At 35.5% G+C, this 63,346-nt stretch overlaps 1 pseudogene; it reads right to left on the bottom strand.

Annotated features, from left to right (window-relative positions):
- Nucleotides 1-3,067: 3,067 nt before the first annotated feature.
- LOC129233184 (neurogenic locus Notch protein-like) lies at nt 3,068-40,046 on the bottom strand (annotated as a pseudogene).
- Nucleotides 40,047-63,346: the final 23,300 nt, after the last annotated feature.

Raw genomic sequence — 63,346 nt, 5'->3', positions numbered from 1 at the left:
ACACGGAATTCTACATACAATATCAGAGAATTTTATTAAATTTTTGGTCAAACGAGATATCATTAGAACTATACCGCATACTAAAAATATCAATTCTCTGATTATTTAAAGAATTTTATCACAAAACAGTATGAAAAAGCAATTACAAAATTCAAATTTTAACTTATGTGCTTCGAAAAATGCATCTCTCATTGATAGCTAAAACTAAGTAATAATTAATTTGGACATTCTTTTTTTGATGTCATAAATCTACCCACAATCCTTGGTATTGGTACTTCATTGCTTCAATGCTGACAATAACGATGAAAAAGTCCTGTCGACACCATGTCTCTCTTGTCTAACTGGTTTTGTTGGACGTATCATGTGAAAATTATTACAAAAAGTGTGCAACCTCTGCCTCCCCTTTGTTTCATTATTTACAGGAAAAAAAACTGATTTTACTAAACAAAGGCAAAGAAAAAAAAAGACTGCACTAATTAATCACGTTTGTGGGAAATGGTCAGTCTCATAAGCTTGATTCATTTAAGCAGCAAGTTTGATTCATATATTCTGATATTTTTTAATGTTAAAACTGGATTTCGTTTAGTTTTTGAGGAATTGATTCATTAACACATGCTGATTCAATTACCTGGTGCTCACTGTAACAGCATTATCCATAACTTACAGTTACTGTGTGTATATATACACACATGCCTAAAGGGTGAATTTCACCTAATTTGCCAAATGAAAGGGGGTGTTCAAAGAACCCAAGTGAAGCATAGAACCATCCATTATTCTCTCCAATTTGTAACCATAACTGAGTAGACAGAAAAAAGTGAGTAAAAAAAAACTTTTCTGATAGGAAGACCAATTTCTGAAATTATTGGAAAATCTACACACAAAATAACTACATATTTGAAAAAAAAGCAGAAAGAAATCCTATAAAATGACAATTTTTGTCATCGAGATACAGTTTTCAGCGAGCTACAAGCTTTGAAACATTTGAAGTACGCAAAGTTGAATTGGTACCAAAATCTGTACAAGGCATTTTCAAAAATAATCGTTTGAGCTACAACCGGTCATTTTAACTACATGTAAGAAAATTAAAGGCTTTCAAAATCTTTACAGCAGTACACTTAAAGCTAACACGTCAAACTATTAAAATTACAAAGCAAACTCATTAAAAATAATAATAATTGAAAACAAATTGAAAGTTGCAAGTAAAAGCATCAATGTTTCCTATATTTCATGAAAATAATCAAACAAAAGTTTAATACATATTCTAAAATTAAAGATTTAATAGTGCACAGTGCAGGGGAGGAAGAAGAATTTTGCATTTTTGGGCAGCATTTAACATTTGACGAAAAAAATATAGGAGACAATGAGAAAATATATGAAATATAGGAGAATATCTGCCAAAATGTGGAAATATAGGAGGACTATGAGCCCTGTAATCCTTAACTTCATTTATGTGACGAAGATTTCAATGCCACACACTATGTGACGTTCACGAGCCAAACGTCCCGTGCTTGATAAAACCACCCACTACTTTATCCACGATTGCCACTATTCCATTAATTATGCCTAGCATACATGTATTACCTAGTTGCCATGGTCCATCAGCATTGCTGTAATGCCTTTTAAATGACGTCTATAGTACCATAATCACACTTACGTCGGCCAAACCAACTGTGTATCTGTTCACGTGACTGATATGCTAATGACCTAAAATTGGTAATTATGTTTTTTGGACAGGTTTACAGTTTTTATATGAAGGGCTTTGTCAGTAACAGTCGTGCAGTTTAGATATATCATTTGAAATTATGTCAGTCATCTCGTACACGAGAGCACCTATCATGTTGTGTGCTGTAGTTTGTCGATGATAAAACGAACTAAAAGCGTCATAACTCCATCTCGCACCCGGCTGCATTTCATCCATACATCTTGCTACTCAACGAACTTAGACTCTTGTTGAAACAGTACATAGGTCTCGGTCAAAATTCACTCTGCAAATATTCAAGGAAATTTAGAGGGGATATTAAGTTAAGAGTCCTCAACAAATATACGAAAATCTTTCTTTTACCGTTATTTCAATCAGGGGCAAATCCAGGATTTTTTTCTTACTACCTATTTTTGTGAAAGTGCTGTATCAATAATCTATTTTTGTGAAAGTTTTTTTTATTAGCATTGTGTTTGGGATCTTTCAAAGGCTCATTCTACTTTTTGTTAAGAAAATTAGAGCAATTTAAATGGTGGTTAGAAAGGTTCAAATGTCGTTTACTATTATTTCTAACGTTTTTTTCTTGGGGGGAGGGGTAAGAGGTAGGGAAATTACCATTGTATCTCAGCTCAAATGGCATTGTACTGTATACAATTCAGGAAATCATCATCCCCCAAAACTGATGCTACGTTGCGTAAATGCAATTTGGCGAAAAACAGCTAAAAATGAGTTTAATACTATGAAAAAGTTGTTACCTAAGCGATTGTTCATTTAAATCATCTTAGCATTTCATTTTATGAGTAAACTGTGTTTTTAACAGAAAAACAAGTTTTCTATTTTAGAATACAGATTGTTGTAAAATTTTCGATTTTTTAATATTGTTTCTAGATTTTCAAAGTTAGTTTTGTAAAGCTGCTGATTTTATAACTTGATTTTTGTGAAAATACCGATTTTGAAATAAGATTTTTGTGAAGGTACCGAAAAACGGTAGTAAAATCAGCATGTATTATTGGGCCCTGTCAATACATATTTTGTAAAATAAGAAATTGGATTCCTTAGTCCCAATAGCACGGTTAAGTATCCGTATGTAGTTTGTGTGTGTGGAGAAAATTTTTTTGATCCGGGTCGATACGAAAAGCCCTCCCCTCCCTGCCCTCAACAAAAAAGTTCCCTCCTCTCCCTCGTTCGGACTAGATGACCGTCGGGACGAAACGTCCCCCCCCCCCCCCGTCCGGAACGAATGTAACCCCGTCGGGACAAAATGCCCCCCCCCCGTTCGGACCATATGTCCCCCCCGTCCGTACCAAACGCTAAAAGGGTTGCGAATCGATCGAAGGGATGCCGAGGGAACTCCACTCACCTGCTTACCGGACGCGGCGCGGGCGCCTGCTCGGGGGCGGCAAACGAGGGCGGCGCGGCACCGCGTCGGCGGGCGCCTGGTACCGCTCCACCGGCCGCCTCACTCGCCGGTCGGACGCCGGCGCGAATTGCGGCAGCGGCGGCGGTATCAGGCGCTGACGCCGGCGCAGAGTCGCGACGCCCCCAACGTCCCCGGCAACAGGACCGGCAAAGTTGTCCGGAGAACCGGCGTCGTCCGGGCGGGCGTCCTCCGGGGCGGCGGCATCCGGGCGGGGTCCCTCCGTCGGCGGCGAGGGGGAGCGCCGGGGGCTGCTGGAGGCGGAGGAGGTGGACCAGCGCCACGTGCGGAGTTCCAGGCGGGGGTCGAGCGCCGGCGATGGGGAGGCGGCGTCACGATCTGTGGAAGAGAGAAAATCGTCACTATTTAGTTTACACAACAATGGAGTTGTTATTTTTTTAAATATTTTAAAATAAAAATAATAATTTGAATTTTGTCATCTTGAATTCAAATTATGTTTTTTGCAATCATGAGTGTGTGTATATGTAGGCGTGTGTTTGCGTGTGGGGGTGTGTGTGTTTGTAGGGGATATGTGCGTGTAGGCATGTGTGTTTGTGTCTGTGTGCAGGCATGAATGCATGTGTGTATGCGTATGTCTTTCTGTATGCTTGTGTATGTGTGTAGGTGTATGCGTATGTAGCTGTGTGTTTGTGTTTCTGTGTGTGTGCATGTGTATTTGTGTATGAATGCGCGTGCGTTTGTGTAGGCGCATGTGTGGATGGTACGTGTGTTTGTGTGTAGGGGGTATGTGTATGTGTGTAGGCATTTGTGTTTGTATCTGTGTGCAGGCATGTGTAGGCCAGTGTGTATGTAGGCCTGTGTATATATGTAGGCATGGGAGGTTAACTCGGTATGAAATGTTATATTAATAAATGCTAAGCAATATAAAAAGTTTTCAAAAAAAAATTATTTTAGACTTGAAAAAAAAATCAAAAAACCTAATTTAAATCAAAAAAAAAAAAATATTTTTCACAAAAAATCCAACCTTGTTGAAAAGTGGCTTTTTCATCTTCCGTAGAAAATATACATTGTTTTTTATTGCTTTGTATTTATAAACATAAAGTTTTAAAGATTTAAAAAAGATCGAAACAGTCTTTATTAAATAAAGAAAATCCAACTTTTTTTATTAAAAAAAACAGAATAATCAGATGTTACTGAAAGTAACAGTTGTCGCAACCTACAGGGTTCGGGTTCCCGTGGTACAGGCTCCCGAGGGTCAGGCTCCCGTGTCTTGGGCTCCCGGCGTCTGAGCTCCTGCCTGCGCCTTTCACGCTCCTCGAGGCGAGACTCTAGGTCGGCCTTTTCACGACTCAACTCCGCCAAAACTGCGGAGAAGAAAAGAGAAAGCCGTCAGATCTCCGAGAAGAGGGTTTCCGCTACGGTCGCATTTTTCCCATAATGCAAAAACACTATCTGCACTGTTAAAAATTCAGAAAGATTTTCTGGTAATTGTTACTGTAAAATGGCATCGCTAACGCATCGCTGATTTTTACGGTAATTTATACCGGAGAAATAAGCGATACCAGCGCCAATTGGTTGCTGTGGCCTACCGAGGAAACCGTAAAATTTTACAGTAACATTTGATTTTTATGGTAATAGTTACTGGCAACATGGATGCCAGTAACAATTACCGTAAATTTTCCGGAAAATTTTTAACAGTGTGAATTGCGAAAATAAAGCAATGCATTTTCGCTTTTTTGCTCAAAAAAAAATAAATAAATAAATTAGTTTTTTAAATGAAGATGAAATGTATGATCCTACAGAGAAAGTGTGCATGGCGATAATCAATCTAATATTTTTTTTAAATCTTAGCTAAGATGTTTAAACTACAATTAGGTTCAATAAATTTTAGTCTTATCCAGCATTATGCCCCGCCAAAAACTGCTTTATTAGGAGGAGGGGACTGCATAAACACCAATCATGTTTTCATTTTTTATTTTATGTTTTAAAAAAATTGCTGTTTTACTTATTTCTTCAAGGATGTCACAAATGAAATATGAATTTTACTTTCAACTGGCGATAAAACACACTGAGGCATATATAAATATATGAGAATGTGTAACATTTTAGCATTTTGCTAACGTTTTTCCATCAATTTTAGCTTTTATGCTAGAGAACTTTTGAACCTAGCTTAAACCCTGCGAACACAATCCCGGAGAAAAAAGTTCCTCGACAATAACCCGATTTAGCCCTGAAAACTTCCCCGATTCTACGATCGCGGAAAGCAGTCGTAACTTGTGTGAAAAATTCTGTTATAAGTGTTTGAAAGTACCTCAGCCAACACAGGACTTCAGTTGGTAGCATTTAAAAGGTTCGTTACAGCCGGAGGATCGTTGTACCCCGGGTTCACTATAGCGGGGTTCGACTGTATTAAGGAATCAAAAATTCCCCATTTTTAAATCAAGTCATACAAAGTGACGTTCGAAAAATTCTCTTATAAGTGTTTGAAAGTACCTCAGCCAACACAGGACTTGAGTTGGTAGCATTTAAAAGGTTCGTTACAACCGAAGGATCGTTGTATAACGGGTTCACTATAGCGGGGTTCGACTGTATTAAGGAATCAAAAATTCCCCATTTTTAAATCAAGTCATACAAAGTGACGTTCGAAAAATTCTCTTATAAGTGTTTGAAAGTACCTCAGCCAACACAGGACTTCAGTTGGTAGCATTTAAAAGGTTCGTTATAGCCGGAGGATCGTTGTACCCCGGGTTCACTATAGCGGGGTTCGACTGTATTAAGGAATCAAAAATTCCCCATTTTTAAATCAAGTCATACAAAGTGACGTTCGAAAAATTCTCTTATAAGTGTTTGAAAGTACCTCAGCCAACACAGGACTTCAGTTGGTAGCATTTAAAAGGTTCGTTATAGCCGGAGGATCGTTATATCCCTGGTTCACTATAGCGGGGTTCGACTGTATTAAGGAATCAAAAATTCCCCATTTTTAAATCAAGTCATACAAAGTGACGTTCGAAAAATTCTCTTATAAGTGTTTGAAAGTACCTCAGCCAACACAGGACTTCAGTTGGTAGCATTTAAAAGGTTCGTTACAACCGAAGGATCGTTGTATAACGGGTTCACTACAGCGGGGTTCGACTGTATTAAGGAATCAAAAATTCCCCATTTTTAAATCTAGTCATACAAAGTGACGATCGAAAAATTCTCTTATAAGTGTTTGAAAGTACCTCAGCCAACACAGGACTTCAGTTGGTAGCATTTAAAAGGTTCGTTATAGCCGGAGGATCGTTGTACCCCGGGTTCACTATAGTGGGGTTTGACTGTATTAAGGAATCAAAAATTCCCCATTTTTAAATCAGGTCATACAAAGTGACGTTCGAAAAATTCTCTTATAAGTGTTTGAAAGTACCTCAGCCAACACAGGACTTCAGTTGGTAGCATTTAAAAGGTTCGTTATAGCCGGAGGATCGTTGTACCCCGGGTTCACTATAGTGGGGTTTGACTGTATTAAGGAATCAAAAATTCCCCATTTTTAAATCAGGTCATACAAAGTGACGTTCGAAAAATTCTCTTATAAGTGTTTGAAAGTACCTCAGCCAACACAGGACTTCAGTTGGTAGCATTTAAAAGGTTCATTACAACCGGAGGATCGTTATATCCCTGGTTCACTATAGCGGGGTTCGACTGTATTAAGGAATCAAAAATTCCCCATTTTTAAATCAAGTCATACAAAGTGACGTTCGAAAAATTCTCTTATAAGTGTTTGAAAGTACCTCAGCCAACACGGGACTTCAGTTGGTAGCATTTAAAAGGTTCGTTACAACCGAAGGATCGTTGTATAACGGGTTCACTATAGCGGGGTTCGACTGTATTAAGGAATCAAAAATTCCCCATTTTTAAATCAAGTCATACAAAGTGACATTCGAAAAATTCTCTTATAAGTGTTTGAAAGTACCTCAGCCAACACAGGACTTCAGTTGGTAGCATTTAAAAGGTTCATTACAACCGGAGGATCGTTATATCCCTGGTTCACTATAGTGGGGTTCGACTGTATTAAGGAATCAAAAATTCCCCATTTTTAAATCAAGTCATACAAAGTTACGTTCGAAAAATTCTCTTATAAGTGTTTGAAAGTACCTCAGCCAACACAGGACTTCAGTTGGTAGCATTTAAAAGGTTCGTTACAACCGGAGGATCGTTCTATCCCGGGTTCACTATAGCGGGGTTCGACTGTATTAAGGAATCAAAAATTCCCCATTTTTAAATCAAGTCATACAAAGTGACGTTCGAAAAATTCTCTTATAAGTGTTTGAAAGTACCTCAGCCAACACAGGACTTGAGTTGGTAGCATTTAAAAGGTTCGTTACAGCCGGAGGATCGTTGTACCCCGGGTTCACAATAGCGGGGTTCGACTGTATTAAGGAATCAAAAATTCCCCATTTTTAAATCAAGTCATACAAAGTGACGTTCGAAAAATTCTCTTATAAGTGTTTGAAAGTACCTCAGCCAACACAGGACTTCAGTTGGTAGCATTTAAAAGGTTCGTTACAACCGGAGGATCGTTCTATCCCGGGTTCACTATAGCGGGGTTCGACTGTATTAAGGAATCAAAAATTCCCCATTTTTAAATCAAGTCATACAAAGTGACGTTCGAAAAATTCTCTTATAAGTGTTTGAAAGTACCTCAGGCAACACAGGACTTCAGTTGGTAGCATTTAAAAGGTTCGTTACAGCCGGAGGATCGTTATATCCCGGGTTCACTATAGCGGGGTTCGACTGTATTAAGGAATCAAAATTTCCCCATTTTTAAATCAAGTCATACAAAGTGACGTTCGAAAAATTCTCTTATAAGTGTTTGAAAGTACCTCAGCCAACACAGGACTTCAGTTGGTAGCATTTAAAAGGTTCGTTACAACCGAAGGATCGTTGTATAACGGGTTCACTATAGCGGGGTTCGACTGTATTAAGGAATCAAAAATTCCCCATTTTTAAATCAAGTCATACAAAGTGACGTTCGAAAAATTCTCTAATAAGTGTTTGAAAGTACCTCAGCCAACACAGGACTTCAGTTGGTAGCATTTAAAAGGTTCGTTACAACCGGAGGATCGTTATATCCCGGGTTCACTATAGCGGGGTTCGACTGTATTAAGGAATCAAAAATTCCCCATTTTTAAATCAAGTCATACAAAGTGACATTCGAAAAATTCTCTTATAAGTGTTTGAAAGTACCTCAGCCAACACAGGACTTCAGTTGGTAGCATTTAAAAGGTTCATTACAACCGGAGGATCGTTATATCCCTGGTTCACTATAGTGGGGTTCGACTGTATTAAGGAATCAAAAATTCCCCATTTTTAAATCAAGTCATACAAAGTTACGTTCGAAAAATTCTCTTATAAGTGTTTGAAAGTACCTCAGCCAACACAGGACTTCAGTTGGTAGCATTTAAAAGGTTCGTTACAACCGGAGGATCGTTCTATCCCGGGTTCACTATAGCGGGGTTCGACTGTATTAAGGAATCAAAAATTCCCCATTTTTAAATCAAGTCATACAAAGTTACGTTCGAAAAATTCTCTTATAAGTGTTTGAAAGTACCTCAGCCAACACAGGACTTCAGTTGGTAGCATTTAAAAGGTTCGTTACAACCGGAGGATCGTTCTATCCCGGGTTCACTATAGCGGGGTTCGACTGTATTAAGGAATCAAAAATTCCCCATTTTTAAATCAAGTCATACAAAGTTACGTTCGAAAAATTCTCTTATAAGTGTTTGAAAGTACCTCAGCCAACACAGGACTTCAGTTGGTAGCATTTAAAAGGTTCGTTACAACCGGAGGATCGTTCTATCCCGGGTTCACTATAGCGGGGTTCGACTGTATTAAGGAATCAAAAATTCCCCATTTTTAAATCAAGTCATACAAAGTTACGTTCGAAAAATTCTCTTATAAGTGTTTGAAAGTACCTCAGCCAACACAGGACTTGAGTTGGTAGCATTTAAAAGGTTCGTTACAGCCGGAGGATCGTTGTACCCCGGGTTCACAATAGCGGGGTTCGACTGTATTAAGGAATCAAAAATTCCCCATTTTTAAATCAAGTCATACAAAGTGACGTTCGAAAAATTCTCTTATAAGTGTTTGAAAGTACCTCAGCCAACACAGGACTTCAGTTGGTAGCATTTAAAAGGTTCGTTACAACCGAAGGATCGTTGTATAACGGGTTCACTATAGCGGGGTTCGACTGTATTAAGGAATCAAAAATTCCCCATTTTTAAATCAAGTCATACAAAGTGACGTTCGAAAAATTCTCTAATAAGTGTTTGAAAGTACCTCAGCCAACACAGGACTTCAGTTGGTAGCATTTAAAAGGTTCGTTACAACCGGAGGATCGTTATATCCCGGGTTCACTATAGCGGGGTTCGACTGTATTAAGGAATCAAAAATTCCCCATTTTTAAATCAAGTCATACAAAGTGACATTCGAAAAATTCTCTTATAAGTGTTTGAAAGTACCTCAGCCAACACAGGACTTCAGTTGGTAGCATTTAAAAGGTTCATTACAACCGGAGGATCGTTATATCCCTGGTTCACTATAGTGGGGTTCGACTGTATTAAGGAATCAAAAATTCCCCATTTTTAAATCAAGTCATACAAAGTTACGTTCGAAAAATTCTCTTATAAGTGTTTGAAAGTACCTCAGCCAACACAGGACTTCAGTTGGTAGCATTTAAAAGGTTCGTTACAACCGGAGGATTGTTCTATCCCGGGTTCACTATAGCGGGGTTCGACTGTATTAAGGAATCAAAAATTCCCCATTTTTAAATCAAGTCATACAAAGTGACGTTCGAAAAATTCTCTTATAAGTGTTTGAAAGTACCTCAGGCAACACAGGACTTCAGTTGGTAGCATTTAAAAGGTTCGTTACAGCCGGAGGATCGTTATATCCCGGGTTCACTATAGCGGGGTTCGACTGTATTAAGGAATCAAAATTTCCCCATTTTTAAATCAAGTCATACAAAGTGACGTTCGAAAAATTCTCTTATAAGTGTTTGAAAGTACCTCAGCCAACACAGGACTTCAGTTGGTAGCATTTAAAAGGTTCGTTACAACCGAAGGATCGTTGTATAACGGGTTCACTATAGCGGGGTTCGACTGTATTAAGGAATCAAAAATTCCCCATTTTTAAATCAAGTCATACAAAGTGACGTTCGAAAAATTCTCTAATAAGTGTTTGAAAGTACCTCAGCCAACACAGGACTTCAGTTGGTAGCATTTAAAAGGTTCGTTACAACCGGAGGATCGTTATATCCCGGGTTCACTATAGCGGGGTTCGACTGTATTAAGGAATCAAAAATTCCCCATTTTTAAATCAAGTCATACAAAGTGACATTCGAAAAATTCTCTTATAAGTGTTTGAAAGTACCTCAGCCAACACAGGACTTCAGTTGGTAGCATTTAAAAGGTTCATTACAACCGGAGGATCGTTATATCCCTGGTTCACTATAGTGGGGTTCGACTGTATTAAGGAATCAAAAATTCCCCATTTTTAAATCAAGTCATACAAAGTTACGTTCGAAAAATTCTCTTATAAGTGTTTGAAAGTACCTCAGCCAACACAGGACTTCAGTTGGTAGCATTTAAAAGGTTCGTTACAACCGGAGGATCGTTCTATCCCGGGTTCACTATAGCGGGGTTCGACTGTATTAAGGAATCAAAAATTCCCCATTTTTAAATCAAGTCATACAAAGTGACGTTCGAAAAATTCTCTTATAAGTGTTTGAAAGTACCTCAGGCAACACAGGACTTCAGTTGGTAGCATTTAAAAGGTTCGTTACAGCCGGAGGATCGTTATATCCCGGGTTCACTATAGCGGGGTTCGACTGTATTAAGGAATCAAAATTTCCCCATTTTTAAATCAAGTCATACAAAGTGACGTTCGAAAAATTCTCTTATAAGTGTTTGAAAGTACCTCAGCCAACACAGGACTTCAGTTGGTAGCATTTAAAAGGTTCGTTACAACCGAAGGATCGTTGTATAACGGGTTCACTATAGCGGGGTTCGACTGTATTAAGGAATCAAAAATTCCCCATTTTTAAATCAAGTCATACAAAGTGACGTTCGAAAAATTCTCTTATAAGTGTTTGAAAGTACCTCAGCCAACACAGGACTTCAGTTGGTAGCATTTAAAAGGTTCGTTACAACCGAAGGATCTTTGTATAACGGGTTCACTATAGCGGGGTTCGACTGTATTAAGGAATCAAAAATTCCCCATTTTTAAATCAAGTCATACAAAGTGACGTTCGAAAAATTCTCTTATAAGTGTTTGAAAGTACCTCAGCCAACACAGGACTTCAGTTGGTAGCATTTAAAAGGTTCGTTACAACCGGAGGATCGTTATATCCCGGGTTCACTATAGCGGGGTTCGACTGCATCATGGGGGTGCAAGTTTAGTGATGTGTTCAAGACGGAAAATATTTTCAGTCCCCCCCCCCCTGCATGCGGGCTTAAGAAAAAATTTGTATGCATAAATGTTGCAGATTTTAACAATGCCAGTTTTAGAATGTTTGATTTAAATTTTAAGCCTTTAAAATTGTAATATTTAAGTGTTTTGTCATCATAATTCCAAAAAATCTAAAATCCGACCAAAAAAAGGTGTGTGTGGGGGGGGGGAGGTCTGGGGGCTCTCCCCCAGAAATTTTTTCAAATTTAAGTCCAAAAAACGCTGTGGTAGGCCATTTTGGTAAAGATCAGAGAAAGGAGGGGTTCAGGGACTCTTACATCAATTATTTCAAACTGATAGTCCCAAAATCACAATATTGGGCAACCTTCAAAAAATATTAAAGAAAGAGGGGAAGGGGAGGGGACGCTATGGGATTTCCCCGAAATTGAAGATTTAAAAACGAAATCGTAATTTAAATTTCACAACGTTTATACGCTTTTTGAATGCACTACTTAAGGGATAGAGTTCAGGAACCCTCCTTTGGCAATATTTCAAAATTGAAGTTTCCAAAACGCAATTTTAGTTGATGTTGGATAATGTAAGGGGTAAAAGCGTTTGCAGCATCCCACCATTAGTTTTTTGCCGATCGTAAACATTTTTATTGTAGCAATAAAATCGCTTAGGACATAAGATTTTCACTTTTGCAACATAAATCAGTTCTGATTCGAAAGCCTACCCAAGGTAGCGCCAATAAACTAGAAAAGAAGGAAAGGTGGGGGAAGGGTAAGGCCGACTAATGATAATGAACTGTCACCATTCCCCACAGTCTTCATTTGAAAAAGAATTCTTTTATAAGATAGCAGGTGGTGAAATTAGCAATAAAAAATCGCTTCAGGGAAGTAGATATATTTTTTAAACAAGATACCCTTTCCAACATTCATTAATTAAAAAAAGAAATAGGGGAACTGAATCCTAACCCCAGGCAGGGTTCCCGAATCACATCCCTCTTAAGGCACTCAAATATAGCCTGAAGTGGCGCTTTAAATATTTCAGCATCAAAGAATTTTCGGAAGACAACTCCCAAACCCCTTCCTCACCACAAATTTCCTAAATTTCAATTTTGAAGTTTCAGTTTCTAAATTGTTTTGTAGGAATAGTTCCCCTCTTACCTATCAATGTAAGCTATAAGTTTTCTATGTTTTATGATGCTGGTATTAAGTCAATTTTAAAACACACTCCAGGTGTGTTTGTTGGGAGCAGTGTTGTAAAAATGTTTTCCTAGGGTGAAGTCAATGGGGTTGTTTCCTTCAGTCAAAAGTAGTATTTTGTCACTGAAATTAATAGAATAAGCAAAAAAATAACATGGACTTAGAAAATACTTTCATTTTCCTAACAATTATTTTTTAATTAATTTTTTTAAATGTCCGATTCTTCAAACAAGACTTGGTCTTTATGACGTCACAAATGATGCACTATGGCGCATCTTTCTACCGCATTTCCATGTTATGATAATCAAGAAGCGAATTACAATTGCGCTCTAGGCTTGATATCAACCACATCGTTGCCAATACACGTGAATAAAGATGCGAATTAAATATTTTGGACCGTGATGGCAACACTGAATGGCATTTCATCATTTGTGATGTCATCGGCAAAAGCGTTAAGGGGCCGTGGTAGCCCGATCGGTAGAGTGTCGGATTCGGAGCCGGAGGGCCTCGGGTTCGAACCTCGATGGTCGAAGACCCACCGTCGTCAATAAAGGGGACTGGGCGACGTTAAATATGCTCGTGGTCTCAATGTCCTCCAAGTGAAACGATACCTCTGGGGGTGCTAATTTCAGGTAGCTATTAGCTCCTGGATTAGTTCAAAATTCTCATTAACTGTTGGATCCGGTGGTGGTGCTGCCATCTATCGGTACAAAAAATAATGGAGGCAAGGCACTTAGTATGCAGATCCCTCGACATAATACAGTTGTAGTCAGTTATGACTCGGAATCGAATCGAAAAGCGTTAAACAATGAAAGAGCACTTATTTAAGTAATTTTTTAAAAATATAAAACTTAAAGAAATTATTTTAAAAACGGTCAAATTCTATGTTTTTAAGCACGCTCTTTCAGAAAAAAATACTTTTAAAATTTTGGAAACGACCTCATTCTCTGGATGGCTCCAATAAATATCAACTTCAAATTCATGCAAGGAAACCATTAAACATTTTTAAAAGTATTTTTCATAAATGATTAGAAATGCTTAACAAAAATATTTTAATGATTTTTCAAAAATTATGCTCAAAACACTCTTTATTTTAATATATTTTTATATTCACAAGTCAACTTCCAAAAGTCATAATAAATTTTAAGAACAACTTACATCAGCACAGATGCATGCATGTCCTTGAGCTACACTTGTGCAAACACCTCCATTTAAACAAGGATTGGAAGCACAGAAATTTATCTTTGATTCACAATGGCGTCCCATGTACCCAGGTTTACAGTCACAACGATAGTCATTGATCAACTGAACACAGTCTTGAGTTCCAATAGCATAACAAGGATTCGAAAGACATTCATTCACATCTCCTTCACACCTTCAAAATAAGAGATATTGCATTCTATACAAAAATCTATTAAAATAGAAACAAAGCAATTCAGGGAAAGAATATTGTTTTGAACCACAATATTCTAATAATTGAAAACCTTTTAAGTTAACAGTTAACAAATCATTTTTGATACTGACTTTAAGTTCACTATATCTCAGGAAAACCCTTAAAATAAAAACAACTAATTCAAAAAATATTTTAGCTAACATGATTTATTTCAAAGAAATTAAATACTATTTTTATAGTACTACTATTATTATTGAAAAAAAAGGGACAATATAAAGTTAAAGTGTCAAGACGGCATGGGAAAAAAAGGAACATTTAAATTAATTTTTAGCACTAAAAATATTAATTAAATGGCTGAAATGAACTTGCAAATCACACTTACTACATTTTAGTACAGTAACTTACCTTGGACCAACAAAGCCTGGTGGACACTGGCATTCGTAATTTCCAACTTTATCAATGCATGTACCTCCATGATGACAAGCTCCTTCGAAACATTCATTAATATTTATTTCACATAAGATACCTTGAGTTCCATGAGGACAAGAACATACAAAACTATTGACAAGATCATGACAAGTCCCCCCATTTCTACATTGATTGGGAAAGCAGACATCGATGTTATGTTCACAATTCAGTCCTGTAAAAATGAATCAATAAATTTCAAATAATTTTATAATTAGAGATAGTTAAAAAATCCAATTATATAAACCTTCAAATTAACAAAATCAATGCCAACAAAGCAGTTATCTATATTTTTTCCAGCATTTATAATGTACACATCATTGATAGTATCTCTATTGCATCTTACACACAAACAAGAATAAGAACATACAGCCTCTACTAAAAAAATAGCTGTTTCGCAATGAACTTAATTGTATACAGAAATAATACTACAGCAAAACACAAAAACTTCATCTTAAAATGTGCAAAAAATTTCATGGAAAATGATATGTTAAAAGATGAGAATAATAAGTTCCATTAAAACTCCAATAGGATAAATATATTTAAAGAGAAAAATATCGCAATTTTTATATTGTTTCAGTTTTGTTTATTAAAAATATATTCAAACCATACTTCCATTAAAACTATACAGCACAATAACAGAATGCAGTTGTTGATTTTTTTCTCACAAAAAAAATAAAACTAATCTTTGAAATAAGTAAATAAAAATATGGTTTTCACTTTTCAGCAAAAATGAGCTGAATGTATTGGAAGAATTCAAAATTAAATTACCATTAAAAAAAATGTTCACTTCCTTATAAAACAGGAGAAAATAAGACACAGGAAATCGTTAAACAGAGCCACGTAAAATGTGAATAGATTATTAAATGAAATATCAGTTATCTTTACGAGGCAAAATACAAAATACAAACAGCCAATATAATGCATTAAATTACTAACCTTTGAAGCCTGGTGGACAAGAACAAGAGTATCTTCCAACAAGATCTTTACATGTAGCTCCATTATGACAAGGCTGTGAAGAACATTCATTGATTTCATGCTGACAATAACTGCCTTCATACCCAGTTACACAAATACATCTATGACTGTTGCCTATATCTTCACACCTGCCACCATTTTGACACAAATTTCCAAGTGAAGTACCTACAAAGGAAAAAATAAATCTGCATTAGGTCTATAATACTGGAAAAACAATTTTTCTCCGGTGGAAGGAGGTTTTGTCAATCATAGGTCCTTACATGAAAATGTTTTTCATGTAAGGGCCATGGGTGCCCATTCACAAAATTGCAAGGGGGGGGGCTCAGATATTTTAACTATGGTTTAGCAGGATAATTTCCCCATGGAAACAGATTTCAGGACAGATTAGTGTCACTAAAATTTGAAATTTTTAATAACTTATTCATTAACGTCTGGAGAAGAAATGTTTTTACATTTTTTCAAAGAAAAAAGTACTGAAAGCAAGGAAGTTCTAGTTTCTAAGGGGGGCTCGAGCCCCCCCCCCCTGCCCCCTTTATAGGCGCCCTTGGTATATAGGCGCCTTATGATTGGTATAAGGCCCCTATATAGGCGCCTTATGATTGGTATAAGGCCCCTATATAGGCGCCTTATGATTGATGTTGTGGCATGAGATTAGAGCTCGAAACCATGACCTTATCGGCGCATTGTTTGTCACACAAAAGCAGTACTGTTTGGATAAACCAAATGAATGTATTTTGTGTTTAGTGACTGTGTTGTTTCTTTTTTTTTAAACTGTTTTATTTCCTGGTTCGTTTAATACTGTGTTTGTAGGAATCTTCGCTAAAAATACATTTAGTACACAATTTTTATGAGCTACAAAATGCACATTTTCAGATTAAGACGTTTAAAGATTTGTCAAAGACCAAATCTAAACACAAGTGGTTTTTAATGATGTAAAAAAAAACTGTATACAACATTAACAGTAGAATTAGCAAAACAATGCCAGCATCAATTACTACTTTAATAAGAATACTAGTCGACCCGTGCGGAACTCCGCACTGTGCTTCAAATCGTTTCATAAGGCATTTCGCTCTTTAAGAATTTCAAAGAAAGAACATTATGAAGAAGAACCGAAAAAAAAGTAAGCGCAGAAGAGAAGGCATGTAATTTAAAGACATCAGTAACAAAACCTCGTTAAATACAACGTTGTGATAATTTGATCATAGCTCCCCTTTTAATCGTACATATTTTCAATGCAAACATGAATGTCATTAAAAGTGTGGCTGAGTGGTGACTCGTGAAAAAGCAATAATTGTGCATGTGAAAAAACAGGCTGTGGCAAATACAGTCCTGCACATGTCAGCATCTGACGGGAAAAAAAGAAACATTAAAGAGATATTTATTGGCACGTATTCGAATTGGCGCCATTCTGACTAACAGCCCGACACCCCAACAAACCTAGCAATTGCGCCTTCCTTTTCGAAAGCTATTCATTGATGGAATGCGTAGTAAAAACAGCAAAAAAGCTTTTTTCCAAAAAAAATAATAATAATAAGATCATGCATCTGTGTTTTGTCATTAACCAGCATGATACGATTTAAAATTATTCGCAAAGCATGGAATTTGATTAAAGAATGACGAAGATTTCACGTAGCGATTGAAACAAACATTCTAGAGAAGTAATAAATTTGATTGAAAATAAGTGTTTTTATCTTTGAATATTGAACTATTTCAGGTAAAAGGTTGCTTTAACCGTTACGGCTTAATGCCCTCACATGTTTCTCTTTTAATCGAACACTTCAAAAATTCAAAACCAAAACCAGTTGAACTGAGTCCGTTCTTAAGTGTAATTTTTCGAACGTAGACAAAATGTATTTTTTTTTCAGCAGAAAGCAGAGGAGTAGAAAATAATTTCTTGCTAATGAAGTTGATAATACTTTTAATGCTTTATATCGTATTCGCGCGAATAAAAAAATAAAGGTTTACTGAGTGAAACTCATAGTTTTAATCGGGCGTAGTATTTTTTCATTTGTACAAAAGGTCGAACACTGCTATTAGAAACATGTACATTTTAGCATACAATAAAAATGTTTTTCTGCACAAAAAGGATTTCTTTAGGTAAATCAAATACTTTTTTATGCTTACATTATGTTGAGTGGTCTGGCTGTAGTCAAAGAACACAGTTCGATTAACAATCAAATTATCCGAATGATAACTGTAGCCTGCATAAAGGAGTCGAAACACCAAGTAGCATTCCCACTGCATTTATTTTATTAGGTGTGTTTGTTATGAGCACATGTAATGCGTAATACTAATATAAATTTGATATTATGTCGGACAGCCCAAGCTTGCCCGAAGTTCAGATAGTTTATAGCCGAATGCTCTACCGATAAAAATTATCAATTAAACCGAACAACTAAGTCCAGTGCTGTTAAGCTTTATTAAAATATGAACACACACAAAGGCTATATTTTTTTTTTTTTTTGCCGAAAGCGACGTAAAAATTGGAAAACTGCATTAGAACTTTGCTCTAAAAAATGCATAAGAAGAACTACAGGCAGCATCAAGGTTTTGAAACAGCAAGAGGCGATTTCGAAAACTTGAATTTTCGACCGTAAGTCTTTTTTTCGTCATTGGACAGCCTGATAAGTTTTAAAATGAGAGGGGATTAGTATATAAGATAAGATATTGAAGAAAATTGTTTTTTTTTTTTTAATTTTTACAATTTGTTATCGCAGGCTGCATAAACTGTTATAACTTAGGTGGCAGCACGTGTTCATCATTTAACAGCACGGTTAAAATAAAAAATAAAATGAACTATGCTCTTTTTTAAGCGTAGCTTTTCGAATGTAGTAAAAATGTGATAAGCTATTTGTTTTTTAGCAAAAAGAAGAAAATATATATATTTTACCCTTCAAATTGAGGTAGTATTTTATTTATTTGTACAAAGAGTCAAAAACTCATTAGAAGAATATACATTTCAATATACGGTTTATTATTTTTTTTCTGAACAAAAAACAATTCTATTGTAGTCTGAAATCTTAAACCTGTTACTTATATTTTCGCTTACATTATGCTTTAATTTTCTTTCCAGAGACAAAGCTTCAGAAAAAAAAAAAAAACGTGCAATTTCGAAGTAATTTAGCACAAAATCACTGAATGTTTTCATGTCAGCAAGGAGCATTTCCTTCGCATTTATTCTATTCCCTCATAGGTGTTATTCATTTAATTCAGTATTCATGTAATGCGCGATATTTCTCTAATTTTTTTGTTGCAGCTTGTCCGGACGTGGGCCCGAACACGCATTCTCCCGGTTACGAAGAGAACGCTCTGCCGATCAAGATACTCAGCTCTGTCGGTCATAGCGCAAATTAAAGTTATAAGTTTGACCGAAAACCTTATTCTGGTTCTTTAAAACAGTTTTTTCGGCTAAAAGAAACAATTTTTAGACCTTGGGTCTATTTTTCGTCAGTAGCCAGCACCATAAGCTATAAAATTAGCCGTAAATCAAAGAAATCGATCAAGAATTGAGGGAAATTTGGCGTAGAAACCAAAAACAGGCTACAGAAATAATATATAAAGCTTTTCTTATAACTTTTTACTTTGCTTTCAGATTTACTTTTAATTTATTCTAGTAGAAAGAGCATTAGTTTATTTAATTTTGAAAAATACAGTGAAGCACCGTTTATACGTTTCTGAAGGGACTGTATGAAAAAAGCATGCAAATGAAAAAAACTTATAGCAGGATACATTAATATGTATTAAACTCTGCAGGGACTAAATTAAAAAATGTATAAATGATAAAAAGGCATAAAAGAGAAACATATAACCGGTGCTTCACTGTATTAGTCATAAAGGTTACAAGTAAAATATAAGTATATGAACATTTGGTATCAACATTTTACAAGCATTGCTTATTTTGAATGACTTGAATAGCTTAACTTTTGTCCATATGTTATTCCAGCGCACTGCCACTCAAAATTATGGAAATGAAATTTCTTTACAGTTATACTGGAATTTTAATTTTTCCTTTTAAAAAGTAATTTCCTCAGATTTGGAAAGAGAGAAGACGCAATGAAGGAAAAGATGTAACCAGACCTGTAATCAAAATAAAAACTAAAATGATACCTTTCTTCAAAGCTGCATCTGAGCAAGAGACCATGCTAACATCACATAACAATCCCGTCCATCCAGGCTTGCATGTGCATCCATAAGTATTATTAATCTGCTTACATGTTGCTCCGTTCATACAAGGACTTGTGCTACACCAATCTACAAAATTCTGCATAAAAATAAAAAATGAAAGAATTAGAGAGTAATAGAACAGTAAATTCAAAATGATTTATATCAGTAGTTCACAGCCTTTTTGAATCCATTGTCCTCCTCTAGAGGTTGTCTGACACCTCCGCCCCCTTCTTCCTTGAAAATAACGTAACATGCCGCAAGTGGACAATTATTAAAAATATAAATGTCTAATTTTAATTATAAATAAAATCTATGTGGTGAACAATTTCATCCAAACTTAATTAAAAACAAAAATAAACATAAAAATAAACATCTTTTGTACTTTTTTTTCTTTTTTCTTTTACAAAATTGACAAATATTTGAAGGGAAACACTTAACTAAGATCATTGACAAACTTTTTAGAAACAGAAGTACATTTTTTATGAAATTATTTTCTTTTCTAAATGGGAGTTTGGAGGAATTAAAAACTCTGACACTTACAATTAAAAAAAAGTGAAAATTTGAAAATTCATTAACTTTGAATGAATGATAATATATGTACTTACTTATGGCTCAACTGAGGCGTGAGGAGGAAGCTCATGAACTTTAATTTGTCTCTTTTTTAACTTGTGATTCCCAGTCTGAACTCTGAACAATAAGTTTCATATAAGTTTTCAGTTTTGATATTTGCTGGCTTTTTATTATTATAATTCTACCTTTTAAATACTCATCATTCCCTTATTGCCCCCTTGAGGAGCCAAATCGCCCCTTTGGGTCCAATCGCCGCCCAGGTTGGGAACTACCGATTTATGTCAACAAAAGATGTTTGTGGATAATAAAAGATTTAACAAAAGAAATAAAATAATAAATGCAACTTACTTCACACTGTAAACCTGTGAATCCAAATGGACAGTGACATGTAAAAGAGCCGATGTGGTCAACACAAGTGGCGCCGTGACGACATGGTTGTGAATCACACTCGTTAATATGAAGTTGGCAGTCACTTCCAGTATATCCAGGAGCACACCGACAAGTATAATTATTTATGCCATCAATGCAAGTGCCTCCATTAATACAAGAGCTAAAAACAAGGTTATAAACAGTGTATTAGTATACATTTTTAAAACAATCACATTTATTTTGTAGTAAACTACCGCCCTAAGCTAGGGCTAAGGCAGAAATACTGAAAATACACCACCAGCTCTCATTCCATCCGAGGACTGCAGTGAGTTGAACAGCACCATTGCTGTGGTCACTCATCTGGTGTGCTAATTCTACATTAGCTATCAGTTTGTTTGGCTCTCTTGGCTCTCTTAAGAGGTTTTTCGCCTCCAGCTCATGTGATTCCTATTCCGAACTGATGAGTGCTAAAAAGCACGAAACTGCAGCCCTCGGATGGAAAAACTGAGCTGGTGGTGTATTTTCAGCAATTACATTTATGTTTGTGAGGAAATATTTATTTCCTCATTATCACTTATGTAAATGTAGTAAAACCTTACATTGGTACACATTTTTAGAAAAATTACATTTATGTGTTTGTAGGGAAATATTTTTTTCCTCGTTATCACTTATGTAAATGTAGTAAAACCTTATATCTAATGTAGTGCTATCAATATAGACAAAAGCATTCAAGTCATGACTATAGTATTAAAAAAACATAAACAAACAAAACCCCACCTGGACTTGCCAATCTTACAAAATTGAAAATCAAGAAAAATAAAAATGAAAAAGTAAGAGAATTTTTTGTACTTGAAACCAAATGATTGTTCATACAAAATTGATAGTTTTCATGTTCTTAGACACAAATCACAAAAAAAAAGACATTTTAATTTTTAAGTTCAAGATTTATTTACCATATTACAACTTTAGACATAAATCACAAAAAATAAATAAATAAATAAATACAGTAGACTCCCGATTATCCGCGAGCGGTTTATCCGCGAATCAATCAACAATCACGAACATGTATTTTCGCAGTAAAAAGCGAATACCAGTGGCCTTTTTTTTTTTTTTTGAAAAATTGTAAATTTACACTCAATTGTTTTTGCTTGATTGATTCAATTTAATTTTATTATTATTATTATTTTTGTGCGTTCTTCATCGTACATACACTTGTTTGTTATTGATGCATACACTTGTTTGTTATTGATGATAAGTTCGGTTGTGCAAAAATCCAAGCATTTGTACCGTACTCTCTATATATTTTCACTGTTTGCTGCAGAAAGTGTTATGCATCAATACAGTTAAGAATTTGAGATAGGACAATTTTTACCTGATTTGTCCCCCTTTTTAGTCTTTTTGCGGTTATCCGCGATTTTTATTATCCGCGGCACTTCTGCCACCCAATTCCGCGGATAATCGGGAGTTTACTGTAAATAAATGAAAATAACAATTCACAAAATATGACATTTTCAGTTTTAAGTTCAAGATTTATTTAACGATAAGTTAGAGACTAAAAATAAAACAGTGAGTTAAGCTATGCTTTAATTCACTTACTTACAAAATAAGTAAATTAACTATTCATTAAAAACTGGAATATGATTTCTCACCTTAGATTGCAATCTTCATCGTTAGTCTGACAATTGGTGCCACTAAAGCCAGATGGGCAGGTACAAGTATAACTGTTGACATAATCATTGCAAGTTGCTCCATTTTGGCAAGGATCACTCGCACATTCGTTGATGTCAGTTTCACAATGCAAACCCCCAAATCCATCCACACAAAAGCAAGTGTATTCACCAACTCCGTCGAGACAGGTGCCACCATTTTGGCATGGAACTAAAAAGAAATAAGCATATCATTATATAATGAAGTTCATTCAAGTCATTTTAGGTTAAAATATCAATAGTACTTCTACAGCTATAATGAGGAATATTTTTTTTACTCGCAAAACACAAGTCAGTTCTGAAAATTTATAGCTGTAAATATTTTGCAACTGAGTTTTGAAAATAACAGCGTAATATAAGGATACTATACTGATCACATAAGTGTTTTAAGGAATTAAATGTACTAAGGCAGATTGTCAATATTTTCATTGATAAAGCTTTATTACATGAATTCCAAACGAATAGACTCGGCAGTAGGCTTATTCAGACCCGGCATTTCAAATTTTTCGAGAGGGTGGGAGGAGGAGGGCAAGGGTATATACTCAATGTAAATTATACCAAAAACTATGCTCACTTTAATGTAAGTACATTAATATTTCAAAATTCAGACCTTAATTTCCATTTTACTCACCCCTGAATGAACAGAGTTTGTCCCTGAGTTTTTTTTTTTCGACTCGACCACACATGGATAAGTGCCTAAGAACGTATAGACACGCAAAATATCCATTTTGACGATTCCCGAGTTAATTACAACGATATCATTCAAATGTACAGCTGTCCCTCGCTACTTTGTGCTTCGAATTTCGCGACTTCACTACATTGCGGTTTTTTCGTTTTTTTTTTAAATATAGTAATTAGCCTTTTTTTATGCACTCGTGTAAACTTTTTCCTACAAAAGAATAACATAGTACGTCTTCCAAGTAAGGTAAGCTCTTCTGAGGGGCTGTAGTTGTACTAGTTGAGGAAGTGGAGGTATAAAATCGCCGAAGAAAGTGTAGGAATCGCTATTTCATTTTAACTGTTAAACACTATAACTGGAAAGTATGCATCACCAGTCGATAAATTCATCTGTAATTGGTGTTCAACAGTGTACTAGCTTTTTATGTTGTATGCGCAATACCTTTAATGAGGATAAATGTAGAAAAAGAACGGGGACACATATGATCACTAACTGGCAATTAATTCTTTATTGAACAAGTTATGCTATTTTCATAGATTAGTAGTAGTGTGTAAGAACTGCATGTGTGTATGTAGTAGTTTTATTTCCCAATAAATAACTAAGTAATATCTATTACATCTAATATATCTCCTTTTCTCATTAAGTAATGCAAATGTAATGGTGGCTTAGGGTGCTTTTTTATGTCTAGGGGGCTCTAACTATGCTAAAAACCTATTTAAATTGCCCTAAATAAGTTAATGCGCTCTAGTTAGAAAAATATTCGGTTTATGAATACAGAATACTACTTCGCGGAAATTCAGTTATCGCGGTAAAGCCTGGAATGAATTAACCACAATAAACTAGGGTTGATTGTATCCACCTTCGTGTAGCACAAATAAGGTCTTCGCAATGGAAGATTTTATTTATGCTACAGTGGAATATAACTAATAAAATATAATGAAAAATCCACTTACATGAGGCACAGTCATTAATTAGACAATCTTTCCCTTCATAGCCCTTGGAACAAGTACAGGTGTAAGATCCATTAGTATTCACACATGTGGCCCATTGCGACAAGGAGATGAAACTTCACATTCATCTATATCCTCATCACACAATCGGCCTGTCGGAGAAGAAAAGACGTTTTAATGATTCACAAGTTATTTTAGAGATTATGAAAAATATTTTAATTTAACGAAAACCACCCTCCTCGGTTTATAGTTTTGGCTTACATCGGCTTCCCATGTCCTTTCGTTACAAGTTTTGAAACTTCTTTTGGTTTTGTAAAGTATTTATTTTCAATATGAACAGAAGTAAAAATTAAGTAAATAGCACTATGGCCTAGTTGATGTTTAATTGGAAAAATAATATAGTGACATAATATTATATCCACGATTAAGATTTGCATACCAATGCACAATCTTACCTTACTGAGAGATAAAAGCGCAGCTTGGGGTTAAACAGCACATGCGATATTCTACACAAAAATAATTTAATACATTTATTTTCTGTTTATTTTTCGGTTTTCATTTGGTTTTAAAGTTATTATTTATAGTTTTTTTTTTTTTTTTTTTTTTTTTTTTTGAGCAATTAGCTTTGACTTTTCTTACAATGAAAAGTGCACAGTAAAAAGTTTGAATCTAATGTTGTAAAGTTTCCTTATAATAAGAAATCAAGTCAAAACCATCATTGTAATTAATGACTGATTCTTTCATTAATTTTTGTTAGGTAATTTTGTTATCTTTCGATTGTAACTAATAACTGTTTTGAAAAGTAAAAGCCTGTGGTGAAAGGCGGTGGTCACTGTGTCCAGACCCCTCTCTGTGCAAAATTAAATTATGCCTGCTTCTATTTACAATTCAAAGTATCACACTTTTTTTATGCCTCCTCCCCCCCAGTTGAGAAATTTCTTACTAGATCTCTGGTAAGCAATCAATGTATTTTCTCCCCTTAATAACAATATCTCCAATTGTGAAAAAATTATTGTTTCCTTATTACTAGATCCGGAAAAAATAAATAAATCAAAATGTTCTTACCAGTATAGCCTAGATTACAACTACAAGCAAAATCTTGGTAGTTAAATGATGGAATGCATTTTGCACTGTTTTTGCACTTGTTTGGACTGCATGGATCCAATTCGATTTCACAATTTGTTCCTGTAAAAGGCACTTCACATGCGCACTGGTAACTGTTGACAAGATCAATGCATGAGCCACCATTTAAACAAGGATCAATTGCACAGTCATTAATGTTGATTTCACAGTTCTTCCCAGAATATCCAGGAAGACAGGTGCATGTGTAGCTAGCTAAAGAGTCTCGGCAACTTCCCCCATGTTGACAAGGGTTTGACTGGCATTCGTCAATATCCATTTCACATCGGCGTCCTCCATATCCTATAACAAATTTACATAAATTAATGATGGTCAATTTATGATAACAATCACTGGTGATTCACCAAAAATATTGAATCCTTCACCATGTCTTTGTTATGTGAACATTAACATTCACTGGCGGATGTTGACATTGACCAGTTTTCTGTCCTTCACAGTAACATTTTAATATAATTTATTTTCTATCCTATACAACAGAAGCTTTTTTATTTATTGCAGTCATAGTTAGGAACTTAGTTAGTCTCTAAACAGACATAAACAAAGAAGAATTGCATGATCTTTTCCATTTGTTAAAAGGAAGTAATTTTAGTTAGCGTATTATAAAAATATTTCATAAACTAAGTTAAGAGTAAAGAAGATTTTTTTTTTGTTTGCAATAAGTTTTATGATTAAAATAGGACTCCTACATAAAAAGGAACAAAAAGAGTCAGAGCGGACATGTTTCATATTCATGCACATATTCAAGGAGATAAATTTAAATTTAATTCTTTACAGGATTACATTCAAGCAAAAGGGCTGAAGGGTCTATTCTGATTCATTAGAATTTTGTGAACAGTAGGTAAGAGTTCCGATTTCCTCTGGCCAGATCATTGTAATAGAAGAGTTGAACTCATTCAGAAAATTTAAAAGAAGTTAGTGAATTCAAAAATAAGTCTACTTTGCCTTATTGTAAATTCAGTATTGATTAGGAATGTGTTGCACAACATAAACTCACCAGGAGGGCAGTGGCATATAAATCTATTAACTCCATCTTCACAAGTTGCTCCATGGCGACAAGGATTACTGGCACATTCATTTACATCGGATAAGCATCTAGCATCATAATAACCACGAGGACATTCACAACGAAAACCATCAATAAGGTCAGTGCATATACCACCGTTAGCACATGGATTACTTGCACAGTCATCGATATTTGATTCACAATGTAAACCTAAATAAGTTTCAAATAATCACATCAAAATATATATGCACTAAACAGAAAAAATATATAGATAGTATATATGAATAAAAATGCAATAAACTACTAGTAAATGTAGGCCTATTTGTGAAAGAAGAATGTTTTGTGTTGTTGTTGTGCCTTATTCCCCCTGATCTAGTTGAAGCTAAACCAGGTCCATGAGTTTATGTATTGTTAGAAAGTTGTACACTAAAAGCGGATTAGTCGTTAGATCTTTGTATGTTAGTCCCAAACAAGCAAGAAGGTGGGAAGGAGAGGCCTCAGCTGAAGAATGTTTAAAGATTATTCTTTCCTACTGCACTGATTTTGTTTCGATTCTTGCACACAGACACCTTGGCCCCAGAAGCAGTTTTTTTCTTCTTTTTTTTTTGTAAAATTGGGCTGTATTACTGACTTTTAATATTATTGATTACGTAAATTAGAAAAACGTGGAATATGGCATCAAATATCGGGGCAGATGGCCACCTAGACTTTTCCCTTTTCATTCCAGTTTTAATTCTTATAAAATAAGATGCAAAAAGTCCATTTATTTAGAATTTTTAATTTTCACTTTCATGAAATAAATCAGTCTACCTTATAAAATTTACTTTTCAATTGATCATCAATTTCTAGCTCCGAAAAGTGAGGGGGAAAGGCCCCTACACATTTGGAAGTGAGGGGGCAGTTGACGCCCCCCCCCCCCCCCCACGAGCTACCTATGTATAGTATGGATGAACATGCAAATGCTGTTTCACAGAAAATGTTTAAAAAATTGCACATATTGACATTTTTTTTAAGGAAGCTCATTATTTACCCTAGCTTTCTTTCTCTAGCATTTTTTGATTATGCTGACTGGGTGATAAGAGATTCTGTTACATGTGAAGCCGACATTTTTTTTATCATGATGTTTTAGCTATCATACTTATCTCATCGTGGCATTTCACTTGCATAGAACTTAAAATTTTTACTGTTGGGAGATATAGGACAGCAGGTGCATGGGGTTTTTCTGGCAGAAAATTTTAAAAAATATATTTGAGTTTGTAGATAGTTTTACATTTTATCAAGAACTGGTGAAGAAATTGTTTACAGTTTAAAAAATTACCAGTAAATCCAGGATGGCAAACACAGGTGTAAGAATTTATTCCATCCTTGCAGTTAGCTCCATTTCGACAAGGATTGCTGAAGCATTCATTCACATTGTGCTCACAGTTAAATCCAGACGTTCTTGGAAGACACCTGCACTGATATCCATTCACAAGATCTTCACACATGCCATCATTCTGACATGGGTTGCTCAAGCATTCATTGATTTGGGTTTGGCAAAGTCTTCCAGTGTAACCTCATTGGCAGTTGCAGTGGAATGAGTTAATACCATCAACGCACTCCCCATAACGACAAGGAAAAGACTGACAGTCATTGATGTTGGTCTCACAATTGATGCCAATAAATCCTGAAAATGAGATTAAATTTCCATTAATTTATTGTAAAGTTTGATACGTGTTGTACTGATTCATGCAATGTAAGTCTACAGAAAATTATGCACTTTTGATACATGTATAGCATGGGCACCCATGGGGGGGGGGGGCAAGTGGAGGATCAAGCCTTCCTCCCCTTAGAAATTAAAGCTTCTTTGCTTTTAGTACTTTTTTCTTTGCAAAAATGCAATAACATTTCTTTTGCAGCCATTAATGTATAAGTTATTAAAAATATCAAATTTTAATGACTCTAATGTGTCTTGATATCGGTTTCTATGGGGAAAATATCCTACTAAACCATGGGGGAAATATCTGAGCCTTCCACCCCCCCAACTCCTTACAATTTTGCATATGGGCGCCCATGATGTATAGTGCAAGAAAATTGGAAATAATACTTAATTGCAAAGAAGGTGGTAAAAAAATAAATTCTTTAACCAGGGTCTAAGAACAAAGAGATATGCTGACTTGAGCAGAAAAACAGCAGTATCTACAAATTTTGTGTATGTTTTTTTTTTTCTTTTTCTTTTTTGCATATTTGGCATTATTTTACTTCAGTTTTACTGTACATTCATGATGATTTAGTTTCTGTTGAAAATAAAGCATTAAACAAACTTAAAAATTCAATATTCCCTGTTTTTTTCGGGAATCAAAAATATATGTCTTCAAAAATCTCTATGATTTTCTTTTTTTTTTTTCCTAAATTGTAGTTACTACCATTTCATTTCGCAACATTTTAGCAAGGTAGAAAAGCGGAATAACTGAACTTTTGGGGCTAAGCAAATTGGTGACAAACAAATCAAAATTCCTTTATAATTGAGATTATAAATACGGTACATTGCAATTTCAACAGATTCTGTTTTTGAATGCATAACATTAAAAAAGATGAAAAATTAACTAAAATGGAGTGGTAAAATTTGATCTCTAAATTTGGAAACAACCTTAATATGTAAATCATACATATGTTACTCAAAACGTATGAAAATCATATGTAAAGGGTAAATCAAACATAAATTATACCTGGAGGGCATTGGCAAATATAGCTGGCAATTGTATCAATACATCTGGCACCATTTTGGCAAGGATGACTTAAACAATCATCTTCATTTATTTCACACTTTTTCCCAGAAAATCCTATGGGACACATACACTGGAAACCATTTATCAAATCAGTGCAGATGCCATTGTTAAGACAGGGTCTTGAAGAGCATTCATCAATATCTTCTTCACAAAATATTCCTTTATAACCTGAGAAAAGAAATATAATTGTGATAAATCAAAAACTTTTATTAAAAACCATCAATAGTTCATTTAAAAAAGTATTTCATGCATCCAACAAAGTCTTTGCAAAATTAAATATATAAAAAACTAATGTATTTCTTGAAACTTGTTGATGATTTATGATCTACAGAGTTGGCTAGCATTTAAATTGTGGATGAATCCAACTTGTTTTCAGTAACAGCTTACGAAAAAGATTTGTATTTTCATAAGAGATAGCTGAAACTAGTTTAAAGCATAAAAATATCCCTTAAAGGAACTTAAGTTATAAGCGCCATTAACAATAGACATGACTTATGATCGCCTAAAAATTTTAATACTTTAATTTTGGAAACTTTTTGAAAAAATCTTCCTACACCCTTCCCCCTTGAGTCATCCAAAGATAGCCCAAAACAAAGCTCTTAAAATTTCAGAAACTAAAATATTTCGGGCTGGGGGTGCGGAATACCCCCCCCCCCCTCTCATTGTGTTTACTAAACGCAGTGTAAGTTTTTGTTTAAGATTTATTTTTCTATTGAGAGAGCAACTCCCTTCCACACATCGCCAAAGACAACCCAAAGTTTTAAGACTTCAATTTCAATGCTTCGGGGAGAGAGACCCCTTCCCCCCGAACTCTTTCCTCTAAGGTCACTAAATTTTATTTAAATTTGTGGTTTCCCCTTTTCATCACCGAAGATTTAAGAATTTAAATTCTAAAACGTATTGAGAGAAAGCCTTCGCATTCCCTCTTCTTAAATCTTCCAAAGATTACCTAAAGCTGAGTTCTGAATACTTTAGCTTGGAATATTTTTCGGGAAAGGAGAACCCCGAACCCCAAGACGGTCCAAAGTTGCGCTTTTAAGACTCCAGTTTCGGAATTTCGCCTAAAGAGATCCCCCTCCCTCCCTTTTGACATTGACAAAGACAGCCTAAAAGATTTAAGACTTCAGTTACAAACACTTTTCGGGAGAGGGTCGCAAATGCCCTTTAACTTAAGTCATTTCAGTATAGCCTCAAATAGTTTTTAATACGTCAGCTACAAAACATTTTCATGTTAGAACACCAAAACCATCTCGCATAAATTCACCAAAGATTGCCTAAGTTAGTGTTTTTAAGACTCCAGTCTTCGATTTTTTTAAAACACACTTTTACATCATTAGAGATAGCCTAAAACTTTTTGACTTTTAAATTTTTAAGAGGTTGCAGAGGAGAAATATCGAATCACTCCTAGCATCAAAAATATTTTCAATTCAGTTTTTCGATATTTTATACTGTAACCCGTGAGTAACCCCCCCCCCCCCCAGATTGTTCAAGATATCAACGTTTTAAGACCCCCAGTATCGTGGGTTAATTTGCGGACAGATTACCCACTTTGCAAGAGCAGCGTTTTTTCGCAAACTCGTGCTGCCGTCATTTTTCTCCCCTTTCCTTTCTCTCCCCCCCCCCATCCCATATTTCCATTCTAGCGAGTGTTTGATTCAATGACATTAGAATTTAGTGATTCCTCAAGTCATTGTCAAAAATGCAGGAACGGTTGTCCATCGGTGTTTCCAACCAGCTTGAAACCCCCCCCCCCCCCCCGATTATTTCCAAAATTCTCATTTTCATTAAAATCTTCAAAATCCTTGATAGTTTCTGTTTTACCTGGTATGTGGACGCCCTTTGCTTTGGCGAAAATATTTCATTTATTTTTGTCAATCACTCTCATTCGGTGATGCAGATTCAACTCTTAAGACATTTTAAGAGCGTACATAATTTTCATTTATGCGTGTAAAGTTTGCAAAGAAAAAAAAAGCAAATGAAAAAAACGAAAGAATGATTTAAAATAGCATGAGAAAAGGCTAAATTTTCAATTAGAGCCGATTGCCTCGAAAAATCAGGGAGAATAGCGAGCAATTCCTCGGTCTGCAATGCAGTGAGTTGGGTATAACAAAGCTATACCTAAAAAAAAGTCAAACGGCGCGAGTCAAAAAGCCACTCCTCCAAAAGCACGTTGCAAACAAAACAAGCACATGGCGGAAAACCGAAAGAATGTCAATGTAAATTCGTGGTTATGGAACGGTCCAGTAATATTGAAGCATATTTTTCAAACACTCAATTTTTCTTTTTTCATTAAAAACTAAAAGAAAGTCATTGAATTTCTTTCCGTCCCGACCTCCGTCCCGGAAATTTTGTCAAGACAGAAATCCGTCCTGAGACGGAAGGTCTTGCACCCATGGATATAATTATTTCTATATCAGGTTGTTCAATAGATATCAGGTTAGATATATCAGGTTGTTGAGAGACAACACCACTGATTATAAAGGAATATAAGTTGCTCTTTTTTCTTTTGTTTCATTGAAATTATGATTGAAATCAAACTTAGTTAATCGTGCAAAATGGGAAAATTTTATTTTACAGTTATTTTTGGAAAAGAATCAAGTCCCTGCTTTGAGAAAAAAATGTCTTCAGTTTGGCAATTTTTCAGTTAAGATATAAAATATTAATGAGCAATGCATTTTTCCCTGCAGGGTTTTTCAAAACCTAATTCTAATCTTAAAACAAGGGTAGGGAACCCTAAGTGGTTCCCTGTTTCCACTTGGGGAACGATCCTTCCACCTTTGATCTTTCCATGTACGATATACGAGAGTGGATCAAAAGAGGCCAGTTTCACTAACCGGTATCTCTGTTAGAACTTCCCTTGACAAAGTCTCTCGTTGTTTAAAGATTCGTGAGACATATTGGGTAAGTACAAAAGTTCACGAGGAGGAGCAAAACATGGCGTTAGCGTTGTTATTAATACGCAGCTTTCATTTCAAGCAAAATAATTTTCGTACATACAAACCGCGATCAAGCACCAGCTTAATGAACTGCGGAAGATGGTTTACGAAATTTCACTGCGGAGAGATCCTGAAGACGATCTTCAGGGACGGTCGACGGTGTTGTGCGCACATTAGTTCAGAATAAATACTGCACTAGTTTCAACAGAGGCAACTCTATTTGCTCAATGTATGGGTGCCCCATTTCACTAATCACACGCCTAATCACCATGTGATTTTTACTCACAATCCCTTTTATTTCATGCTGGTCCAGACTGAGGATTTGTGGTGAAGAAAACCTTTTGTAACACCAACTTATTTGTACAGCAGATAAATTTGCAGGCTCTCTGCAATTTTCTAATTCAACTTTTCATTGAATTTGTCCCACATGACACAATACACTGATGAATACAATAAAACACAATGAAATACAATAAAATTATGTACATTAATATACAATAAGAAGAAGCAATCCTTCGACCGATTCGGAATTCTTTTCCCATTTGATTTGGAAACACGAGCACAAGGGTGCAGCGAAAACCACTTTTTTTATGCATAAAATTTCTAACGGTGCGGAAAAGTGGCCTCGTGTAGAATTGAACTAAGGATTCTAATTTAAAAGAGTTATAATATTAAAAAGACTATGAAATATTGCAAAATTAATGGCACTGGAGGCAACTGAAGGTATCAACTCGGATCAAAAATTGTTGGCACAAATACTAACAATAACATTTGGATACTTTACCCGGCTATTGCAACTAAAGATTTCCAATTTCTTACTTTAAAGAATATACAATGAAAAAACGATAAAATTAACAAATTTTGTGCGATGGAAGGCAGCAGAGGCAACTGAAGATGTTGATTGAGATGAACAAAATTTTGCCACGTAGGGGAAAACGACCCATATTGGACCACTGCCTGAATTGGACTTCAAGACATAAAAACTAATACAACTATCTGTGTTGCATTTTAACAAGGGGAAGGCGAGAATTTTTGGTTAGCAGTATGGAGAGAATTTTGGGGGAGCATTCAGACTATGCTACCCCAAATTTTGAGCAGAATGATAATAAAAATAGGTAAATTCAATTTTTGTAAGTCGTAAATCAGTGTCCGTTGAAAAAAAATCTCTTGGGTTTTCAGTAATAGTTGATTAAACTCGGCACATTTCCAGGCACGAGCAAGCGTTTCCCGTTATTTGATGTTGACTTGGGAATTCATGAAACATTTTCTGGTCTTTTCGGTACAGAAAAAAATGACGGAGAACCATGGAGAGCTTTAACTAAAGAAGTAATTTTCCTATATAGGATCAATACTTCATTTTGTGTGTCCAATGTAACGATCAGGCCCAGATCTATAACTTTTGGGCCCCTCCCCAGAAGCCAGCAGTGTATATTTGCAACGTTAAGTCTTAGTGCTAGGTTTTTTTTTCATCCCCCCCCCCAATTGGGCCGTTAGGTCCTTTAAGGATGTGCCCCCCTCCCCCCGCACTGTGTGGTCTACGGATACAAGAAAACCGGGTCTGGAAGGATGGTATATATATATTATGAGAGCCCCTTGCAACAAGTGGTGTGCATGATTTTCACAAGAAAATATCTTGGTACTTAAAATTTACTGTTATGCTGATGTTTCAAGTGTACGTTTTATTTAATGAATGTTTATTGCTTTTTTCTGCTAGAATCATTTCCAGCTACTCAATGCTTAGTATTCTTTAATGGAAACTCCTAAAAACTCATGCTATTTTTGAAAAAAATATCGCACATCAACAAATTCCTTTTCTGGGGCAACTACGACTCGGAGTGACACAAAATGGCCTTCAATAATTAAAACTAAAAGCATTTCTCGATAATTCCAAAGCAGTGATTTGACCCCCGGCAGAATTGTTTCAAAACGACTCTTTCAACGGTGCGAAGGCTGGTGCCCTTTAACATGTGTGGCTTCGTTTAAATTTTCATTGAATTTGCTTATATTGTGGAAAGTTTTTGAACAATGCTTTACCCTATCAAAACATCTTCAATCCGTTACCTTTATTATCAGACTATTCAAGCTTCAGTTCAAGTAAACAATTTAAACTGTTAATTTTACCTTTGATGTATATATTTTAACCAACTGCGCAACTTTTCAAAAAAAAAATAATAATGAAAACAATAAAATAAATCTTACTCCTGACCCAATTTTAAAAAATAAATCAATTTAGAATATTTGACAAAAACCCACATGATGATGAAAAGTCAAGTATTGACTTAATATTTTATATGAATGATAGATTCACTTTTTAATGAAATTAACCCAAGATTTTTTTTTTTTTTTTTTCAGTATTGTTGGCTCTGTTATCTGGATTGAATGTTAAAAACAAAAAAATAAAATATTTCAGTGCGGCAAGAAGTATTGTTTTGCAGATAGTGACTAGATAATTCAATGATGAAAAATAAAGCCCCCACAATTTTTAATGTTAGCTTGGGTAATTCTGAAGAGCAAGATCTGAAAGGTGTGTTTTCATGCATAACTTCATTACTTCAATTATTTTTCAACAATTCCAACCAGCTCAGCTGGTCGAGAAAGATCATTTTTATGTTTCAGGTGGTTAGCGAATTATTTTCCAAACACAATTGGTCAATTGTTTGATATAAATCTTTAGCTGTACTGGCAAAAAAACACAGCCCTCGGCCTTGATGGATTAGTTCAAGATTTCCTGTTCCTTTGAATTCCAAAAAAAGGATGTATCAAAAATTTTCTAAAAGGTAAAAGCTGCAGTATCAAGTTGTTTAAAAAAAATAAAGTTTTTGCCATAAATTTTAATTTTATAAAAAGTTATGTTTTTAAACAGTACTTTTTGTTGACATTAAACCTGTTTTATGAGCATTTCCTGTTAGCCAGTGTGTATTTTGTACAATACTGAGATAACTCATGAAAATGAATGCTGAAATGAAATGCCCTGTATAGTACTATAAACAGTATTCAACAGTAATGTACTTACATACGAGCTGACGAACCTTGAAAACTAGTTATAAATTGCAGAATAAAAAATGACATGTTTTCCTTTATTGGATTGATATTTTTTACGAGCTGCCCAGTAGCAGAAACTTTCTAACCAGTCTGCGACACTATTTTGGACAGTTGAAAATAATCTGCAGCATTATTATTAGTTTTATATTTAAGTTTTCATAAAATACACTAGTCCCTAGCAAAGGTCAAGACTGGGAAATTTTCCAACACCAAGTTTTGAAGTATAAGGAGACCGGGGGGGGGGGCAGTTTTTACAATTTTTGTAAAACTAAGTAGAACTCTACGCACTATGAAAGTTGTGCGACCTAATTTAAGTTTAAATAGGTTTTTGATTTTTTTTTTTTTTTTTGAAAATGAATATAAATAAATAGTAAATGAGAAGTTGGCAGGAAACTGCATTTTAGATGAATGTTTCAGTTAATAGCAAAGCTTTCAAAGCAATGAGGATCAAATACAATTGTGCAGATAATAATTTACATTTTTCATGAAAATAATTTAAAAAAAAAAAACATGGTTTATTGTGCATTTTATGTTATCTTTAATAGTTTGTATTGATGTAAATATCTGATTCTGTTTTTAGAAACCTAGGCAAGTAACAGTATCATCTATTTCTATCTTGAGAATGACCAAACATGGCGTCTGCACGTATAATTCATGATTGAATTTGTTACATTAAAGTAGTAATAAATTCAAGGTCCTTAGAAAACAATTTAGATGAAATAGTCAGTTGTTTAGCACATTATCCTCTAAAGCAAATGAAAATAAGATAATATTCTAAAGATTAAATTTAGCATTTTTAAAGACAATAATTAAGAATAATCCTAAAAAATGCCACATTTTGCATTAATTTCAACAGTTTGCATTGCAATAAGCATCCAATTCCGTTTATGAAAACGTAGGCACTTAAAAGGCTTGCGTACCAACATCTCCTTGGTCATCAGGGAATGACCAAGATTGGCAGCTATGCCAAGAATTAATATATAAATTTCTGAATTTGCTGCAGAAGAATTTTTAAATTCTCATGAGACTACACTTTAGTTGAAAAGTTTTTAGCGCTTTTGAGTCCAAAGCAATGAGGATAAAGTGAAATTTTAAATTTTTCCATTTCTTAAGAAAATTAGTTTAAAAAAAAAACGATTTGATGCACACTGAGTTATTTTCATTACTTTGTAGTTAAATAAAGTATCCAATTCTGCTCTTTTTGGAAAACTTTGGCACTTAAGCGTCTTATCTACTTCAATGTTGTGAATGACCAAATATGGCGGCTATGTTTCTTACTGAAACATCCATCGCCTTTCCGTTCAGAAAACGATCTCCAAACGATCTTTGCCCAAGTTGATTTTTGTTTCTTTTATTTATTTTTTCTTCGTCTCGCAGTTTCTGCTACCAGGAGTAGCTGGACGGACCAATTTAAAATAGTTTCTTACTTTTTTCCTTAGAAGATGATATTGACGTAACTTAAATGAATCAGCATTAAAATTTTTATGAAGTAGATTTCCTTTTACATTCAAACTGTTTTTTTTTTTTCCTTTTTTGTGGAGGGAGGGGGGAGGTTAGTTTCAACTTTGTCAAACAACATTTCTTGATTTTTTAACTCAACAAAAGTTTTCTTTCCATCTTCACTTGTCGACCGATCATTTGTTACTTATGGCTGCGCTCATTTCAATGGTTCTTAATTTTAGAAGGTGTCAAAAAAGGGAAAATGTGACTGGATGAATGAAATGATGGAAAGAACCCTTTTGCTTGTAGGAACAGCGGTGTGGCGACAATATTCTAGTACCTATGATAAACCTAAACCTCCCCCGCAGACTCCATGACGTCAACATGAATGCTCTCGAAAATGAACAGCCAGTCAAAAAACGCTTCTTCCCTTACGTAATGAAAATTATTTCGTCAATCATTCGGACGTGTGGGTGTCCGATTCGGACATCCGTCCTTTTGCTTTCCGATTGCCCGAGCGAATAATCTATCTCACAGATCTGATCTCGAGCCGAAAGTGGAAATGGGAGAAAGTGATGGAATTCAATTTTTTCCGTAGGCAATTGCAGTTGAAAACGAATGCAACCAGAATGCTTAATGTAGCTAGAGTGGACTTTTGCACTGTCCAAAGACTCCAAAAGATGTTGGAATGTGAAGATTTCATTGACCATCTTGTACTTCCATGTGAGAGTACACCAGTGAGGTCTACCATTCAATACCAAATAGGAGATTTGTTGGGCACATTGAATGGATTAACAGCAATCCTGGGATTAGATAGTGGATGGTTTAATCAAGGACAGAAAGTTTGCCTTGTGAATAGCCAGACATTCCTGTGGCGGACATAGAACTAAAAAGGAGCCGAATATGTCACAGAGTGTGTGGCATTGAAGTCTGTCACACAAGTAGAGTTAAAGATATAATTGAATGCACGAAATTTTAGCAATGAATACATCAATAACAAGTCAAAGGGGCCCAAAACCAGAAGAACTCTGAAAATGAACACATAAAAAAGAATGTTTTACAGTTAAAGAACTAAAAGTGAAAATAACTTGTAAGTTTTATAAAGTCAATTAAATATTTATACAATATAAAATTTAAAACAGAAAAAAAAAAAGAAATTTACAAAAAAATATATTTTTATTTCAAAGTTAAAAATTCATCATTTAATTAATGTACATTCAAGTTTTTAAAAAAACGCATAAAACACCTGAACAACAGAGAAATGAAACTTCTTATCTTTCTCAGGGCTTACCTATCTACAAAAGATAAGACTTCATTATCGGCTCGGTTAACAGAAACCTCGGTTAATCTAAGCTCGGTTAATCAAAGCTCTACTACCTGTGGTTTTTAACGTCCTGTCCAAAACATTTCTAGAGAAACTGTATTTTGCGAGGAAACATCAAAAACATAACAAACTGTGTCATGTTTTATATTGAACATTCAAGTATAAATATATATGTAACTTATTTATACAGCTGATTCTAATGTAGTTATGTACAAGTTAACTATTTATGTAAAATTTAAATTTGTACGCATGAGTTTTTTTCCTCCCAGAATAGTAATCAAATTTTTTGACATTTCTGCATCCTTGCAAAAGAAAATGTTCAAAACAAGTGCAATATTTGACTTTACTACAAAAAATTGTCATTTATTGCATTTACAGAACATATTATATTAAAAATATGAATTAAAAAATAAATTGCACTAGTTTAAATATATAAGTGCATATATTTAATCCATTTATTGTTATTTAATCTATGATTTTTTCATTAAAATATAACGTAAAACTAATACGTAAAAACCTTTTTTTCTTAAATCAGCCTTATTTTTGCTGCATCTAAATATTACACATGCCGCATGTTGCTCTACTTAGCAAATTAGCTGATATAGGAATAGGAGGGAAAACTTTCATTTGGGTAAAAAATTGGCTGACCGGAAGGAAACAAAGGGTAGTTGTAAGGGGAAATTACTCTAATTGGAGTGAGGTTTTAAGCGGGGTTCCTCAAGGATCAGTGTTAGGGCCAGTTTTGTTCATTGTCTTTATGAACGATATTCACAAAAATATTTCTGGGAACATGAATTGTTTTGCTGATGATGTCAAAGTTATGGGGACTGTAGAAAATGAAGAACAAGCAAATCAGCTGCAAGAGGATCTAGATCATATTACGGAGTGGGCTGATAATTGGGGTATGGCTGTTAATGTTGGGAAATGTCAAGTGCTACATGTAGGGCATGGAAATAAGTGTACAAGTTATTATTTGTAAGATTCAGTCATTAGTCAGGCAGACAAAGTTACTGATCTGGGGGTCCTAATAAGTCAGGATTTAAAGTTTAGCCAACAGTGCAGCATTGCTAGCAACAAAGCCAATAAGATGCTTGGGTTTATCAATAGATCTATTTCAAATAAATCTAAAGAAGTTCTTCTGCCCTTATATAGCAGTTTGGTAAGACCCGATTTGGAGTATGCTGTTCAGTTTTGGTCTCCTTACCTTAAGAAAGACATTAACGTATTGGAAAGGGTTCAAAGGCGGGCTACAAGGCTAATAAGTGGACTTTTCCACTTAGATTATGATTCCAGGCTTAGAAGGCTAAAAATTTACAGTCTTGAGCAAAGAAGAGACCGAGGGGACATGATTCAGCTGTTTAAATTTATTGAAACGAAAGATGTTACGGGGTTAAAGTTTAGCACTGAAAACAGGACAAGGGGTCATTGTTTTAAGCTATTTAAATCTCAGGCTAACATGGATATTAGGAAAAATTATTATTTTAGCAGGGTAGTGGAACCTCGGAACAGCTTACCGGAAGAGGTGGTAATGAGCAAAGGAGTAGACAGTTTTAAGAGGGCCATTGATCTTCACTGGGGATTGTAAATTGACTAGGACCAGTCTAGTTGGGCCCAGAGCCTGTTGCTGGTCGTCACTTTTGTATTTGTATTTAATAACATTCCTTTGAGTTACAAACGGAAATGAAACGAGTTGTTTTGGTGTGTGATGAATTTCTTTTTATTACTCTACCTACTGTTACATAAGAAAGTTTTTAATGTAACTGAGTTACTTGCAATCTCTTAAAGTAAAATAATTTTTTAATGAGCATTTCGGAAAAAACCATTATCAAATACTCCTTAATTAAAAACCATTAATATTTATATTAATGCATCACCAATATTGCAGTAAACACAAATTGATTAGATTACACCCTTTAGCTTTCGAACACTTTTGGACAGTTCAAGACGCTTTCTGACAGTTTTCGACGATAAAAACCACCTGCCCTGTCCTAAACCAGTTTTGGACAGTCTGAAACCCAACCTTGCTCGGGCCTCTTCGGCATGTCATTGAGGCACTTGCCAGTAAAATTTGATGCACTCAATTTTTAATCTTTGACATCATTTAGGTGTCAAAATCAATGGAACACTCTCTTCGACATTTTGGGCTCCTTCTCAGTTCTATGTCCGCCACAGGAAAGTCTGTGTCTATTCACAAGCCAAACTTTGTCCTCGATAAAAGCACCCACGACCTTATCCACCCTTGCTGCTAATCCATTAAATGTGCCTAACGATTCCCTATTTGGTATTGAGTGGTAGATCTCACTAGTGTACTCTCACATGGAACTACAAGATGGTCAATGAAATCCTCACATGCCAACATCTTTGCAAGTCTTTGGACAGTGTAAAACTCCACTCTAGCTACATTAAGCATTCTGGTTGCAACTCTGCAGTTGCCTAAAGAAAAAATTGAATTGCATCACGTTCTCCCGTTCCCGCTTTCGGCTCGAGATGAGATCTGCGTGGCAGATTATTCGCTAGGGCCCACCGGAAAGCGAGAGGACGGATGTCCGAATCGGACACCCACACGTCCGAATGATTGACGAAATAATTTTCATTACGTAAGGGAAGAAATGTTTTTCGACTGGCTGTTCATTTTCGAGAGCATTCATGTTGACGTCATGGAGTCTGCGGGGGAAGGTTTAGGTTTATCATAGGTACTAGAATATTGTCGCCACACCAGTTTCTACAAGCAAAAGGGTTCTTTCCATCATTTCATCCATTCAGTCAAATTATTTTCCCCTTTTTTTGACACCTTCTAAATTAAGACCCATCGACATGAGCAGAGCCCTTAGTAACGAAATGATCGGTCGACAAGTCTTAAAGAGAAAACTTTCGTACAGTTAAAAAAAAATCAAGACATGTTGTTTAAGCTGAAACTAAATCCACCCCTCCTCCCCTAAAACAAAAGAAAAACATTAATTTGAACGCAAAAGCAGTTTTTAGGAAATCTGTTTGATAAAAATTCTAAATACGATTCACTCAAGTGACGTCAATACATGGTCCCAATAGATGGCCCTGACGCTCAAAGGGCCTCGACAATTCATGACTCTTCCGTGTCAAATGGATGCAGCTCATGCTTCCACCAATCAATGTCAATGTTTCAAAGTTCGTTTATTTTTGATTGGATGTCAAGAGGCACTGAACACAACCCCTGCATCCACCAATCAATGCCAACGTAATGGAAACGGGTTCCCTGTAGCGCCCTCTTTGTCGCCATGAGTTTCAGCGACTGTCACGGCCAATGAGAATTAAGTGGGGACATGGTTGATTCTCTAAGGTGGAAACTCACTTTATTTTCATATTTTTAAAGCCGGCTGGGAAAAAACATCGGTCCAATAAAAGAAAGCGAGTCATTTTTTGTTCTGCTATTCAAAACCAGTTACCAAGGCTCAGCGGCTCGTACGTAAGTACATTGCTGTAATACCTTTTAAATACAATGTAAAGTACTATAACAGGGTTCATACACTTGTGGTTAAAAAAAAAATTCCCTGACTTTTTTCAGGTTTTCCAGGTTGTTTTTTAGAAAATCCCAGGTTTCTAGCTTCATTCAAAATTAAGTTCAAAAAGCAATATTTGAAAAATAATTGAAATTGTTTCAAGTAGCCCCCAATGCAGAAGAACTGAAACTTTACCCCTTAAATTAAAAAGAAAATTTAAAAAATATTCGATTTAAAAATATTGGGGGAGAAAAAAACAAATACCCGATTTTTTTTTCCTTTCTTTTCTCTCTCAAAATTTTAAGTTTTTTTTGTAGTTGTTGTTTTAATTGGGAACTTTCAACTTATTTTAGCGGTCCTTCAATGTCACGTGTCATGCGTAATATTAGCGTCTTACTGGAGTCGTGCAGCCATCTTTTTGCATCCACTTTTGGTTTACAATTCTTCCTTTTATTTCTTATTGTTCACATATTAAAAGATGCTTACATTAAAACTAAAATTTTTCTTCTGTAGAAATTTTTTTAAATATTTATAATTTGTTGCACATTTTATGTTACTTTCAACAGTTTACATTGAGATAAACATCCAATTCTGTTATTTGAAGTTTACGTTTACTTCCACTGTGCAAAGGACCAAATATGGTGACTAAGTGAAAAATTTAAGATAAGTAGACTTTTGAATTTGTAGCATCAAAGTAATTATAAAAAAATTGATAATCCTGAAAAAACTACAATTGAGACAAAATAGTCTGTTTTAGCACATAAGTGTCCAAATCGATAAAATTAAAAAATATTGTGATGATAAAATTTTGAATTTTTCGGGTAAATAATTATGAATTATCTGAAAACAAAAGGCACATTTTGTGTTGTTTTCAATAGTTTGCATTGCAATTAACATCCAATGCCCTTTTCGGGAACTTAGGCACTTAAAAAGTCTTGTGTACTTCCATCTTGGGAATGACCAAATATGGCGGTTAAGCTCAAGATAAGAGAAATAATGTTTTGAATTTGCAGCATGAAAACAATTTTTTGTAAAAAATCCATCTTCATGAAACTACAATTCAGGTGAAAAGTTTTGAGCACAATTGCTTCCAAGGCAATAAAGGGTAAGATTAAAGTTTTAAAAATAAAATGTTTTAATTTTGCAAGAAAATTTAGAACAATAAATAAAATAAAATCAATTTGCAGCACATTTTGTGCAATTTTCATTGGTTTGCAGATGAAAAAAACATCCAATTCTGCTTTGTTTTCGGAAACATTTAAAAATCATGTCCACTTCCATCTCGTGAACGACCAAACGTGGCGGCTACGTTTCACATGTAGCTGATAAGACTTTCGGATCAAAAAAAAGGACTTTCCACGATCGACCTTCCCATCTTCAGGCTTTGTGCTTCCGAAGCAGCCAAGTGTCTTCTCCCCTGTCGAGTTCGTGCATCATTGTTCACACGAGGAATTTTTTCTCGGGAACGATGGAGGGTCAAAAATGGCGACCGCAAAAGTTCTTTTGGCTCGCCACTTTTACTGCTAGCATAAGTTTGCCTCAAAATTTTTACTTTTTTTCAGGACACATCTTACAGGCTCGAACACTTGTGCTGCCTTGAACTTTAATCCTCACTTCCAAAAATTTGTCAATTTTATCTTTTTTTTTCAATGCGTATTTTTTTAAAGTACGAAATTGGAATCCTTAGTTGCAATAGCATGCTAAAGTATCCGTATGCTACCGTTAGCGCGCGTGCCAACATTTTTTGGTCCGGGTCGATCCGGAAAGCCCATCCCCCCGTCCGGACCGAATGCGCCCCTTTCCCTCGTCCACACCAAATCCCCCCCCCCCAACCGGACCGAAGACGGCCCTCCATCTATCCGCCCCAAATGTCCCCCCCCCCCCGATCGGACCAAATGCCCCCCCCCCCTGTCCGGTCCAAATACCAAAAGAGTCACCGGATCGATCGAAGGAATCCCCCGTGAGGCACTCACCTGCTCAGCGGGGGCGGTAGGTTGCAGCCCGCTGTCGCGGACGCCTGCTGGGGGGCGGCAGGCGACGGGGGCGAGGCAGCGAATTGGCGGGCGCCTCGTACCGCTCGACCGGGCGCACCGCTCGCCTAGGTGGCAAGCAGGGCGGCGGTGGCAATACAGTGCGGCGCCGCCGCTTCGCTGCCACGTCCCCATCACCCACCACAGCAGGACGCCTCGCGGCAGGCGGGGGGATGACGTTCGAGGGCTGTGCATTGTCCTGGGTGGCAAAGTCCATGTCGACGGCATCCATGCCGATGTCCTCCTGTGGCTCTGAGGAGGAGGAGGACGACGAAGACGAGGAGGAGAGCCGCCGTCCGCGGCATGTCGTCTGGGGAGTGGGGGATGAGGAGGACCGCTGCCATGTGCGGTCTGCCGGGAGGGAGTCCACAACCGGAGATGACGTGGCATCATCTGTGGGAGAGAAAGAAAATCATAAGAATTCAGTTCCCATGACGACAGAGTTGTCGGGGGTGGGGATTGTAGTGTTCACTGGTGTTATTTTTAATTCAAATTATTTAATTTTATTCCGTCTACATTTCATTTATTTTGTATGTGTAAATGTGTGTATGTAACTGGCGTAGCACCGAACTTTTCTAATAAAATAATGGTTAAAAATAAATAAAAATTTAAAAACAAATAAAATACAAAAGCGGAGCTAAAAAATAAAAAAGGGAGGAAACATTTTTTTTTGGGGGGGGGGTCGATGAAATTACGCTATTGAACTTGGGGGGGGGGCGGACATCCCTATGAGTTGCTATTTAAAATAAAAGGTGGTGGTGGTTTTAAAGCTAATACGAATATCTTTCTATATGATATATTTTTGAAGTGATTGGGTAGTAATTAATACAGGGTTCGTACACATTTCTTTAAAACAAAAGTAAAGACTTATCAGGTCCAAAAAATAAGGACCTCTGAATAGAATTAAATTGGCACACATATTTTCAAATTCAATCTATTAGAGGATAATGAACAGTATAGAACATAAAAGATACAATAAAAATAATAACAAAAATCTCTAAAAATGTGACATAATAAAATCAAAGAGAGAAAAAAATCTAAAACTAGCAATCGGATGCAATATCCCTACTGTCCAACCACGGATTGCATGGAATTTACAAACGTCCAGATAAGATGAATCTATGTGAATAAGGGGAAAAGTAAAAATTTGATGCGTGTATTCCGCTCATTTGAATGAGAGTACTCCTGCAAAAGCTGACATCGCTAAAAAAAATAATAGATTCGTCCATTTCCGGCCGTAAAACGGATGTTTGTCTTTCCATACAATCCGTGGTCAGACAGTAATTCCGTACAATTTTCCTTTAATTTTACATCCAAGGAATTTATTTCTTTTCTTTTTGAGTGAGTGTTTTCCATAGTTCACATGATTCAATGAGCAAGTGAATGTCCTTTGATTTTTGAGCCTCATCTGCCAAATGATTTGCTTTTGCATCGGTTTCCTTTACGTCTTTTTGGAGAAACATTTTCTTCCTTTTTAAAAACTTTACTTCCTCCTCTAAAATGTGTTATGTTTCTATTGTTTTGTACCATTCTTTTCCTTTGATTTTTCATTTTCCAAATACTGGGTGCATTTTGCTCCGGCGGATGTATCGGCCTTCATTTCTTTGGTCATTCGTATGTCATTAACTGGACCATACAATTTAATAAATTCATCAATGACGTACTTAGAAATTTGGGTGTCAACAGCGATTGATCGGCTATTGCAGTTCAGTTTTCGCATCAGTTTTTTTTTTTTGAAACAGACCCATCGTATCGGATTTGGCAATTGTGGATTCCTAGAACCAAACCCGGATTACCCAATAGGCCAACCTAGGCCCTGGCCTAGGGGCGCAAGCCAAAAAGGGCGCATATCCAGGAGGAGAAAAAAATGAACAGCTCATTAGAAAAATAAAAGGAAAGTGGCATGCTAGTATTTGGACAGTAAAAATACAGCTAGAACTGATTGGGACCTTACCACTGAGCAGAAAAAAGCAATTAGAGGAGAGGGGGCGTAATGCTTGAGTCTAGGTGCTGTTTCTGGTCAAAACAGATAATTTTCTAGGGGCGCCGACTCTGAGGGCGCTGCGATGCTCCAGCAACCCCCCCCCCCATTTTTGCGGGGGTGCCGGGCACCCCCACTATCAGCAGAAAACTGATGAAAACCTTTTTGTATGGCCTCTTTTTCTACAAGCAGAAAAAAGAGGCCATACAAAAAGGGACGAATTTTTAAATATTTAGCTAAGCTTAACAAAAAGAACAAATTATACTGTTGTGTTTTTGTTCCTAAACTATTTGTGTTTTGATTCTCACTAAAATTTTCTCTGCTTTAATTTAATTCTTTCTATTTTACTTTATTTTATTTTCATTTATTTATTTTTTTCTCGTAAAATTTTTTTGTGGTAAAAACCCGAAATAAAATAAGATATTTTCCGCCTAGTGTTTCTGTTTATAAAACTGAAGCACATTTTCTTGAGAGTTATACGCTCTGAAAAATTGCCCTTGTTTGGTCCATTGTGCTCGGTGTTTGAGCACCCCCACTGGTTTTCAAAACCCCGGTGACACTAAATTTTCAATATCTTTGATTTGAACAATGATTTAAAAATTCGGTAAAGCTATGATATAGAAAGTGTTCAATGTAAAAAACTTGTTCATGAAACAATTTTTCTCTTGATGTCTTTAAGTCATGTCAATAACTATATGTTTTGCAATTAATAATTTATTAGTTCATGTTTAGTTTTGACAGTCAATAATTAGCGGCGCCCGAAGCTTAAATTTTTGAAGGGATGAAATTATTAATTTACCGAATGAAGTTTCAAATTTTACGGAATGACAAAACACGAGTATGCATAATTGCACGTGTAGCAAAATCTAACGAAAACAAACAATAGACATCTCTTTAAAGAATATTTTTATGTTGTCTCCAAACTGTCAGACATTGTTTGACGCATAAGGAAATTTTGGGGAGTTCACAGTGACCTCCTGCGGCCTTTGCCAATAATATCCCCTATTTTGTACACAAAATATTCACCATAGTCTGCTTTAGTTCTCCACACTAAGCATTGCATACAAGTTTCCTAATAAATAATTTCTTTGACACAATTTTCGATCTTTTCCTTTATAATTACCTCTGTTATTGGGTTTCACTTCCAACATATTATTTTCTGAATATTTTTTTTTTCAAAACATCATCTAAATCACAGCAAAGTTGATAAAAATAAAAGAAAAATTAAATATATTTACAGAGAGAGACCAGCAGTTTTAAATATTTTCAAGGTAAAAAATGAAACTATCAAGGAATTCAAGAGTCATGATATCTAAATGTAAATAAAAAGGGGGAAAAATACTTCAGATATCACTGCTAAATATCATCTCAGCTCAAACCGGTAAAAGCTTTTTCCTTGGGCTACAGACATTTGTTTTCCAAACAGATAAACATTTTGAGGCGGAAAATTTGAAAATTTCACAGTGGAAAACCAAAACAGTTAAATGTTTTTGAAAAAGAAAAATTGAGGCAAGATGTTTGATAACATATTTTAAGAAATGAATGAAAATTTCGGGACGTAGCAATGTGGGGAGGGAGGCGTTTTCTGAGCCTAATCCCAGCATGTTACGTCACCAAAGGTAACCTAAAATTGCGAATTTTATAAATTTAATTTCAGAAAAAAATTACAGAAGAGATTCCCCCTACCCACTTCTACTAACATCTTCAAAGTTTTTCTGAGTTTGCTTTTTATGAAACGTTAGTTTCAAAAAGTTTCCGAGTGTTTCTATATTTTCCGAACATTATCGAGATTTTTTTCATAGGACCTCAACTTTTGAACATCTGTGCAGGAGGGTCCCCCTCCCCTTCTTAGCATTTTGAAGATGGTCTAAAATTTCGAAAATTTTCTGGAAAAGAGTCCTCAAACCCAATCCCTTTACCCAGCACCATCAGATGCATTAGAAGTCCTACAAATGCATATTTAGAGTTTTCTTTTCAAAGGCTTCATATCATAACAGATCGTCTAAAACTTTGTTTTTAAGTCCTCAAGCTAAAAGATTTTCCAGGGAAGTGACCTTGACCAGTATCCCCTCTCCCCTTCTCCAACTCATTTAAAATCGCCTAAGATTAGGACCTGAATTTAGGAAAAAAAAAAATTCCAGATAGCTGCAGAGTTCAGCCTTTCTCCAACATTATTAAAATTGTCTAAAGCTTTGTTTTTAGGACTTTAAATTCGAAAAATTTACGGAAGAGAGTTACCCAATTCCATCCCTCCTCCTTTTGTTATTAAAGATGGCTCACAATAAAGTATTTAGGTTTTTAATTTCGAAAACTTTCTGGGGGAGAATGGCTTAACCCCATCCATTTCCCTAACATCATAAAAGATGTCTTCGAATGTTGCAGTCTTTAATTTCAAATAAGTTCCTTGCTAAAGCAACCCGCTCATCAAAAAAATATCCTCTAAAATTGTTTTAGGACCTCAATTTCTTCGTTGTCTCCCAGCATCATTAAAGTTTTTCAAAATCTTAGTTTTATGACTTTAATTTCGAAAAGGGAGGGGGAGAGTTCCCTAACCGATCCCTTTCTCTAACATCAAAGATGACCGTTACTTCGAGTTAAATGGCCTAAAATTGCATTTCTGAAGCGTCAATTTTGGCAAATTTCTGGAGTGCACCGGCAAATCCACAGCCCCCCCCCCTTTGAACATTAACCATGGGAAAATTGAAAATGAAACCCATCCCTTAATTCTCAAACTGGGGAAGGGGCGCGAAATTTTCACTTATCTCCCGGACGCTGCTACGCCTCTGAGAAAGGAGAGGGGGAGGGGGGATACGATTTCTATACACTTCGAATATGTGAAGGGAGTAGGAGGGTGTAAGTTTGGCCTAGGGGCGTAAATAGACGTTAATCCGGCCCTGCCTAGAACAGGAGGGGTCGCATTCCCAAGAGTTCCACGAACGAGGTTTGGGATTAATAAAGCCCTGGTAGAGCACTTGCAACCACTTAATTTCCACCAGGAAATGTTATCTTGCCCTGCAGATCGCTGTGGGGAAATTAAGTTCCTTAAAATACTGCTGCTTGCACTCCACAGTTCGGGTGATGACGTGAGTGCTCTGTTAGAAAAACGGGAACCTGATTTTTTTTTTTAAATAATGGCGGATAAAAAAAAAAGATTTGAGGCATTGAAAGAGACTTCATCAAAAGAGTACTTCATCAAAATACGAAGGGTTTTTTTTTTTTCAGATGCAGGGTGTTTATAATTAAAGTTCCACTTTCAAAACGCTGTCAAAATAAAACCACTGGTCAGAATGGCATCAAATTTGAACGGAATATTATCTAAGACGGGGGGAAACGTATGCCGGAAGAAAAATAAAGAGTTGGAATTTTTAGCAATAGATGGTGCTGTCAGCATCAAAATTTAATTAAAACGGCTTTTAATTGTCCCGAGGCCAAAAACCGTAGGAAAAGCATCAGTAAAAATCAAATCGGTCTTTAATTTTCGTAAGACTGGAATAAAAGATGTGCAATATGCTGTCCCCCGCCTGTTTTTTGAAACTAGTTGAAATCGAGAAACGGCATGTTCCACAACTGATCCAAGTGTTTCTAGGGTCACGTTTAGAATGTATTAAGCAATACGTGCCTTCAGCTCCGCAAATTTTGCAATCTGAGCATTGAACACAACAGCATTCAGATAGCCCCGCAGCCAGAAGTCATACGGGTTAAGATCAGGTGATCGGGACGGCCAGGCTGTAGGGGAAATGGCAACTTCAAAAAGTCATGAGCATGACGGGTGTTTTGATTTACATATTTTGACGCCTGCAGAGTCATCTATTGCAAAAAATTCCAAATATTAATTTCTCTTCTGCCATTCGTTTCCCCACTTCTTCGATAATATTCCGTTGAAGTTTGACGTCATTCTGACCAGTGGCTTCATTTTTACAGCATTTTGAAAGTGGAACTTCAATTATAATCACCCTGTATGCGAGGAGGATGATTCAAACTTCAAATGATACCTGTGAAAATAGTTGTTTTGTGAGCAGCAACAGGGGTGCCCACAGGGGGGAGGGATTATGGCATAAAAATTTTTGGGGGGGACTTTTTAAATTTATTTCAATTAATTTTTTATGTATTTATTTGAGTTCATTTATTTTAATTTATTGATTTATTTTTAGTTTAAATTATTTGTTCTATTTTATTCTGTTTATATTTTATTTCATTTATTTAGTTTAGCACAGAACTTTTTAAAAATAATAATTATTATAATAATAACAGTTATAAATAAAAAAATAAAACATATAAATATTTTGAAAAAGTAAATAAAATAAAAAAAAAAATTAAAAATGGAAAAAATATTCAAAAAAGTAAATAAAATAAAAGAGAGCTAAAAAATAAAAAAAGGATAAGAGTTGACGAAAATTTTCGACGGGGGGGGGGGGATTTTGCGCCATTGAACTTGGGGCCTTGGGAGGATGGGCACCCCTGAGCGGCAAAGGATTTTGCAATCCCACGGGATTTTCGTCTCGATTTTGCCAAATATCAGGCAGGATTGGAAACTAATTCAGATGTTACTGAAAAGGAAGAATCCATGCAACTTACCAGATTCGGATTCTTTCCTCAATTTCTGGCCCTCTGCCAATCGGGCCCTCAGACGCTGGATTTCTGCCCTCACATCAACAATTTCTGCAGAGAAAAGAGAAAGCTATCAGATCGCCGAGAATATTTTTCACACGTTCAGGTCAAGTTACATCGGTACTACTGTGTGTGCTTTGCTAGTGTTCAGTTCCCAATTTATTATTTAAATAAATACAGTCTAATACCTTTATAACGCCAACCTATATAACGCAATTCTCTAATAAACAGCACAACTTTTCAGATGCAGGCAAAAAGTTTTGCACTTTAATAGAGCCACCCGTTTTTCCTTTTATACAAAAAAAATTCTTAGGCAAATTGAATTTCTCTTGTCTTGCTTTTGTGAAATAATCTAGTTTGGTGTGAAATAATAAATAACGGTTGGAAAACCGAGAGAAAACAAGAAGCGTTTTTAATTTAAGATAACACTAATCATGTTCATCAAATACATCTTCTATAGAAATATTCTTTTTATGTCCTTCCCTTGTCTAGTTTTGGGGACGAAATTCGATGCACATATTACTAACTAGCAGTACCCACACAGTAGGACTGGACAATATCAGAATTTTAATATCGGAATAGATCGCTCCCCAAATATCAATATTTTCGATATATTCTTGGGGGTGAGGGATTTACAAAGGATAAAAAAACATTTCCAAATATAATAAATACAATTATTTCTCTAATTTCAAACTTTCCTGGAGGCGGGAGGGCGTTCTATTTTTTTTTTTTTTTCTAATATACGAATTTTTATTAAAACTCAATTTAAAAAAGTATTAGGAAACATTTAAATCAACATTTGCTAGTGAATTTATAAAAAATAATGTATTTAAAATGGAAAAATTTAACTGAAACATGAAAAAACCCATATTTTTGAGTACTATGTAATTATTGCATTAGAGCAAAATTTCCTACTTAATGCTAATAACCTACTTTATTGTTTATATTTTTCAGCTTTATAGTTTCTAAAAATTTACCTTATGTTTTTTTAAAAATCTATAGAAAAATGTTAGTTTTTTGAAGAAATTATAAACTTTAGGCCAAGTGCAGGATACTTTAATACTTGAATAAATGTTTTTGGGGTACAACACTTGGTGTTTTTGGGTCAACGTTTTATCAACATGAAATTTCATATCTTTTTTTGATGACAGGGTTCATACTCCATTTAGATAAAAAAATTCCACGAATTTCCAAGACTATTTCATGACTTCAATGAAAATTTTCATGACCTCGTTACATGAAGAGAATAGCACTATTAAATCTGAAACTTGGTAATATTTGGAAATGAGCATTAGCAAAACGTCTATATGAATCCCACAGCCTCATTGAAGCACTTACTCGTAATGAAAAAAATATAAGTGCACACTTAAAAAACTAAACTATTCTTATTTGTCTTCATCATATAAATTTAAGCAAAGTAAAAATGCAGTGAAGCGAATATGATAAGGCTTAAATGTCAGATTTTTTTTAAAAAAACAGGCAGAATGATTTTGAATGGGACAAAGTGTGGACCTTTTAGTGTCAACAGTGCCTTTAATCATCCACGTAACTTGACAGTATTTTGGTTCCTTAAAGTAAAGTCACATAGTTTAGTTCTTTATGTTTCTGAACCAGATCTTTTTTTTTGAAAAAAACCATTCAATAATGAATCAATCTTCTGATTCAAAAGAATATATGTTTTATTTACAAATTTGCATATTTTCAAATGCATATAAATTAATAGGTTCAGAAATTCTAGAACACTTTTAATTCCCGATATTGAACGTAACAGTGGGTCGCATGGATTAGTTTTGCATGCCGTATGTTGGGCACTACTATTTTAGAGCATTAGAATTCCTCTTTTTCTGTATTCTATCGCCTGACTTAAGATCTTTTATTTCCTAAAACATTCAACAAATTAAGATAAACTCTGATAAATTTAATAATAAAGTCCTTACGAGTGATGGAATCGAACTCGCATGCAATTGAATTGCTTTTTTTTTTTGAGTGGGTGTGGCAAAACTAAGAACATGAAATTTTGCTACTACAGAATATGAAACATAAGTGTTGAAAATAACAGAAAATTCAAAAAAAGTGATGTCCAGGCAGTAAAATTAAATCGCAAAAAAAGGCAAGTGGATGCAATGAGATTTCAAAATTCAGATTTGATTTTTGGATCGTTCAACTTTCCACTTTTAATAGCTTTTATGTGCTATACTGTTAAATCACTTAAGATTTCTAATGCTCCTTTAGTTATTGTTCCTTTCTCTTTGTCCAGGACATTTTTCCATAACTTGAAATAAATTTCCATGATTTTCAGTGAAAATTTCAATTTTCCATGACTTTTCCAGGTCTGAAATTCTGTTTTTTTTTTCCAGGATTTCCATGACCCGTACGAACCCTGGATGATTGACCGAAAAATGCAAAAACTGGAGAAAATAGTTTTAAAAAATGGGAAATCAAGAGATGGAAGCAAAAAACGCGAGTCTCCTGTTGAAAACAGTAGAGCTGGCAAGTATGTTATAGAACGACTTTGATCCCTGAAGATGGGATATCCACTTACTTTGCTCCTGGGCAGCAAATCGCTCCTTGCATTGCTTGAGCACTGAGAGAAGATCATCATCCCCTCTGGAGATTGGGACCGGGTCATTGGATGGGCCTGAAAGCCAAAGGAAAGAAATTCAAAACATTTTCAAACAACCACTGAACATGGACTCACAGTAGATCCACGGACGGCAAGTTTCTGCCAAGGAGGTTAAAAGCACTGGTAGAGATCTGTCAAAACCGGAATTGCAAAGACCCCTTTCTGCCACATTTGTGGCAGAAACTGGCAAAAACTCAAAAAATGACAAAAAAATAATTATTGACACACAATAGAAAATACATAGAAAAAAATTTAATTGTTAACCAAAGCATATTCAATTGCTACCTTGCAAAAAAAGGTACATTTTTTAGACCCTGCAGTTGCTTCTTAGAAAAGGTGGTTTAAAAAATCTAAACAGTTTCTCAATTTAATCTGCACAAAATATTCTTCCAACAGAAGAGCTAGCATGCAATTCACTAAGGAACAAGCAATATTCGTGAAACTTTCATCTATCGTATACTTTTTTTAACTGGTCCACCATGTAGCAACTGGGAAAATGGTAAAAACCTTTTTTTTAAATAAGTTTCGAGAAATGGGACCAATTTGTTTTGCAAAGTTGCGGCATTATTTACACACAAAATCTTGGTTAATATTGGAAAGTAAAATTCCGACACTTTCTTCTTGAGCACATAATTTCAATCACAAGCAGTTTAGATGAAGCATATAAGCGAGCAAATTGCAATCAGTAATGCCTGTTTAATCCTGTTGGATAAGTAAATATACTGCTGGCTATTTTCATGCGGGAACTAAGATGTCTCCTTTTTGGACGGCCTGTTTTACCGAGAACTATGAATGCATTCCACAGGTTAAAGACGCCTATTGCAGTTTTGCCCACAGATCCTCTTGTTCCAAACCGAGCTGAACGTGAGAAATTTGTCGATAATTGGAAATTTGTTTGGAAAAAAATTTCGGTTTATTATTTCCTAGTTGCATTGCTTGGATTTGCACAGTCCGCTTCGAAAATAAAAGTTATGTCGAGTGAGATGTTCAACAATCACGCTTCAATTAGGAGGGGGGGGGGGGACTGTAAAATTTCCAGTCCAAACAATCATTCTTAAAGAAAGAAAACATCTAATCAAAACTTCTCGAACAAATTAAACGCAACTTTCCCGATTATCTTCAACTGGCGGTACAAAAAAAAAAGAAGATAAATCGGCAAATAATAATCAAAAGGAGACATTTTTACCTCAAAACAAAAACAAAATTTTATTTCATCCCGAGGGGGGGGGGGGGAAGCGATTGCCTTCTGGAACTTTACGCTTATTTAAAATGAGATTGCGCAAACAATAATTTTCCCAACATAAAATTTCTGTTCCATTAGGCTTAATAACACTTTTAACCTTTTCCCCAGTGATTTTACAGCCTTTTTTTTTTTTAATTCGAAGGAAGTTAACGAACACTATGGGCGTTTATCGCGGGCTTTTAAATGGGATGTTTACATAAGTGCAAAAGCTGAGAAAAGGGACAGTGACCAATCAGGAAAGGGAAGGTTCAGAACCCCCCTCGGCTGCACATTAAAAAAAATAGCTATTTACATACCAGCAACGGCCTCATCCACGTCCATGGACTCATCAGGGACCACACGCCTCTTCTTGGAGGCGGGAGCTGAAAACAGAAAAAAGGAAATGAGAATTACAAGTCATAAGAGGTGGAGTTGTTCAGAAGTGAAACACATATACAGGCCTCCCTCGTATAACACGATGCTTCTACAGTGAAACCTGTGTAAGTTGACCACTCGCGGTTCAGTACTTTGGCGGTCAACTTAGACAGGTGGTCAACTTATAAAGGGCGGTAATGTTTTTTTTTTTTTTGTTATTTCTTGCACCATGTATTCATTTTTTGAGGAATTCACCCTTACTCTTTCTGTTCAGCTCCACTTTCATTGTTTAACATTATTGAAAGTGAAACAATAATTAAAAATACTATTTAAATACTTTTGTTATTTTTCCCTTGTTTTTAACTATATTAGATACTGTAGTTTTATAAATTCCATAAATGCCAGCTAATTTTCTCTGGCTTTCTCCATTTTTAATTACTTTTAATATTTCATACTTTTTATTACTCTCAAGTTCCACTAACTTTCTTTTTGAAGCCTTTTTATGTAAAACTTATAGCACAAAGAGCAACAAGCGCGACTCTTCCAGTTCATAAAATAAAATTAAAATATCCTATCTCTTAATCCCTTGCACCAGAAACATGTAAATGTACTCATTAGCAGGCGAACCCGCGTTCTTAAAGGGGCTGACGGCCCTAGAAACCTAGAAATTGAAAAAATAGGAAAAAATTAGCACTAAGGCTTATTCGGTTTACAAATAGACACTGCTGGCCACTAGGGAGGGGCCCTACATATTTTGTTATAGGGAGGCCCAAAATGAGATCTGGGCCTGCTCTTTTTAGCAAAAATCCTGTGTTGCCGCAACCTATTGATGAGATAGGGCTAATTCCGTTCCTGACAAAAGCGGTCAACATAGATAGGTGGTCAACTTACAGGTTTTACTGTACAACCATTAAAATTTAAAGCATTAAATTATTCTCGGACCTTAACCAGTAGTTAATTTACTTTTATCAGCAAGAAAAAAATCCAAGGGGAAAAAAAAACAATTTATACAAGAAAAACCGCACCTTTCTTTGTGGCATATTTTCTTCGAATTTTCGAAAACTACAGGAATTCTTAAATTGCCCTTTCTGACCCAGTAAAGTTATTTTGTCTTTTTGAGCGCATTATGAAAAGTGCTTGGTATTTTTTAAAAACATTCTGATGTATGCTTTTTTTTTATTTTCCAGAATTTTGATGTTCTATTGTACTAGTAAATGCCCAAAATGGTTCCATCAAGGTGGTCAAAATGGTGATCCAAGTTTGCAACACAAAAGTAAATTAAGTCAGTAGAGCGAAAAAAAATTGATTGCTCGCCTCCTTCTAGTGAAAATGGTTTGTCTCTTTGTTTAACTAGCAAGAAGCTGAATACTGAGACAATATGGAATAGGACAGGAAAGTGGTTGTTGTGGTCATTTTTCAAGGTCAATCACCCCCTCCCCCCCAAGCCCATTTTCGCCTTTTATTCAGGAGTGATTCAGGAGTCCCCATCGTCTCAGATCCCACTATCCTGGGATCAAGCATGACCTTGAGCCAATCCGAAGGAGCAGGAAGACAACAAACAAAAGAACTATTAAGTCAGGCATCAAACAAATGAGTGAGAACTATTAAGTCAGGCATAAGTGCAGAGGTATTTCAATCTTACACTCAAACTTTGGCCTCCTATAAACTACATGCTACACATCAAAAAACAATCTGATGTGCATCACATGACTTCCTTTTACTCTGATTTAATGTCATTTCCCCCCATGATTGGCAATTTTAATGTGATTCAATTGTTTACTCTCTAAATATCACCAACACTGGCCAATTTAAAACCGAATTTTAAAAGAAAAAAAAATTTTAAATCTCCAAATTTGTTGCAAAGTGGGCGACAAAACTTGGCAACCAAAAGACTGGCGATATATCGCCAAGTGTCCGACAAATTATAACACCACTTGAGTTTACATAGAAATTCACAACGATTTCCTCCCCAAAAAGGGACAAAAGACCCCCTTAGAAACATCCGAATGCAACCAAAATTAAAGGGGAACAACTAGACCCCACTAGGAGTCTATGTACAAAATTTCAACTTTCTAGACATTCTATTCTTGAGTTATGCGACATACATACACACATACATACATATGTACATACAGACGTCACGAGAAAACTTGTTGTAATTACCTCGGGGATAGTCAAAAAGGGTATTTCGGGTGTCTGTACGTTCCTAGGCACATATCCACGCGTGGCCGGGTCGAAAAAAAAAACACATTCTTTCAGGGGTGAGAAAAATGGAAATGAAGGCCGATTTTTGAGTGAAAATTTTTTTGCAAATGCAATACTTTCTTTTTTTGTAAAAGGAAATAAAAATAGCTATATACATACCTGGAGCATCCTGGTTGCTGCTCCCCATGCTCTTCCTCTTTTTCAACTCGGGCGCTGCACAGAAGATACAAGAAAATAATTATAGGTTATAACAGGTGGAGTTATTCAGAAATTAAATATCATTCAGACAAATTAAGAGTTTAAAGCTTTTGCCATGCTAAAAAAACAAGCTCCTGCCCATTATGTACAGGTTTTCCCAAACCCATACCTGCCGTGGCTGTATGTGCACACTTTTTAAACCAACACACAACCAACCATCAAAATTTAAAGCATTACAATATTTTCAAACCTTCATCTGTAATTAATCTACTTTTATCAGCAAAAACCAAGAAAAAGAGAAAAAAAAATCAATTACCAGTGCTGATTTACAAAACAAAAACATAGGATTGCAAAAAACAATTAGATTTAAAAAGACAGGCTTGTCCTTTAAACAATTAAAGGTTGACCGTGCACCATTAACACATTGCTTAATATTTTTTTCTAAAAAACACTATTGATATAAAACATCAAGACTATTATTTTGCGAGAACCTCTAGCTAAGGAAATTAACTTTTTTTTTTGCTGAAGCGACTCTGAGTAGCTATCAAAAACCTGTTCAAAACAATAGTTTTTTTGAGTGGGAGGATTGTAAACATTATTGGTTTTATTGAATTTATGTGAAATGCTGGGAGGAGAACTTTGAACTAAAACTTTTGGGAAGGGGAAAATTCTCAATTTGCCAAATTAAATCCTAATTTTACCAAACGATAAAATTCGAGCATGCACACTGACAGGGCCCGACTAATTAAAAGTGAGGCCCTAGGCCCACAAAAATTTCGAGACCCCTTGAAGACTGATTTTTGGGGGCCCCTTTGTCTATCACAGAATTATGTAAATCATTTATCATGTGCATTCACGCCCTTTTACGCATCTCGTAATTGTGACATGGTAAACTTCCTACTGGTAGAAGCAATAAAAATTATCCTTTAAGTTCACTTCCAACTAAAGTTTTTTTTTTTTATTATTAATTAAAAAAATATGTATTTTTTGCCTAGTTGTTGTAATGCTAAGCATAATTCTTTAAGTAATTTGGGGCCCCTTAGGATGATGGGGCCCAGGTCTAGGCCTTTGGCCTGTATGGTAATCAGGCCCTGCACACAGGTACAGTAGACCCTCATTTTACGGGGTTTAGATCATACACAGTTTAAGATTCGACACCTTTATTTTAGGCGGTTGAGTTTCGGTTTTACGCGGATGCGGCAATGCAAACTGGTAACATTTTCCGTTCTTTCAAAATCCAAACTCCTAAAGATTGCAGATTATGCATATTCAACTGCATCTTGGGGTGCTGACGAGCACACTCGGGCCACTGGAGACAGTTTATGCAATGAATTTCAGAGCTCTTTCCGGAAGTTAAGTTATTCAACTCACACAGTTCAGAATTCACTGGAAGAAGAGCTTTCAGGAGTGACAAAGGAGGCCGAAACCAACGAGACTACGGACATTGATGACACAGAACCAGAAACTTTCACATTGAAAATTTTGAGCTATTCCTAGACAATAGAAATGATTTTTCTGATTTGTTAGTGAAGGAGCATTCTATCACGGAAATGACGCAAATGTTCATGGATGCGTTAACGCTCTGCAAAGAATTACAGAGAAAAAATCTTAATGACCGCCCTGATGACTATCATAGCCAGCTCCTCTTTATAAACAGAACACGAAATAATTTTAACACTAGTATATATTAGGTCTCAATTTACGCGGCATTCCGTGGAGCGTAACCCACATGTAAAACGAGGGTTAAAATTTGACAATTTTTATAAGAGCACAAAATTACAAATATTTTCTGTTTTTAAAATTTTACACTTTTTTTTTTCTTGCTCTGATTGATACATCTATCAGGTATAGCAAAAAAGTGAGCAAAGATTTTTTTTTTCTCTCATTATTGAAATATTTTATAGAGTTGTGATTCATATATAAACAGCTTAAATGCTGCATGATTAGACTATGAATCTTAAGTAATTAAGCAAACTGTGTAGTAAAATGAAGCTTTAACTGAAAATAATTGAAAGAAAAATGAATAGATAACGACAACTTGGATTTTTTTCTCTAATTTTAGAAAAACATAGTTGATCTGCCATATAGCACCTAGTAATATTTTACAGTTCAGTGATGAAAAAGAAAATAAAAACTATTTAGCAAATTTGTGTTACATTAAAAAAAAAAAAAAAGAGTTTGCAAATTTATTAATCTGTAATTTATCTCTAAACCTTTGCAGGTTATTTTGCATTAACTGGATTTTACATCTTCCAGTTACATGTCTGAGCCCTGCTTGTATCAACTTTGCCCTGTATCAACTGAACACAGTTTCGAATAATGATATTTTTGCTAATAAACAATTTCAAAACGAATTCATTTTAAAGGTGCATCACAAAAGAAAGAAATGTTTTTCTTTTCTTAAAGAAAAAAACAAACTAGCAGGAAAAATCCTGCAATCATAAAAAAAATGATGAGTGGAGCACAGCACCGAAAAGAAAGAGACCCGTTCTCTCTTGAAAAACAATTTCGCTCTCAAAATTTAGTTCCGCTCTAAACTATGCGCTGCACATTAAAAAAGCAACTATTTACATACCTGGAGCACCCTTACTGCTCGGAGTATTTTTCTTCGAACCGGGGACCCTCTTTTTAGGGGCCGGAGCTGAAAACAGATAACAGAAAATAAGAATTTTAAGTCATAATAGGTAGAGTTGTTCAGAAATGAAACAACGTATATTGACAAATTAGGAGTTAAAGCTTTTGCCACATTAAAGATCAAGCTCCTGTCCGTTATAGGCAATAGCAAACCAGGGTTGGCAAGGTTTTGGACACTTCGGTGAAAACCCTGGTTTTTACCGTCCTGTCCAAAACCATTGTGTCCCAAACTGTCCAAAACTATGTTTTTAGAAAAATTGTGTTTTGTGAAAAAACATTAAATACAGAATAAAATGTATTAAAGTAATGCTTCAGATTGAACATTTATTCAATAAGAACATTCAACTTATTTATGCAGCTGATTTTAAACTAGTTACACACAAGTTGAATTCTTGATTAAAATTTCAATTTGTATGCATGAGTATATTTTATTTATTATTTTTTTGATAATAGTAACCAAATTTCCCTATGTTTATGCATGTGGGCAAATGAAAGCAGGATTGGCAAAGTTTTTACCATCTTGTTCGAAACCCTTGTGTCTGAAAGTGTCCAAAACTATTTTTTGAGAAACTATTTTGTAAGAAAATATCAAAAACAGAAAAAAATGTCTCAAAACTATTTTTTGGACTATTTAATATATTTATTCAATGTAGATATTCAAGTATAAATATATAACTTATTAATGCAGTTGATTTTTCTCTAGTTACGAAGAAATTAAATTCTTCATTAAAAATTTAATTTTGTATGCAGGAGTTTTTTTTCACTAACCAAATTTTTCGACATATATGCATATGTGCAAAAGAAAGTGTTCAAAATATAGTTCAATAATCGACTTAAAAGCAATAAATTAAAAATTTTTGTAGTTACAGAATGTATTATATTAAAAATATGAATTTAAAAAAGAATAGCACAAGAGTTTCATAATTAAGTGTTTAATCATAAATTTCTTGTTTTTTCATCTATAATTAAAAAAGTAATTTTAATTAAAACATTATGAAAGATTTGCGAAAACCATTAAAAAATTAAGCCTTTTTTCACCTTAATACTTATTGCACATTTAATAGCATTCCTTTGAGTTATCAATGAAACTGAAATTAGTAGTCTTGTGTATTTCTTTTCATAACTGTACCAACTGCTACATAAGGAAACTTATGTACTAGTTACTGGCATTTCTTTCAGTAAAATATTTTTTAAATGAACATTTGGAGAAAAATATTACTGAATACTCATTAATTAAACCTCATTAATATCTATATTTATGCATTACGAATATTGCATTAAAACAAATTGATTAGATTACACCCCTTTAGCTTTAGCATAGTTTTGGACAGTTTTGGACTATAAAAACCACCTGTCCTGTCCTAAACCAGTTTTGGACAGTCCAAAACCCAACCCTGTAGCAAACCCATTCCAGTCGTGACTGTATTTGCACACTTTTTCAACGAACACACAACAAACCATTAAAGTTTAAAGCATCACAGTATTCTCAGACCTTCACACCTGTAATCAATCTACTTCCATTAGCAAAGGGAAAAAAACCAAGAAAAAAAACCATAATAGTGTTCGTCTACAAAAGAAAACATAGGATTACAAAAAAAACAATTAATTTTAAAAATACCGACTCGTCCCCTTAAACATTTGAAAGTTGGCTGTGCACCATTAGGACATTGCTTAATATTTTTTTCAAAAGGTGCGCTGTTGATATAAAACAGTCGAGGAAATTATTTTGGGAGGACCTACTAGCTTGTCGTTTTGAAACACCCTAATGTGTATGTTACGTTCCTTATCCGATACGAGCTGCAGAAAACTGCCAAGTGAGCTACTAATAGTTTCTCCATAACAACATGTGCTTACGGAAACTCGGACAATGATGAGAACCCTATGGTTTGCCCAGTTTTGTTAAGACAACTTCATACCATCGTTACATTTTTGATAGTTATTAGATTAATTTTTTCCCTCCAAAAACTATTATCTTTACTATTATTAATAAAGTTGAAAGTCTTTCTGTCTAGATATCAGGAGGATGTCTGGATCTCTGTGACGCGCATAGCGCCTAGACCGTTCGGCCAATTTTCATGAAATTTGGCACAAAGTTAGTATGTAGCATGGGGGTGTGCACCTCGAAGCGATGTTTCGAAAATTCGATGTGGTTCTTTTTTTATTCCAATTTTAAGAACAAACTATCATAAGATGGATGAGTAAATTACGAAATTATCATAACGTGGAACCGTGACATGGGTACAAGCCAATTGGCGAGAAAATTCACCATAGTATTCACCATAAATACACAGGAGAATCGAAACACCTTTTAATTTTTCTATTACGGGCAAAGCCGTGCGGGTTACACTAGTCTTTACTAATAATAAAGCAGACTGGATGTCCTGTAGGATGTCTGGATTGTTGGATGGGAAGGTATGATTGAAACTAACTCTTGCCCAAACAACGTAATATATTTAGCAGAGTGAAATTGGAGTTCGTGAAACAGTATAATTGAAGACGAATAGCTCATTAAACATCAATTAATTTATTAAAAGATTAAAAACGAAGTATATGGCTTTGACAAAAAGTAAATAAGGATAAGTATATCATTATTGCAAATACCCCGTTGACCTAGACTAATAAGTATTATCAAGTGACCCGACTATCGTTCATGAAGAACGAAGTCTTCAATGGACAAACGTCATACTACTTCAATTAAACAAAAAAAGGTAACAGCCTAAGCTTGCTGAACAAACAGCAAGTTGGCTTGCCTGACATGAGCCAACGCGTCTAGGCTGTGCAAGAAGTGAGAGAGAGATCAACTGATAACAGCTTTGCTTATATTCAGAATCTCATTAGCATATCTTCACTTCAATGCTACCTGATCGTGATCTTCAGTGGCCAAGCCCGAAGCGTGTGCACGTGACGTCACATGTTCAAGAAGAATCGACGTTAAATTAGTCACGTCATGGGCAACGCCCACTACACGTGCCATTCTCTATTCCAAGACTATTACGTCACGGATTCTAGAGTTCGTTAAGGAACAAAGATATGAAAACTGCAAATATGTAAAATGTTATCTAACATACAAAATGATAATAAACCTTCACTTAGATTGACATACTATGTCTATCATGGATGTCTGTGACGCGCATAGCGCCTAAACCGTACGGCCAATTTTCATCACAAAGTTAGTATGTAGCATGGGGGTGTGTACCTCGAAGCGATTTTTCAAAAATTCGATGTGGTTCTTTTTTTATTCCAATTTTAAGAAAAAAAAACTATGATAAATAACGAAATTATCATAATGTGGAACCGTAACATGGGCACAAGCCGATTGGCGAGATACGAAATTATCATAACGTGGAACTGTAACGTCGGTACAAGCCAACTGGCGAGAAAATTCACCACACATTATTCGTAAATACACAGGCAAACCAAAAGACCTTTTAATTTTTCTATTACGGGCAAAGCCGTGCGGGGACAACTAGTATTGAATAAAACAATTCTTACCGGGACGTGCTTCGTTGGATGTTGAAGCCTGGTTCGAACCGAAGGGCCGGGCCCTCTTACTGCGGATGTGACCTAAAAGAAGGGTACGGGGTTGAGTCATTGTCGGAACCAGGGTTCGCCGATAAATGGATGCCTCCATCGCCAAATCGATTCACTCCACTTTTGACAGAAATCCTCATTTCTGCTTTGATAGTGCTTAATCAACGCTTAGCATGTGAACTTATATTAAAGTTTTGGTTCAGTACATTTTTGACCCTGTGATGGCAGAAAATAAAGGGTGTCCCAAAATTAACGCAAGATTTGAATTTGCCACAGTTTTTGCTGTGAATTGTTGGCAGCCACGGAAAAAGAACAATTTGACAGCTGGGAGTTTAGGGTTAGTAAAAATGGAGTGTTATGCTATTATACAGCCAGCGAAACAATTCAATCACTGCATGAGGAATTTCCTGTTCGTGTACTCTCTCGTTTAGGTGATATCAATTGTACCCTAGATCGTGTGATTTTTTACATCATTAGACTTCTCCCTATGGGGTTATTTGAAGTCAAACGTCTATGTCAGAAATTCCAGAACCACCTGCGCGTTACCTAATTGCGACATCGAGCGCCAATAACAGTAAACTGCTTGACCCGCCCAAACATTCATTATTTTTCAAATAATTGTTCGATAATGAAAACGCATTATAGAATCGAAAACGCTCCATTTGTAATAACCCTAGATCCTCAGCTGCCAAATTGTTCTTTTTTCAAGATTGCCCACAATTTATTGCAAAAATGGCGGCAAATTCAAATCTTGCATTAATTTTGGGACACCCTTTATAACACGAGGTTCTATTTATTTTTACGGACGACACCATCCTCTTCATGAC

The sequence above is a fragment of the Uloborus diversus genome, unplaced genomic scaffold (assembly GCF_026930045.1).
Source record: "Uloborus diversus isolate 005 unplaced genomic scaffold, Udiv.v.3.1 scaffold_231, whole genome shotgun sequence".
NCBI lineage: Eukaryota > Metazoa > Arthropoda > Arachnida > Araneae > Uloboridae > Uloborus > Uloborus diversus.
This window is presented reverse-complemented; position numbering and strand designations above follow the sequence as displayed.